We start from the raw sequence: 72,089 nt of genomic DNA, 5'->3' as shown, positions 1-72,089 counted from the left end.
GCACATCACAGGTAATAATAGACCCAGGCCTGGATTCTAGTGCCAGAGTTGGACACCAGGCAGCAGCTGCCCATCTGTTGGCTGCTCCCTGGTGGAAAAGTGGCCTGACACAAACGAGAATACTAACATCTCACACACATTTACACTTTTCCAGGCCCGCTATACAGAGTTCCTATACCTAAACAGAGGACAAGGTGGAGATGGGCTTTTAGCCTAGAAGCCACCCGGAAACGTAAATACACACACACACACACACACGTACAGATGTTTCCACATGAGACTGTATATTTTAAATTGTATATAAATCTTGTTTATAAATTAATGTATAAATCTTGAAAATGTACATAATAAATGAAATGAAAAAAAATGAGTATTCTTTCTAACAGTGTGTTGCGTGAAGGTTGCTTGCTCGATTGCTATTGATTTCTTTGTGTTGTAACATTAATTCTTGATAGATTTATTTATTGACGTTGTAGTTTTTGGCGTAGTTAACTAATCTTCAGTTAATAATATTATTGCTTTGAATCGACTATTATAGTTAATGGAAGGCAGAATTCGTAGTAAAACCCTTGGTAAAGGAGGGGGAAGGAAGAGAAGATTGGAGCTTTCCCCCCACTTCTTTCCATAGTTCCCACGTTGTACAATACCGATTCTGTAAAGAAGGCTATTGAGAAATCGCTTAAAGTTAAAAATATTAAAGCAAGTAGTGGTTTAAGTAGTGGAGGTAGTGGTGCAATGAGTACTGTTAGTGTGAATACTAAATCTGGGACGTCTGACAATGCTGATTCTCATATTCAGGTAGGCGGTGTGAAAAACGTAGTTAAAGTGGGCTGCATAGTTGAACAGGGGGTGCGGGTGCAGTTAGAAGAAGATGATGTCGTAACAGATTTGACAAATGATTTGTCAAATGTTAAGATAACTGATTTTCCCGATATTCAGCCTGATAATATGGTTTCTGATGTTGATAGTTTTTATTCGGAATCGGGGAGAAGAAGTACAGACACAAATGTGCGTGAGAGCGAAATAATTGTTGGTAACATACAGGATCAAAGGCAGAGGTACCCTGACGTGTCTACTATTTTTGAGCTTGTAACAAAGTTGAAGAAAAAAGTTATTGACTACATGACTAGTGAAAATAATAAAGTGACTAAAGCTGCAACTAATTTCTTACTTGACGTATGAATAGACATGGAGACTATACCAACAGCATTAGTCATTGACAATGAACGCCTTAAAACAAGGGTAGAGCAGATGGAGGTGCGTGCCAGTTTATTAGATGACATTGTAAGAAAGCAGCCTTTTCTATCTAATGTTGCAGAACAAAAGGGGACTTATGCGGACAAGGTTAGGGCTGGATTCAGCCAGCCTCAATCAGGTGAACAGGTAATAATAAATGATATCTGTATGGGGGATAATAACAGGAAGCTGAACAAAGTGGCAAGATTAAATAATAAGGTTATTTTCAGGGCTGAGAAGTCCTCAGAACAGTATAAGTCAAGCCAGGAAGTTAGAGGTTATTTGTTAACGCATTGAAGGAAAAGTTTCAAGAAATAAAAATTAGAAATCTAAGAGCTATACGAAATAAAGGAGTCTTAGTTGAGACATATAATGATAAGGATTTGGACTCAGTAAGACAGAGGTATTTTTTCAAAAGGGTATTAATCTGGATAAAGTAAAGTTACAGAACCCTACCATCTTAGTGTATGATGTACCTAAGGAATTAACTCAGGTGGATATTATTAGGGATTTATATAAGAAAAATCTTCAAGATTATGGATATGAGGAGCAAGAGGTCAGAGAGGGCATTGTTTTTAGATTTAGTAACAGTTCCAAGGCAAGGTTTAATGATTGGGTAATTGGGGTAGCTCCTCACATGTTGGAAAATTTGATATGTATTGGGTATGCCCAATACATATCAAATTTTCCAACATGTGAGGAGCTACCCCAATCACTAAACCTTGCCTTGGAACTGTTACTAAATCTAAAAAAAAGTTGGAAAATTTGATATGTAATGACAGGTTGTATTTTGGATATACGTCACACAAATTCAGGCGTTTTACAGCTGTGACTAAATGTTTTAAGTGTTTGGGTTATGGCCACTCTATACAACACTTCACACACAAGACCGTGTCGTGTGGTCATTGTGCTCAGGGTGGTCATCTTTTTGTTGATTGCCCAAATGAAAATAAAGATCCATGCTGTGTGAACTGCAAGCACAGAAGTAGAGCTTATGATCACTCATTAAGGATGAGTAGTTGTCCTGAGTGTAAAAAGGTTCTATAGTTTGCAAGTACTCGTACTTATGATGGATAACTGTAGTGCTTTTAATGTGAATGGTAGTTTTCAACATAAAGATGAAGGTAGTGTGTTTAAGTTGGTTCAACTCAACGCCCAAAGATATCGTGCGGTTACTGATGAAATTAGAATAGTGGCTGTGCAACAAAGTGTTGACATTTTGTGTATGCAGGAGCCATATGTTGGTTCCTTTACACATGGACACAAAATTGTTGGTTTTCCTGCTGATGTCAGAGTTATAAATGTAGTTGATATTAAACCTAAAACAGCAATTGTGGTCTTTTTAACTCTCCTCTCCGGGCTGTGTAGTGAGAACTCAACATGTGTGAACATTAATACTCCTAGGCTGTCTTTTAATTTAATATCTATCTCTTTATTGTACTCCAAGTCACGAAATTGTTAACTCTATCCATTATATGATAACAGTTTCAGTGAAATTGGTTGTAGTAATTTAATTATTGCATTGGATTCCAATGCAAAGTCTAACTTATGGTTTAGCGGCATGACTGATCAGAGAGATCGCTTAATGGAGGACTTTATTTTAATGAATAATTTGTGTGTAGTCAATATATCAGGTCAGCCTTATACTTTTAACAATGTTCATGGCAGGTCGAACATTGATTTGACTTTAGTTACTCAGGGGTATCCAGATGAATCTGTCATTGGCTTGTGAAAACAGACTATACGAATAGTGATCATAGATCTTTGGTTTTTCATATTAATTTGGCTGATTTAAATACTACTTTAGATTTTGATAATTTTGAATTAACTAGATTTACTTATAAGAAGATTAACTGGTCTAGTTTTGCACGGTCAGTGGCTATAGATTTTTCGGTTAATTTGAATTTTTTTAAATGCTTGTGAGTATGCTGCTTTCGTTCAGTCTTCATTGCTTAGAGCCCTCAGTTGTGCCCCGAGAAGACAACGAGTTAAGAGGCGAGTTGTTAATTGGTCGAAAGCGGAATTATCCAGGTTAAGGAAAGAAGTATTTTTATGTAAGAAGGCATATCAGAGGTATAGGCGGTGGGGGGCTGAATGAGGCTCAATTTTATCATGCATGTTATAGGAATAAAAAGAAATTTTATTATAGGGCTATTTATGAGAATAAATTAAAGGCTTGGAGAAGTCTAGTTACTAGTGTGGGCAATACAGATCCTTGGGGATTAATTTATAAACTAAGTATGAATAAAGTAAGACCTCGAGAGATAATGAATACAGTAATCGTCAATGGTGTGGAAACAACTGATTGGATTACAACAGCAGCAATAACAACTGAGTTGTTTCCTCATGAGGAAGAAGAAAGGGAGGAGACAATAGAGCAAGAAGGTATCAGGGACTCTAATGTAACACACCTTGGGGCTTATTTACTTTAGAGGAATTGACAGCCGTTTCTAAGCAAATTAACTTTTTCAAAGCTGCGGGGATCGATTTAGTAGAGAATATCTCTGTTCTTAAAATGATTGAACTTTATCCTAACATCTTGTAAAACTTATATAATAAATGCTTACTTCAAGGTACGTTTTCTTGGTTGTTGGTTATACTAACAGCTTAATCAAACCAACTGCAAAAAGTTAGTTTGATTAAGCTGTTAGTATAGAGGGTATAGATCAATTTCGTTATTGGCTAATCTTGGCAAAGTTTTTGAAAGATTGTTATTTTTAAGACTGAACCAAGTCATGGGATAAAAATGGTTTGACCCTGCCTTATCAGTATGGTTTCAAGAGAGGGCATTCTGCGGAGGATGCCATTAATGATCTCATGAATTTCGCCAACCAGGCAGAGGATAAGTATATGTTAGCCATCTTTATAGATTTTACTGGAGCTTTTGACATGGTGTGGCATTCTGTCTGCATTAAGGGGTATGCAATGTCCACACTTATTATATAGAACGATACAGAGTTATTTGTATGGTAGGAAAATTATACATAAAGCTAAGCGTCTACAGTTTAATGGAAATCTTTCGAGAGGGTGTCTTCAGGGGTCTGTATTGGGCCCACTTTTTTGGAATTTATTAATTAATTTATGGCTATAACAATCAGTTGAAAATCTGCATAAGATTGCTTATGCGTTACTGGTAAATCCAGGTTTTTGCTTGAAACTTATTTCAAGCAAAAGTCATGGGTTGATCTGCATAAGCTATTGATATTGACAACTAAAACTGTTATGATGCTTCTTAAGGGGAAATTAAATTATGCGCGGCCGCCAAAAGCTTTAATTAAGGGGAAGCAGATTCCCCTAGTATCTGAGGTGAAATATCTAGGTATAAGAATTGATGATAGATTATCGTTTTCTCCACATTTAAATTACTTACACGAAAAAGTTAAAAAAATTAGTGCAGTAATAATTCGATTAACTAGGTCAGATTAGGGGTTGAAATGGAGAGTTTTAAATTTATACTACAAGGCGGTCTTCTTACCCATAGTTGCGTACGAAGCATCAGCATGGTACTTCAGAGTTACTAACGTTAAATTTAAACAGAAATTGTTACCGATTCAGCGCTCAATGCTTAATGTTATTTCTAGTTTGTGCAGAACAATCTCAACGAATGCTATGCAGGTTTTGGCCGGGCATTTGCCTCTAGACTTGTACATTGTGTATCGGGCCCTTTGTTTTACTTAAAAAAAGGCGTAGTTGTTTCTTTCATGAATATTACATCTGATGTCACTATAGCTAAAGCTAAGAAAAATGTTCTAACACAGTTGATTGGTATGTGGCAACAGAGATGGGATCTTACTGTAACTGGGGAGGTGACTAGATTGTTCATTCCAACAGTTACATTTACTTATGATAGTAGCAACAAATGGTTTTTTCCTTCTATGTCAGCTCTCCTTTATGTACTTGCGGTCAACCTGAGACTTGGAGCAATTTATTATATCATTGTAGTTTGTATGTTGAACATAGAGAAAGGCTAAAAGTGAAGATTGGTAATTTAGTTAGAAGCTGTGAAAGTGATCTTATCAGGCTAAATTTCAAGCAAGCCAGGTGCCAGCGCTATTCCCTGGTGGCCAAGAGGCCTGCCATACAGGTCTGTTTCGCAGAGGTTCTGCACAAATTCAGTTTATCAGGTGGAGATAGACGGAAGTCTAGGTGCCACCTTAGGCATAATAATAATATTATTATTATTTCTAACATGAGTGGCGCTGACCAAGTACTGGTCGGACGCATGATTTCGGTGCTCAGTGTTTAGTTTACTTTTTTGAGTGAGTTTTTGGATTGAGCAAGTATTTAAAAGTGTTCATTGGATTCCTATTGGGTCGGTGAGTCGTTTGTTACCATTTTTATGGCAAACTTCTTTGGTGTTCAGTTTCTATGAACATTTCAAAATTTGGGACAGCTACTGACCGGCACATGCCGGTCAGTAGCTGTATGTGGCCACGCCGCATAGGTTATGTATGCCGTTGATATTACCAAAATTTTTAAATAATGCAATTTAATGAAAATAATGCAGTAACTAGATCTAAAATATATATAATCAGTATTGAAGATGATTATATAATGTTAAGTGGTAAAATTTTGAAGTAGAACAGCTTCAAAGTGCAGCTGGTTGGGGTGCAGTAGTTATTCTACGGAAAATAGCATTCCATTCGGACGGCCACTGCTTCTTTCTGGAAGTAGAAGAACAAAGGCGTTGCTCCCAACAACAAGTAACGTGATAACGTAGTATCGCTACAATTGGCTGTTTCTTGTTGGTGACAAACTTGGAGGGAAGGAATTTTAGCAAACTACTCAATTTTCGGAATTCTATTAGAGCTCCCTGGTGGTAACTACCAAGTTTACAGAATTTCAATATTTAACCAGTTTTTCATGTTTTCTACTATAACCAGATTGTTTTTTTTTTTTTTTTTTCAGTGCAATAAGTGCATTTATTTATATTTCTGGATGTAAAAAAAAAAAAAAAAATTGCTGTTTGTCTCTTGCATTTTCTTTGTCAACAAGAATTGTACTGTTTGTTTGCTCTATTCCCTGTGTTAGATGTATCCTACCGCAAAGACAATATAAATGAAAAATCTTCCTCTTCTCATGGTACTGAGAGAAAGTCCTCGGACTCTTCGTTTGATCACAATTCCAGGCGGGTTGCAGATATCCCGCTAAAGTCTATCCAGAAGACACGTCCCAAGGTCCTTTCAGATTCGAACCCCTGTCCCTCTACGAATATGAATGAAAACCGAGAAAAATAAAATATTTAAACTTGCTTAAGTTAATAAAACTTAAAAAAGTTTAAATTAAAACAAGTTTTTTATTAACTTGTTTAGGTTAATAAAAACAGTCAAAAGGAATTTAGTGATTTGGACATTAAATATTTGTACAAAAGACCTCAAGATTTGCTCAGACAGTACTTCTAAATCTCACGAAAGTACAACCTTAGAAACAACAAACAAATCCACTGGCAAGGAAGCTCCTAAAGTGGTTTTAATTTGCTGTGACCAAGTTGTTCCTCCAGAGGAGACCAATCCAACTACCTTGGATAGTTCAGGCTTTACGAAAAGCAATGATTAAAAACACAGATCCTACTCAGTTACCTGCCTCTGCTGAACAAAATACCTCGTTTATACAGGAATATCTTTTAGGATCTCTTGATGCTACAGCTGTGTTCAACACAGTGTTGAAAATAAAGAACGTCCTTGGGGAATATTTGGCCGCAGAGAGTAGCAAAGTTACCAAAACGGCTTCGAACTACATTCAGGGTTTGTGGTCAGATCTTGAGGGGGGGGGGGGTCACGACTGCTCTGTTTGTTGAAAATGAACGGTTGAAAGTCAAGACTGGGGAGCTCCAAATAAGAGCCAACCATTTTGACAATCTTTTTCGAGACCAGCCTAAACGAAGCACATTCGTAGATATTGTAAGAAGTACTGTTGGTGCTGATCGTGGGCATCAGCTTCCACAAACTTCCAGGGCTCAGACTTCTCCTCAAGAAGATAAAAACCAGCCTTCTGAGCAAATCCCTGTATCTGGTAACACGATTGGAGAATGCAAGGGTTAGCGACCCCAATAATATAATCATATTGAGGTCATTGCCTGAAAGCAATATCGCTTCCAGCCAAGATATTCGTAATAGTTTGTTTGGTTTTTAGGAGCATTAGCAACTAAGGCCATATTGCTCCGGGATATGCGGTGGTCATTCCCTGACCTTTCCGCATCCTCCATATTTGGTGGCGACGGGCTCGAACCCCGGTCTAATCAAGAAGCGTGTGCTATGCACTGCTGCTCCTTCCCACCTGGCTACGGAGGCGCCTATTCGTAATAGAGTTGCTGAAAACATTAGGAAGGAACACCGTAATATTAATATTAAAAACATCAGATTGCTTAGGAGTATCGGTTTATTGGTAGAAACCACCAATTCCCATTAACGCCAATATGATTCGAAAATCGGCTGACTTGGGGGCACTACTTTCCGTTTCAGTTCTGGCTCTGGTATCAAGACCGTAAACTGGTTATTGGTTTTGTCCCAAAACTGATGAATCACCTTCTGCAAAATGATCGCATCTATTTGGGCTTCACTTCCCACAGGTTCCGCCGTTTCACGATGGTTACAAAGTGTTTTCGTTTGGCCTTTGGGCATCCGCCCCAAAATTGTACCATAAAACAGTTTCTTGTAGCCATTGTGCCAATGGCGGGCATATCTATGCAAACTGCCCACACAAAGATGATCCAAAATGCGTCAATTGTAAAAGGAGAAATAAAGATTACCATCATTCAACTCGTGACAGCCAATATCCGGAATATATAAAGGCTGTTGAAATGGTCAACAAGGCAACCCAATATGAGTAATACGACCTACTCAAATCCTCTGCTAGATAATATTAATTTTGAAGGAATCAAAATCCTGCAAATCAATGGACAGAGGTCTAGAGCTGTGATGGACGAGATCAGAGCTACAGCAATAGAGCATAAAATTGATATCATCTGCTTGCAAGAACCATTTTATTTTAGGCAGGGTGGTGGAGCAGTTAATAAGATCATGGGTTTTCCTTTGTCAGTCAGTTTAATACACTCATTGGATTCTCCTCCTAGGGTAGCTATTATTATCTTGAATAATGATTAAGTTGTAACTATGATTTCAGGAGATTGTTCTGACACTAATTTGTGTGATGATTTCTACAACATCAACTGCCTTCTATCTAGCATTGGTGTATTGTCCACTTTCTGAGGAATTCCAACTGTCACTTCATCGCCTTGACAGTATAAGTTCAAAATTTTCATCTAAAAACTTAATTATAGCGGCTGATATGACTGCAAAATCCAATTTTTGTCATAGCAGAATTATTGACCCTAGAGGACTTTATCCTATCTTTTAATCTTTGTGTCCAAAACTTATCCGACAAACCTCCCACGTTCTCCACATCCAACGGAGAATCTAATATCGACGTAACCTTAACATCTGCTAAAATGGATGGATTGATTGTGGACTGGGATGTAATTCCAGGATCTACTAATAGTGACCACCAGGCTATTATTTTTGAGGTCTCATCTAGACACACTTGCATTGATGAACAACATAAAGATCTTCGACGATTTTCTGTGAAGTCGACAAAATGGAACAAATTTAAGGAGTACCTAAACGCTATCCTGATACGGGTTAGTCAAAACGCCTTAAACTCAATGACAGCACTCCAATATGTCAACTTTATCCAGACTCACCTTTTCCTTGCTATGCAATACGCCAGTAAAAGAAAACAGTCCAAGAAACCTTTTATCTCGTGTTGGACGCCTGAACTGTCACACTTACGAACACAAGTCTTTCAAGCGCGGAGGAACCTTCAGAGAAACTGTGGCTGTGCAGACTTATCAGGAAATTTATGGTAGGAAAATATACCTGAAAATAAAAATCTCAGGAAAATATACCATAGGGCGATTGCCAATTCCAAGAGAAGTTGTTGACAAAACTTAGTTAAAGAAATAGGGAACACGGAACCGTGGTGTTTAATTTACCGCATTACAAAAAATAAAATGATTGCAGGAGACATGTATAATACTGTCATAGCAAGGGAAAGAAACAAGTGACTGATTTTCTACAATACGGTCTATTGTCTCCAACCTTTTCCCTTTAGACTCCCCTGAATTTCATACACCGGAACAACAGGAGATAAGACACAGCAATAAAATGTATAGTGGCTCTACGGACATCGTCCCCTTTACCCTCTTGGATCTGGGTGCTGGATAAAGTAAACAGTAAAAAATGTCCTGGGATTCACCTTATTGAGAATGGTGATATCCAATGTTGTGTATCCAATGTAAAGACCCATAGAGACATTACAACGTATGCAATGATTGCAAGCCAAAGAACAAAAGAACAAACACTGACCCGTAATCCAACTCTTAAGGAACTGAGCCCCAGTCTTAAAGTTATTGGAACCAATTTGCACTTCAGCAAGATGCAAATTGCGAACACTAGAATGATGGACAAGCGGATGCGTAATGTCCTCATTAGTAGGCTCTCCCCTGCTACCTCAGCTGATGATGTGGAAAACCTTCTTGCTGCATTCAAAATGAATGGTAGGGTCACTAAGCTGTCCACGAAATATCCCACCTACGCCTCCTTTAAGATCGATGTAGCTGATGCAGATTTTGAAGCACTCTTCAATCCTGAAATCTGGCCTGCTGGAGCTCTTGTTATGCCATATCTCGGTCAGCGATATAGATTTTTTTTTTTTTTTTTTTTTTTTTTTTGATTTGGTAGTTGTTGGCGCATCGGCTTCTGTGGCCATATTGCACCTCCAAAGGTTTTTGCAGTACAGTGATCCAAGCCCGAGGCGGGAATCGAACCCGCGACCTTTGGGTTGCCGGGCAGGTACTTTTACCCACTCGGCTAGCCCGGTCGGCCAGCGATATAGAAGAAATGGAAAGGACTCCCACCAATGGTACCCTGATTCATAGCAATCCCAGATCTTGTTACCGCAACCAGAATCACAGACACAGAACACCAATATGCCGATCCCTGTGCTCGTCAATCCTAGACACACCATGCTGAATCGAGTAGTGCCATGTCAGAGACCACCCGTCCGTATCAAAGTACCCAGAGTACCTGCCTGCACCATCTTTTATCAGAATGTGCGTAGTCTTAGGAACAAGCTTGATACTATGGAGCAAATTCTGCTCCCTGGACATTTTGACCTGCTCGCCATCACCGAAACCTGGCTGAATGATGATGAAGAATTCCTAGCGGCAGCTGCCCCAGCTGATTATGGGGTCGTATTCACATCTCGGATTGCACGCAAGGGTGGAGGCGTCGCAATATTCTATAAGAAATCCGCTTTCAAGCTATTGGATAATAAATCCAGTAACTCTCCTAACTATGAAGCAATCCTCGTTACGTTAGGATACAACTTCGTGACGTTTGACGTCTGTGTGCTGCATATACCCCCAAAGCCGTCCCAGCAAATCATCCTTGAAGTTTCCAACTGGTTAATCAATCAGCTGCATCCCACAGCTTCTCACTTAGTTTGTGGTGATTTCAATTTACCTCCTCAGCTATCTAATCTGAAAAAGGATCTTCTGGCACACTTGAGATGTGCTGACCTACAACTTATTAATGAAGCTCCAACCAGGAGGAATAACCTCTTAGATCTAGTTCTAGCCTCTTTCCCCTGCACCCTTGATTACATTACAGAAACGTCATTTGACTCTGACCATGTCCCGATACATGTGACCGCATATCTGCCAGCCCCCAAATTAGAAGCCAGAAGGACAACAACAAAGGTTGACATCACTAGCCCCAACTTACTTGACGTAGATAAGTGCATCAGAGCCGCCTCTCTCATTCCCTGGGTGGCCTTAGAGACTTGTGACCCAGAACTAGCTGTGAACATTCTCACAAACTGGATCAACACGGTTGCCAAATATGCTGCCTCTAAAAAGATCACAATCAGTCCATATACAAGACTTTGGTGGAATTCTGAACTCAAAATGAGTTTCCAGCTGAAGCAACAGCTCCATCGCACATGGAAACGGTCGCAAAATGTCAATGACCGTATCGTTTATTCAAGGGCACGGGCTCAATTTAATCGCCTGAAATCTGAGGCAATCAAATTATACGTTTACCGTGAGCTGGCTAAAGGAAAAATTCCATACAAAAAAGTGAACCCTCATTTTCCTTTACAACTTGATCCTGAATTGTGGCTCGATTTCGTCACAAGATTTAACCGTAATCCTATGCCAAACTCAGATCTAGCTCTATTAACAGAGCCCATCCAGCAAGAAGTGTTGAACAACATTCAGATTACAAAACAACAGCTGATCGTAGCCATCAATTCTCTACCTGCCTCGTCTACCACCGGTGATGATGGAGTTCCCCAATTCATGCTCAAATGCCTAAGTCCGTACATTATTCAGCCACTTTTAATTATCTTCAACCAGTTACTCTCGAACAAAATTTTCCCACAGCAGTGGAAAAACTATCTCATCAAACCTTTAGCCAAAGTTCAGTCGCCATCGAAACCTAAACACTTCCGAACCATCTCCAACTCCTCCAGCCTGCTGAAGCTCCTGGAGAAGGCCTTACTCCCCATCCTCACTAAGCAGATCTTGCCCAGTAATCCAGCCCAAATTCACTACTCCCTTCCAAACAGATCAACGATCACCAATCTGCTAGCCACCACAAATACTATCTTGTCAGCATTGGAAAATAGGCAGGAACTAGCTGTGACTTACTTAGACATTGAAGCTGCATTTGATGCCGTCCAAGTAAACCAACTTCTCACTCTCCTGGAATGCCACTTCCAGATCACAGGGAACATATTATGCTTTCTCTCCTCTCTTCTGAATAACAGAGTTATAAAGCTTCATACAGGAGATCGCACCCTTACTAGATCCGTCACCGCAGGAGTCCCACAAGGAGGGGTCCTTTCGGGCCTTCTGTTTTCATCCATTATCTTCCCACTGGTTGCACATTCTCGATGTCTACTGAGTTATGCGGACGATATCAAGATACTCACTCCCATCACCCCCGGTCAAGACCTAGATCTGGTAAAAGTGGAAATTAACAACACTCTCACCACAGTCACATCTTACCTCTGCCAGTTTGTGCTCAAGATCAATCCTGCTAAGTCCGAATTCATGGTGTATTCATTGAAGCAAACTCCTTCTCTCCAGCCTTCGGTCGGCAACACCCTCATCCCAATTGTGTCCAGCCATCGTGATCTGGGCGTTGTATTCGACCCAAAACTTTGATTCAACGCCCACATGGATATGCTCCTCACACGTGCTTCAAGACTCCGGTGGATAGCAAAACAACATCTCCTTCATATCACAGATAAAAAGATAACCGTGAGGTACATAAGAACAATTATCTTTCCACCTTTACTCTATGCTGCTGAAATTTGGGCGTCAGCGGCACCGTCAATAAAGAAACCACTCTTTGCCACAGAATTCTGGCTCCTAAAGTGGGCCAACAGGAAGCACAACCTTCCAGCTCTGATTCGGACCACACAGCTTGCCAACTCTCTCGGAATTCCACGGCTTCCCACCTTAGTCGACGACCAACGCCTCCTAGCAACAGTCAAGATGATAACAGGCATAATGGCAATACCTTCATTCTGGGATACCTGTGGCTGGAGGATCCCCCCTGCTGCCCTTAGGGCCAATCCCGAGCTCCACTCGCATTCAGCACGACTCCATCTCTCGGACAGGTTCCTTCCTCAGCAGATGCTCAAGCAAACCCAGGCACTGGACGCCGACCTGAACAAATTCGCTGCTGACCGGACTTACCGGAAAAAAATTATGACGAGTAGGACTAATCAGCAATGACTGATGTATACCTTGCATCTGTTCCTGTCTGATTGAGCTGGTGCTCTTATCTCGATGTTAAGCCAGCTCAATCAGATTTAACTCTCGTAAGGAGTTCTCTCCTTTGTATTATAATATGTTTTCTTTGTAAAATTACCTTTTTGTAAATAATTGTTCAATTTTCCCGGAAGTTTGGGAAACTGTAAGCCCCTGGCTTTATGGCCAGGGGCTTACAGTTTCCGTGAAGGGTAATAAAGATTATCTCTCTCTCTCTCTCCCTATCGTTAAATGTTTTACCTGTTTACGCAATTTCTGTTAAATCTTATGAACAAATGTCTCCTTGAGGATATTTTTCTAAGGCAATGGAAAGTGGCTTTGCTGAAAATTCTTCACAAGCCAGGAAAACCAACATCCGATCCCAGTGCTTACAGATCAATTTCATTGCTTGCGAATCTCGGAAAACTCTTTGAAAGACTTCTAGCCCCGAGACTCCATAAAGTGTTATGTAAGAAACAACTTTGTTCTAACTTAGAATTTGGCTTCAAAAAAGAGAAATCTACGGAGAAGGCCATATTTGCTCTCACTACGTATGCTCGGAATTCTACTTCAAAGTATGTTTTTGCTGTGTTTGTGGACTTCGAGGGTGCTTTCGACTCCCTTTTGTGGGAGAACGCCCTCGTGTCCTTAAGAGCTGCTAATTGTGATGATTATACCTACAAGGTCTTAAGATCTTATTTCAGTGACCGTATGGTAAAGGTAATTGCAAAGCACCTGATATTTTTTTTTTTTTTTTTTTTTTTTGATTAGGTAGTTGTTGGCGCATCGGCTTCTGTGGCCATATTGCACCTCCCAAGGTTTTTGCAGTACTTTGATCCAAGCCCGAGGCGAGAATCGAACCCGCGACCTTTGGGTTGCCGGGTAGGTACTTTACCCACTCGGTTAGCCCGGTCGGCTGCACCTGATATATAGTTTCCCTATATCCAGAGGATGCCCTCAAGGATCGGTGTTGCGGCTTCTCCTCTGGAAAGCAGTTCTAGACAATTGAGAGATCATCAAGGTGTACTTAAAATTTTTTGCATATGCCGATGACTTAGTGGCGGCCATCGAGGCGAGATCCATAAAGGTGCTTGAGGAATGTATGCAACCAATTATTGGCGATTTGGTAACATGGACGAATACAAAGAAATTTAAAAATTTCACCAAGTAAGACGACTTTTATGACTTTGGCAATCACTTCAACTATAACATACCTCCTAGGATCCTTCTTAATAACATACAGATACCATAGATGTCTCTGATATCTCTGAGACTAAGACACAGATGTCTCTGAGACTAAATATTTGGGAGTTATATTAGATGAGAGATTAAATTTTAAGTCGCATGTTTCAAAATTGTAGAACAAAATTCGAATTACTGTATCAGTGGTTAGAATCTCTAGGAAAGAATGGGGTCTTACTAAGAAGACATTATCATTGTATTATAATGATATTTTGGCCTGTAGTTTCTTATGCCGCCACCATTTTGCATAAAATGTTACCAGAGTCAAGATAAAAGCAAAGCTAATATCCTTGCAAAGATCCGTCTTACTTACCATTCACCGCATTCCACGAAAAACTTCTAACAATGCCTTGCAGGTTTTGGGAGAAGTAATGCCACATGACCTCTATATCATTTATCGAGGAACGTTGTACAATCTCAAAAAGGGACTTCGATCACAGCGTACGGAATAACAACCGACCCCGCAAATAACATAAAGCAAGAAAAGGCTAGAATGTGGAGTGAATTAACTGGAATTTGGCAAAGCAGATAGGATGAAAGCCAGTTTGGTCTCATCACTAGAAAATATATACAAAAGGCTGACTACCTAACACCCCCAGCTGTCAACTCATGGTTTACGCCAAATATGTACACTTCCTATCTGCTCACGGGACACGGCTCCTTATGAGCTAAGCTCTTTGAACGTGGACTCGAACCTGATCCAACTGTACATGTAATGACCTCGAAACTTGGATACATGTTCTCTTATTTTTCCCGGAATATGAACAATTTAGACTTTAGTTGGTCTTGTTCCAGAATTACCAGAAGAAAACGTCACTATCTTTGTTGAGTGTGCCAGTAACTTTACAGCCCTTCATGATTTTGCTAGAAATGTTTTCAAGAAGAGTCTTCAACTAAGATCCCTGGCTCTCAGAGGATGTAATTAAGTGGTCTCCTCAACTTCTTTCTCTCTCTTTTTTTTTTTTTTTTTTTTTTTTCAGTAAGGATTTTACTAGTTTTATTTATTTATTTTTTATAACTATTTTCATCTTATTTTTATTTATTTATTTTTTTTTTTTCTGGCTCCCAGGTTTGGGTTACCTGGGAGCGGAATTGCGGGCTCTCATTGGTATTACACTACCTCCAGCGATTGCGGCATCTAGTGCTTTTCGCACATCACAGGAAGCAATAGACCCAGGCCTGGATTCTAGTGCCAGGGCTGGACACCAGGCAGCAGCTGCCTAGCTGTTGGCTGCTCCCTGATGGAAAATTGGCCTGACACAAACCAGAACACACACTAACATCTCACACCCAAACATTTACACTTTTCCAGGCCCACTATACAGAGTTCCTGTACCAAAACAGAGGACAAGGTGAAGATGGGCTTTTAGCCTAGAAGCCACCCGGAAACGTATATATACACACACACACGTACAGATGTTCCCACATGAGACTGTATATTTTAAGTTGTATATAAATCTTGTTTATAAATTAATGTATAAATCTTGAAAATGTACAAAATTTACACACACAAAAATTGTGTGTGTAAATAAATAAATAAAAATGAAGTCCATTAAACTGAAGTCAGTTAAAGTGAGGGTTTACCAATTCGTATTAAGATTCCAACAAAATTATTATGATAATCAATATTTTTATTGATTTCCAACGATGATTCTAATAGTTAATGGTATATAGCAACTCTTACAGACCATCACGATGTACGCAGTTTACGTTGCACTTGGACCGTGCTACTTGTTGTGGCGGATCACCGTGGTAAGCTTGTTATTTGCATTTATCGTTGTACTGATAACTGAAATTTATTTACTATTTCTTTTGTTTTCTTAAAAATTAAGTGAATAAAGTTACATTTACAATCAAATATCATGATATTTAATCCATGCGTAAGCATCGGTTGAGGCCGACAGGGCCAAAAATTCTTGGTATTATAGAAATCATTCAATTTACCTGTTATCTTGGAAGATGCCCGAATTCCATTGTGATGTGCTGAGCTAAAGCAATCTAAAAGTTGAATTGAGCAACTCGATTGTGGAGGCATTCAAGCAGAATGATGTGATTGTGGATAAATAATGACAATTGTGTCATATTAGAGCCTACCCGAGAACTAGCCCATCTGTTCATGTGTATTAGTACTGAAATTGGTTTTCTTTGGTCGATCTGACTGTTTTGTTGGAAAAAAAACCTGTTTCCTGTGTGGGAGGGAACCTTGTTATCCATGCATAAGACCGACTAATTCAGCCACTGCATGAAAAAGCACATAAAGTTCCTCCCTTCATTGATGGCATTTGAACCCGGACCTTTTCCACTAGTGAAGTGAAGGCAGTAATTATAACCAAGTGTACTAACAAAGCGGAAGAAATAACAATAGAGACAGTGTAGCGTATCCTTGGTGTGAACGTTTAAGTGCTTCACCTGTTCAACTCAAAATGGTTGCCTTTCCTTTAATCAAGTTGTCTGCCTAATTTAAAAGAGGTATTTACGAATTTGGTCTTGCCATGTTAATGTCCATCAGCCGGTATATACTCACGTAAGAGGGGATTTTATTCCATATGTGGGATCAAGAGAGATAATGAGACAGGTTTAGAATGGGTTTTGCGCAATATAGTCTATTTGCTCATTTCCCTGGATTCCAGCATACCCTGATATTCATCAAAAGCTGACCATTTTTCGGTTTTCCACGCGATATTCTACATGCAATATGATTTAGTATTAGTATTAACATTAGCTACATGTGAAGGGAAGCTCGAGGCTTTTCAACGCCGGCCTAAAATATAAAATAAAATAAACAACTTATGTGTTTCTCTCCAGCTGACAACTGAATTACTTGAAGCTGTCAGCCTCAACCACCCACAGAAGCAACTAATTCAAGCCACTGTCGAATAGAAAACTTCATACAATCCAGTCTATCCCAGCAATAGGAATTTGTGTCCCATAGTTCTGAAAACATTAATAACAATGAAAATTTCGCCTTCATTCAGTCTACTTTCTCCTTTCAGAACCTCGTACACCTCCGTTAAGTTGCCTCTACGGTGTCAGGTCACCGTGGTCACATATTCTCACATATTCGAATCCTTATTATACGAGTATTAACGCTCTTTTGCCGATTTCACCAGGCGCACTGCCCATCTTTGGATCCCTTCAAGAAGCTCTCTTTTTTTAGATGCGGTCGCAGTGCGTTCTTGCAATTGCCTTGTATAGCGGAGTGGACCACAATATGACCTATTTAACGGGATGCCGAAAACTGTTCAGTCGATGTCTGGAAATAATATGGAACACGTCGACAAATCAATAGAGGTTGATCCTGTAGGAAAATGAATATAAATTTTTATTATTATAAAGAGTTGTGCCAACCATGACAGATAATAATCCCCAATACAGTGCGCAGTCCAAGGGTTAACACTGAAGACAGTAAAGACTCATAACATAATAACAATAAAAAGTATAAATATTATATTGATGGAAAATATAACGTAAAATGTATGGATTATCCAGTAAAATTTACCGGAAACATTCACAGAGTGCTTTTGTATCATCGTCAATCCGGAGGATCTTTCACGCATTGGCATTGGGAGAAACCTGCGCCCAAATTCAAGACGGTCCTTGATCACTATTAGGGCTGTATTGTAGACATATAGTATCTTTATGTAGGGTGGCTCCCAAACACTGTTTCAAGCCCACCGTGGTGCACTGTGATGACACAGAAACTCTGCAGAAAGGCCAGAAATGTATGTGGCGCTATGTTTGTGCCGTGAATGTGTTGTTTAGTTGTTTCTGGACCCTTTGCTATCAGGAAGCAACAATCACCAGGATGCTGCATCCTGATACCCGTCTACGCCACGAGAGGGCCGGCCAAAACTGAGCGCGAAGCGTAGCTAACCCTCACGTGTCGTGTACTGAAGGTCCAACTCATTCAAAAAAAATAGCAATTAAAATAAAAGGAATTTTAAAAAAAATTAAAATTAAAAATAAATAAATAAAACAAATTTTAACGTATCGAAGAAAAAATAATAAAATAATCCCACACCAATGTGAAATTTATGTAAAATTAAAAGGAAACTCTTTGTAATGCGCGCGCACTCTCTCTCTCTCTCTTCAGGATAACATGTCAGAAGATGATCCCGCCTCAGAACCAGCAAGAGATAGAAGCAGAAAAAACAGTGATCAGCATTGTACAAGTAATATAGGAGCTGTCGTAGGTGGTAGTGAAGAGGGTACTTAAGCTAAAGACAGTGGTAGTAACGATGCTGGTAGTAGTATCGCGAAATGGAGACGTTGGTTGTAATTGCCTTGACTTAAGATGTAACTGGAACAGGACTAGTTCCTGGAATATTCCAAGACGTGGACAACTCTCCACTAGTGGTGAGATGTCCACGTCTGGTGAAAACTATGTGCAAAATCTTGCAGAAGATTGAATTTTTATTTGGAGACCAACAGAAGAAAAAGGCTGAAGAAGATCGAAGTAATATGGATAACAAACTATTAAATTAGGGTCACCTAGAAAGCCACTTCAACTACCAATATTTATTGTGTCCATATATTGCATATGTGCTCTGGTCGTTATGTTTTGCTGGTAGAAAAATCCCAATTTTTCCGAGGAAAAACCTTGCTATCTATGCCTGAAACAGACTAATTCAGCCACGGAGTGAAAAAAGTCAATAAAAGATCCTCGCGTCATCGACGGGATTCGAACCCCGGCTTTTTCCAACCAGTGTGGGGATGACGGTGACGATACCACTGTGCTACTGCACAGACAAGTAACATGGACAAGTGAAAAGACATGCAGCCTGTCTTCTGAGCTGCCACAGCTACAGAGAGGAGAATCAGACAAGTTAAACAGAGCAAGTTTAGCGCGAAGGGAACCAGAGCCAGTTAAAAAAAAGATTATGGAGACTCGGACTGAACCATTTTATAACAGACTTTTGTAAGGAAAAGGACACAGATGGAATAAACTTTCTTGTGACCATATCTTTGGAAAAAGAAGACCACCGATCTTGGCAGATTTGGCTTGATGGTTCAGCGAGTTTTTTTTTTTTTTTTTGTTTTGTTTGTTTGTTTAAGGATCGCAATGGATATTAAGAGTCGTGTCCAAAAAGTCGACGAAAATGGCATTTCTAAGATAATCGCAAAAACCTCGATAACAGATATGGAAGTACAGAGGTAGGCAACCATTTAAAACCTGTAGCGCAGATGTCGAGACAGTTCAACAAGAACGACTCATTATTAAGTATACCGAATTCAGGCGCCAACACCATAGGTACAAATTGGTATAAAAACCATTTTATACCAATGTATAAAATGGTTATACATTGGTATAAAAGAAATGTGGTTAATACTCGAAGATTAATGCAACAGACGGACAAGCATAGAAGTATACTTGACTATTTTGCCATTAAATTGCAAGACATGTTTCTGAAAGTTTAACTCACGATCTAGAATAATACCAAAAAAATTTATGTGAATCAACCATGGAGAGAGAGAGCAATCAAAATGTTTAACAGTCGGAAGCCTGGTAATATTAAGGTTTCCCTTAAAATAAACAAGATTAGTGTTGTCAGGAGAAATGATAAGTTTATTACTAATCGACCAAGAGTAGTAAGTAACTAATCAATCATTCATGATGTTTCTCGCAGTACTTTCCAAAGAAGAACGAGAATTATCAAGGATAAGAAGCGTTAGAACATCGAACCTATACGATTTCAGAAGCATTGGAAGTTGAACAGGGAAGCTACTCCTCTACACCGAAATCATTGACAACTGTAACGAGCACTGAACCTTGTCGGAATCCTCGAGAGATAGAGCGATTAAGTTGCTGAGTACCAGGAATGACTTGGACAGAACGATGAAGAAAGTAGTTGAGTTATGAGGAGCATTGAGCAACCTTGAGGCGTGCAAAACAGCTGTCTCACCAGCGGGAGTCAAAAGCACCAGAGAAGTCTACGAAAACAGCCGTATCATATTTAAACCTGTATTTCTTCACTCTGAAAATAAGTTCAACCAAGGTTTCCTCAGTTCCACATCCTGGACGAAAATCAAACTGGTCAGAGGATTTCTAAAAGCATTCAGTAAAAAAGGCAATGGACACGGAGAGCAATAAGCTGTCCGTGTCCAAGGGTTTTAGAAATCCTAGCTCTTCTTGTCAGGACAACAAGAGGTAGGTCTTTCAATAGGGCAACTAGTAGAACTTCTTGGAGTGACTCCATAGTAAACGGGTATTCCGTGGTTTGTGTAGAATTATTGTCCTTAGTGGTCATGATTTGCTGCTTTTCATTGGTTTGCGGCTCGCTGTCATTTGGAATTAGAGTGTCTGATGCAATTTTACGGTTTACCCCTTCATAAGATGCCGCGCTGAAAAGCTTTGCATCCTACACTTATGCCATTCCTCACCCAGAGATCGACTAGCACCACATAGCTATATCCGCCTTTATTTGCACTCTCTAGATTCCCTTCACCATTTTAGATTTGAATTGAACGCTTCGATTTCAGTATTGTCTTATGAAAAAGGATAATGAATCCTTGTAAGACCCAAAGTCTTACAAGTTAAATTAAATATAAAATAATTAAGGAAAGAATGCTAGGTAGGGTGATAATGTAAACCTTTCAAGAGAACACTTAAAGTCATAAAATTTAAGATAGTGGGTCACGTTAATGGAACTGAATTAAGTAGAGTTTGTACTTAATGTAGAGACATTAGAGGGAGAAATATGATCGGCGTCCACTCCCTAAGAGCAAGCGAAGATAGCTAGATGGACCAGTGGGTGGTCAGTGGATGGCGAGGGACGAGAGACGGAGTGCTCACGAGAGGTCACAGTAGGGGCCAGCGGGGAGCGATCCTGATTTACCGTTAACAGAGAACGCTTGGTCAATTTTGGGGCGAGGTAGGTCAAGTAAATGGACACAGATGTTCTGGATGGTTAAGGAGAGATTCTGAGATGCTGGGAATCTCCTATTGCACGTCACGTGAAATAGGCAAGTGAGAATGGGATGATGATGGAAAAAGAGAAATGATTGGCTGTGGAAAGGAAAGGCGTTACTAAATTTTGAGAAATAAAAAGGGAAGAGAGCGCGGGAAAAGGGCGAAAAAAGAGAGAGAAAAGTTTTTTTTGGGGAGGTGAGAAAAGGTTCTTTCGAAGAAGTGATGAAAGTTTTTGAGAGGTAGGCTGGGGAAACAACCCCTAGAAGTAATTCACCTGTAGGACCAATTTTGGTGAATCGGCTAAACTCTGATAGTTAAGTAAGGTATAGATAGGAACTTTCTCGAGATGGAAGGAAGAAGTCCTAAAACCCCCTCCTAGAAATATATTTAGGAAGAAGGCGAGAGATGATGCTTACGAAAGTACACTGGGCAGCCCTGCAGTCTACACAGAGAAATAGAGTAAAAGGGAGCGACTCCGATTGAATGATTGGGCACAGCGTAGGAAATTATGATACCAGGAAGAATCGACGGAATAGACAGTATCCCTAGCAGATGTTTACAGTTCCGGAGCTGAAGGAGAGAAATCCCCGACTGATGGTGGACCCCAAATGCAGAGCGGAAAGACACAGGCGAAACATTTTGTTAGCGGGAGGATTCAAATCCCAGAAGTAAGTTTCAAACAGTTTATGTACCTATATATATATATTTGCAAAGGACTGTAGGAAGATTAGGAAATTTTAAATGAGATTGCGAGAGCACTTTCAGTAAACTCAGTGCATGTTCTGTAGTTGATTAAGGAAATATTTTGAACCAGTTTTACGTAGGATTGATTCTAGTTATAGTATAATTTACAGACTAATTAATGAAGGGGAAAATTTAATAATTTTGGACGGGTAGAGCAGATAGAGTTGTATGTAAATTTATACAATGTCAATGAAGAAGAAGAAGAATTGTAATAGCCATGAGAAGAATGTAGAATTGAGCTAAATGAGTAGGAATAATAAACATAAAAATGTCAATTGTGCTGAAAGAGTAGGAATAATAAACATGAAAATGTCAATTGTGCTAAAAGAGTAGGAATAAGAAACATAAGAATGTCAATTGTATTTAAGAGTTTAGTTAAACTGATTTTAGGAGAGTATTAGTAGTAGAGAGGCAAGAAATGATGATGTATGGAAGACCTTAATGGCCAGAACCGTAGTATTAATGTAAAGTGAATAATGAGTATTGATTTGTTAAATAATCCAAGTTTGTATATATGTAATAAACCAATTTTATATATATATATATGAGTCGTGTCAGTCATTTTGAACACAGAGCCTAGTGTCCGGGTGAGGAAATTAACATTACTGAACCCCCCCCCCCCCAATCCAGAATCTTCTGGGAGTTAATAAGTCAGGTGCTACGTGGGAGTTGAGAAAAAAGGGGGGCATAGTAGACTCCATTGAAGAATTGATTAAAATAAACCTCAAATAAAGCTTCAATAAAAAAAAAAAAATAAACTAATAAGAAAAGTAATATTAGTTAAACGACAAAGCACCAACGCCCACATCCTTCTACTTACTTGTTAATGGCCCTATAAACAATAGAAAGGACACTGTGTCTTCGTAGTCTCCTGTCTGTATTGCATAGTGAATTGTATTCCAAAACTATATTAACTCCTCTTCCCCTAGTTTGTAACTAACTCCTGAATTTCTGCTTCCAACGTGCGTTTAAATTTTTTGAGTTTTTAGCTGCCATATCTGCAGCCACTCTTAGTCATTCTGAAGTTACATAATTATGTTCTGATTCTGATCATTAACTACTTTCCTATAAGGGAGACTATGAACAGAAAGCGGTACGCCCCAATTCCTGAGGGACTCTACTCTCTAATTCGTGAAGTCTAGAGAATGACCAGAATTCACTGTCATCTTCTGTCTCTTATCTGCTCTCCAATCCAATAAAGAATTTTACTGTTAATCACAATTAGTTCCAGTCCAGTTTATCAGACAAAAAGCTTAACAGCTTTGTCTGAAATGTTTCAAAAATCTGATCAAGTAATCAACTTCAAAAACCCAAGCTATGATCCATTAAGATTCCTGTCGAGATGGTGCTTTATCGTATCCTTAATCACAGCTCGGGCCTTTGAAGTTATGCTTACGACCATCTATCACCAACGATGCCTGAAGTTTAGTTCAGGAGAACATCACTTCCATTTGGTCTTTCAACTTTAATTATCTTTGCAAATTGCAATTCCACTTGTGTGCCACTACTTCTGTACTTGATTCTTCCAGTTGAATCAACTAATGGTGATCTGATGATTCACTCTTTTCTTTCTTCTTTTTTCTTATTCCATGTACGAGTATTTGTATTTGTCTGTCACACAACAAAAGTATTTGTTGTGTAACATAATACTAGTATTTCCTCTTTGTGTCCTAACTGTGTTGATTTCGGTAACGTGATGTCACTCTCTAAACAGAAAGAAGAAATACGCAAAACAAACAAGATGTCGGTGGTTGTCAAAAATAGAGAAACCGGCGAGATCTGAATGTCCCCGGATTCTCTTCTCCTTCGGTTTCTTCTGTACTACTTTTATATTAATTAATATTAATATATAATTTGTTTTATTTATAAATTGTATTAATAAATAAATTTTAATATAAAAATTCAATTTTTTTAAATTTTTTATTAGTTGTTTAATTTTTTTTTCTCTGCTTTAGATATCTGTCCTGTAAGAGACTGTGCTGCTGTTTCCTGCAGAAAATTAACAAAATGCCGATCGGATTATGACCGCACTGTTAGAGAACACTGTTGCCCTGGGTGCTGTGGCAGTTTCTGTCAACCGCGTTCTCACGGTGAATATACAGTACTAGATTTTTAGTTACACTTAGTCTTACTGTACTTTTAGTTTTTTTAGAAAAAAATGCACCTCCACACGTATATGGAAAGAGATGTTTCAGTTGTAGTTTGTTTTTCCAATCAAAATATTGTGACCACCGTGGGATTTCGGCAATCGGCCTTCCTTCCCACCTGCTAGCAGACGTGTTGCGGTGAGAACAGATAAGTGTGATATTCCAGGTTCGTGGCATAGGTCCATACTTGATCGACATGGGCAAGGGACGTGATCTAACGTCCCTTGCTCATAACAGCCTTCGAAAAAGGGATGATTGTCGGTTACCAGTTCTCATCGATGGTCGTTTTCCATCTATTGGTTCACACAAGGCTGTCCCGCCTTGTGTGAACCAATAGATGGAAAATGGTGGAACTACTGACCAACGATTTTAACCAGGAGACGGCCAGAAACTACGATCCAACAAACTCTCTTCCGTATAGGCTGGCAGAGTAAGCGCCCTGTCCAGATACCCATTCTTACGACCATCCATCCCCAACGATGCGTCAAGTTTAGTTCCAGACAACGTCACTTTGTCTACATGAAGGTTAAGAGCACGCTCCGCCAACGGATTAATTATGGAGACCTACATAAACAGTATAAAAGCAACAACATAAGATTCCTGCAAATAAACGCACACTGACAAAGGCCGTTGTCGGACAACTCCGACAGAAGAGGAAAACATCGACATTCTCTTAATACAAGAACCCTACACTCACTCAAACGAAATGAGGGAATAACCCTTGTCCTACAAAATTTTCAAGGCTCCTGGTGTGACACCTTGGGCGGCGATTGCTGTGAGGAACCCTCACTTGACTGTAATGCAGGTATCTCATATCTGCTCTCCATGGGCCGCCTTCGCCCACATTATCTCCTCTTTGGGCGACTTCTACGCCGTTTCCCTGTACTGCAGTGCAGTACCTACAACACGTCTTAAGAGAACTGGCGAGTGCAAAGATTGTCATCTGTGCCGACGTAAATTGCCGCTCCGTGCTCTGGCACAGTGAAAACCCAGGGCGTAGAGGCGCAACAAATGGACAGCGGTTGAAAGAGTTCCTGGCCAATAGCGGTCTGGAAGTCATTAATAGGCCCAAAAACAGCTTACTTTGGGAAGCCGCAATTGACGTGACTCTCTCTCTCCACCAGATCCTTTGCTAGGTTTCTGTCGGATTGGACCGTGTTGGTCCACCTCAAACCATCGAGCCATAACTTTTAATATGTACAGATCGATCACTCAGTCTACAATGCTCAGACAGAAGTAACATAGATATGCTTTGAACAAAGCTGACTGGAACCTGTTTAAAAAAAACACTCATTAACGGTATACTGCGCCTGCAAACCGAGAACATGTAAGACCAGCATCCAGACTCCCATCAGCGCAAGATAACGGACATAATTACGAAGGCTGCAAATAGAGCAATAAAACGGAAAAATCCCATCCCTGGGGCGGTTCCTTGGTGGTTAGGGGAGCTTCACGCCCTCAGACATGAAGTAATCCAAAACAATAAAGGCGTGCATTCCAACGAGACAGGCGATCCTGCAGAAATTGAATACCTCTATCAGGAGTACAGGGAGACTCGGAACGCCTACAACGCTATGAGCAGGCATCGCAAAAGAGTGTCCTGGGAGCACTTGGTATCAACGCTTGGTAACTCTGACCCCTGGGGTGTCGTGTTCACATTAACAACAAATAAATAAATAATAAATAAATTTTCTGTTTATACTCTGGGACGACCAAACGGTCAGAGGAGTTCACAAGATATACAGAATACAAGAAACAGCACCGTATTCAGCAGTCACGGGCTTGAACCCCGGTCACTCAAGGCACGTGTACTTATGCACCCGCGCGCCTGACCACTAGGCTACCAAGAGGTGAAGTTATTCGCTCCACAAGGTCACGTGACCACCACTTGGCAGCATTCAATTTCAAACATACTTCGCCACTCTTTCAAACCGCCACCAGATGACAACTCTCCTGAATAACAGCAGCTTTGCCTCGACAATAACAAATCAACACTCGTGGAAGAGCCTTTCACCGCCGAGGATCTCGCTAGGGCCATTGGGAGACTGAGAAATAAGTCACCGAGCCTGGACATGTTCGAGCCCGAAATAATTTTTAAAAAATTGCCGAATTCGCTCCGGAAACACTGCTAAACCTCTTCAACCATTGCCTGATAAAGGGATGGTTCCCAACTGATTTGAAAACTGCGTCCATTCGGCTCATACTCAAAAATCCAACTAAACCGGACGATCGACCTGACTCGTACATACCTACAGCTCTCTTCTCTGTGCTGAGTAAGGTCTTTGAGCAGCTCCTTAGTTGGAGGCTGGAAAACCACTATAATAGCGCACAGCTACCTGCACAAAATCAATTTGGATCCAGGCTGGGCATGTCTACTGTCGATGCGGTGGAGACCATTACCAACGCTGCCAGCAACTGCACTCAGAAGTACCTCCTGTTCATCTCGGTCGACTTTGCTAGGGCGTTCGACATTTTATGCTGGCCGAGCGTCCTCGGACAGCTGAGCCGTGCCGAGCTCCCAGGAAATCTATAGAACTGCATTGCCAGCTATCTCAGTGAGAGGAGCCTGCGGTCCAGGCTCCCTTCACCAGTGTGAAACGTCGTGTCCACCGGGGCTTCCCCCAGGCCTCCCCCTCTTCTGTAACTCTGTACTCAACGAGCTTCTCAGTACTGATTTAGGCGATATCCAAACCTTGGCATACGTTGATGACCTCTCCCTGATCCTCGCAGGAGGCTCCAGGTCTCAACTTGAAGTATCTGCCAACAGAGCTCTTACTAACTTGCAAGAGTGGGTCCGAAAAAACCATCTAATCATCTCATCACGAAAACCCAATCCATTCTCCTGAAGGGCTGTCTTGATCTGTGGAGGCCGCCTCAGATCAAGATACATGGCGCAACCGTCAAGTTACCCAGCTGAAACTCCTCGGCATTATCATCGACATCAAACTAACATTTCTTCCACACCTTTACTATCTACAGAGGAAAATAAGAAACTACACTACATTGGTCGAAAGAGTGACCCTGTGATTGTGGGCTTAGAAGGCGCACCCTAGCATTGCTCTATAAAGCCGTATTCCTACCGACCATCACCTATGCTTCTGGCATATGGTTCACCAAAGCCTCCACTGTGGTAGGAGGAAGAAAGCTGAACATCATTCAGCGGCCAATTCTCCTTACGATAACCAGAGCATGCTGCAACACCAGCACGCACGCTCTACAGGTCCTCTCCAGCGAACTGCCCTGGCCCTTAAGGTGTCCCATGTTGGGAGGCTGTATCAGCTCAGCAGAGGAAAGTCTACCACCTTCATTGATTTTACCACGGATCGTGCTAAAATCTATTCCAGGGAAAAAAGCCGACTCCTAATCTACTTACAACAGACCTGGCAAGCTAGATGGTCTGAATCCACCAAAGGGGCCATCACCCGCAAATTTATACCGGCCTTATGCAAAGTATATCCGAAGTTTTCCCCAGGCCTTCTAACCACGTACCTCCTAACAGGGCATGGTGCGTTTCGCAGCAAACTAAACCTTCTTGGACTCTCTGACAGCTCCCTTTGAACCTGTGGCGCCCAGCAGACCTGGAACCACTTGATGCATGACTGCCTACTATATGATGACTGTAGATCTTTTCTCATCACAAAAATCCATTTCGTCCCGAGAGACCAGAAGCAACGTCTCCTGGGAGACCATCAGACCTATACAATATTTTCTAACTTTGCTCAGGGCGGAAAACCCTGCCACAACCTCAGAATCAGACTCAACTAGACAACGATATGGCCTAACCAGCTAAGTGTCAAGACCACTACTTGCTTCAGCGTACTGCAATCCCCGTGACGACTTTCAATCTACGCTATAAACGTGTCTTTACAATGCAGCCTCAACATCACCTCCATCTACCATGACTGCTGCTCCGGCTTCGCTTCGCCTTCCACCAAGCTGACTCACCACTGACATGATTCAACTACCTGGACGGGACTTGTCTGTCCCAAGAATGACACTACTGGGATTTGACCCTCTCGGATTGACTCTACCAAATATGCAACTCACTACTGAAATGACTCCACCACCTGGATGGGATCAGTCTGTCTCAGGATTGACACTACTCGAACTTGACCTTCTCGGACTGGACTCTAGCAACTATTACTTCACGCAGCATTGCTGCCAACGCTATGTAGCGATCTTGAACCCGTGCAACCTTGCACAGCCTTGTTTCTCCCCTTTTCCGCTGGCGGGGGAAGAGGTGATGGTACCCTTGTCTCCTACTCCCCCACCGCCTCACTGATTTTGCGGTCATCTATACTATTAACCTCGCTCTCTCCCCTTCCCCCTCTAGCTTTCCAAACCCCCGCCTTCAGTCTCTCTCCCCTCCCCATCTAGCTTTCCAACTAGCGTTTATCCCAAGTCAAAATTATTCTAGCACTACACCCAAAAATTTTAATTCACACCGTATAACCTAAAACTCCATTGGCTTGACCCAACCTTTAGCACTCCCCCCCCCCTTTTTTTTTTTAGGTCCTAGCCACTGAAATCTCAGGAAATTAGGTGGCAGGACCTGCCAAAGTACAAATATTTAAAAATACTGGTGTACCTTGCATGCCTCCACTGCTTAGTTTCGGCAACGTTGGGCCTCAGTAGGGGTTCAGCGGCTAAATGGTCAGATGAACAACAGTACACGACACTACACCCAACGATATCCATACACTTAAACCTATGGCATTTCCAGAAAACTGGCACACCCACAATATAGACTACGCGGAGATGGGGGGGAACCACTGGTGCCCTTAGACCCTAGACATACTTTACACTTTTTACAACTAGAAGAAAAGTTACACTTTCCGATAAATCACATTTCCTGCTATGCCATGTGCACGGTAGATGGAGAGTATGGAAACAAATTGTGGAAAGGAATCACTCACATGTCCAACAGAAACAGCACATGACTGCAGTCTTCTGGATTCCTAGAAATCTTTTGGAATCATCATACCCGTAGACCACACTTTGAATTCTAAAAACTACGTATCCATTGTGGCTGATCAGGTACATTCCTTCAAGGTAACTGTCTTGCAGAATGGCATAGGCGTGTTCCAGCAGAATATTGCTCCCTGCCACGTTGCCAGTATTCTTTGAGAATGGTTTGCTGAAGAGGAAAGTGATTTCCAGATGCTACCTTGGCCACCGAGTTCGCCAGATATGAATCCCAAAGAACATCTCTGGGATTACGTAGATCGACAGATTGTCTGACTCCTCCATAATGAAATTGTCGCAGATTTACGGGACACAATCCTGGCGACATGATATCTCCTGCAATGTTCAGAGGCCTCAAAGAGCCCGTGTTGCCGCGGTACTGGCTGAAAGAGGAGGACAGCAAAACTTTCCTAGTACCCTTTGTACATATTTAAAAATACTGGTGTACCTTGCATGCCTCCACTGCTTAGTTTGGGCAACGTTGGGCCTCAGTAGGGGTCCAGCGGCTAAATGGTCAGATGAACAACAGTACACGACACTACACCCAACGATATCCATACACTTAAACCTATGGCATTTCCAGAAAACTGGCACACCCACAATATAGACTACGCGACATATCCACTATTAGATAGGTGGTCATAATGTTTTGACTGGACAATGTGTTATTATGCGTAATATTTGATCAACCTTTCCACGTAGGTCATTGCATCGCGGAGGCCTGCACTGGTGCCCGAAGTGGCTGTGAGTCACAAGACGATTGCTGCCAAGGAGAAGTCTGCTGTCAGGGCTGTTGTGGAAATTATTGCTATTCCCGTCCTCCTCCTACTCCAGGTATTTTTTTTTTTTCTGCACTTCCTTCTATTTTCCCCCTAAATTTGCAAAAGGAAGCGCAAAATAATTTTTCCTTCTTTCCTCTCTCCATCATTTATAAGAAAAATCAAATAATATCATAAGTATAATAAAATAATATAATAAGTTTGGGGAATTTAGGAGCAAACAACAAGGAATTTTTACAAAATTCCTTGTGGTTTGCTTTTTACTAACATAATAACGACAAATGATGTCTTTATACCTGTTTAGCGTATTAATTATCAAAATATTACACACATCCCCCTGAATATATCTATTTCTTTATATTTTTACCTTCTTAGGATTTTGTCCCGGATGTCCATAACATATTGTATCGTGTCCTGGGCATTCTTTGTGTTGTCAAAGGTTTGCAATCGTTCAGCCATTATTAAACTGATGTCGCTCACTAAATGAATTCTTAGTGCCTTCCATCAAAGAGATGACCATGCAGTCGTCTATCTAGATATTTATATAACCACCTACGTTGTTGTTAATATAGCGAGATTAATTTATTTTTGCGAAGCTTACTTCATGATTCAAAGAAAATGAACTGAGTCGTGTTTTTGAGCAGAGCAAACAGGCTGCTAGTACTCATAGGGTTCTGTCAGTGAGATTCAGAAATTTTGCCATCAGAGACAAGAAAATTATTCCATTTTATACGGCTAAATTATTAGCCCAATTATTGTATTAAGGCAATAGTCAGGCCACATATTGGTAGCCGAGTGGTCATGAGCAGGAGTGCAGTAGCACACACTCTTTGAGTAGACCGGGATACAAGCCCCTGGTTGCTAAATACCGTAGATCTGCCAACCCACACTGGACCAGCGTGGATATCATTTTGATTATACGGAGATAAATTCTTTTCGCATTTATTTATTTATTCAAGACAACAAACAAACCTCAGCAACGAATTAACATCTATTAATATTTGAACTAATATTTTGTCTTCAAAAAAAAAAAAAAAAAAACAAGAAAAGGTATGTTTGACTGTGCGATTCAAGAACGTTTCGCCTTCATCAAGCTAGACGGCGTCTGGCATCATTCGGATTGTTTAGCGGCTTGTGGATCGTGTTAATCCAAATTATGCAGCGTTCTGTGCACTGTAGTCTCACTGAGAGCGCCTGTGTTCTGCGACAACGTCGTCTTGCTTTCCGAGTGGACGATTCTTTGTAGAGCTGTCACATTCCGTCATCTTCAAAGATTTTCTGGTTAGTTCGTAACAGTTTCAGCACGAGTTCACTTTCAGTTGCAGATCACATTACGAATCGTTGCACTGTGGATCATCAGCACCTGTGAAATAGCATGTTACTACCGCTTACTTATGTGGTACCCTATTATTATTCCGCGCTGGAAGTCAGTTAACTCCCTCAGTCTCAGCATCCACAATCATCCTCTGTCTTAACTACAGCATATTTACAGTTGCGCCTGACAAGTGGTACTTGGGTTGGACGTGACCAGTTATCAACGGAGGGCCGTCCAGGTATTAATGATGAGGCAGTGTATGACCGCTTTTCCTAGATATTTTGATACGTGCTGGAAAAGATCAAATAGCGATTGCATTCAGAAACATCACAATAAGAAAATTATTAAAATTTTAATGTTATACACAGCGAAGTAAAAAGGAATAGTGAATACCTTTTTTTTCATTAGAAGATACACTGAAAGGACAGAATTCATGGGATACCTGGTTTCTGGGCTACGTGACGTGTCACCCCTCTCCCTACTAGACGAACTCACCGCTTGGCAGGTATACAAGTACAGTGCATTCGCGTAGACGGTAATTCGATGTCAGTATGGATAAACTTTGTGAGTTAACCGACTTTGAAAGAGGAATGATAGTGGGTCACTATCGCGGAGGTGGTACAGAAATTGCACTATCCTCGTTCCATAGTATCAAGAATACGCCATTTCCGGAATAACATCTCGTCGTGCACAACGCTGTGGGCGGAGAAAGGTGGTGGATGAACGTGACCGTCGACGTCCGTCTCGCATTGTTTCATCCAACCGGAGAGCGAAAGTGGCACAAATCACCGCCGACTTCAACGACAGAGGTACTAGAATCGTCTCTACCAAGACCATCAGGTGATCATTGGCAGCAATAGGTTATGGGAGCCACCGACCCACCAGAGTCCCATTGCCAACAGGACGGTACAGTACTGAACGCCTCAACTGGGAGAAAGAACATCGGTACTGGACCTTGGATGATTGGAGACGGGTGTTCTAGTCCGATGAGTTCCGTTTCCAGTTATTTCGAGCAGAAGGCGCCTCCGTAGCCAGGTGGGAAGAAGCAGCAGTGCGTAGCACACGCTTCTTGATTAGACCGGGGTTCGAGCCCGTCACCACCAAATATGGAGGATGCGCGAAGGTCAGGGAATGACCACCGCATATGGCCTTAGTTGCTAATGCTCCTAAAAACCAAAAATAACAATAACAACAATTTCGAGAAGACGGGACGGTGCGTATCTGGCGGAAACCGCACGAAGCTATGCACCCGTCGCCATGCCAATAAGAAACTGTTCAGGCTGTTCTTGTTATTTGGTTTTTAGGAGCATTAGCAACGAAGGCCATATTGCTCCGGGGATATGCGGTGGTCATTCCCTGATCTTTCTGCATCCTCCTTATTTGGTGGCCACCGGCTCGAATCCCAGTCTAAACAAGAAGCGTGTGCTACACACTGCTGCTCCTGCCCACCTGAATATAAAGGCACCAACTGTTCAGGCATGGGGACGGTCGTTAATGGTCTGGAGCGTGTTGAACTGGCACGCGTTGGGACATCTGGTACGTCTAGATGCATCTCTGAAAGGTTCAGGTTACGTGTCCATCCTTGCAGCTCAGCTGCATCCCTTAATGATCATCGTGCACCCACAGGGCAATGGACTCTTCCAGCAGGACAATGCGCCTCACCACATAGCCGCGATGACTAGAATTTGATTCAATGAGCATCGCGCAGATTTTAGCACAATGAAATGGCCTCCCCGTTCACCGGGTTTGAGCCTTGTGGAGCATCTTTGTGATGCTGTGTTCGAGCTTTGGATACTGCATCCAGGAATCCGATGGAATTATGAACAGCGATGCAGTAAGTATGAATGGCAATACGTGTGGTACGTTTTCGTGAACTAGTGGGTTCAATGCCTCGGAATGTGACTGCCATTGTCCAGGCGGAAGCTGGGCCTTCTGGTTATTAAGTAGATATCCCATGATTTCTGTCCACACAGTTCTTAAACTCATCGACAAACTGCTACGTTTTTCGAAACGGAATGCTTAAATGATATTGGAATAATTTTCTTGTCTGATTTTATCAACAGTGGTGGTTGAATTCAGGATCAGTATGACAATCCGAGGTGCATCCACACTGGCAGCACAACTTTCCCACTCCGCAGTCGCTATTACTCTGGCATTTTTCAATAATGGGAGCATAACAGAACACGTGCTCGCACCACGAACACAGCTCTGAAATAAAACAAATTTTAATCATTTAATATATTACTGAACTCATAAATCTTATTTCGAAAAATACCCAAATTAACAACATCTAACTACAGTCAACTGAAAATAATGAATGAACTGAAATTGTACATATTCGTTTTCTGTATAAGCAGAATAATTTCGCTGTAGCTGAGCAGTGATGTTATAATATTACAATAACTTTTGACGTGAATGACTTCTTTGCTGGGGGTGCCCTACGGCGCTTACGCTGTCACGAAAAGTGAAACATCTAACCGCTGCTACAAATCTCCGAAACTAATAGACAATAAACAATTTATACTTATTTTGTCGGGTCTATAATGCCATCCACGAATATGCAAGAAAAAATTAGAAATTTCGATATTTAATATCATTTTAAAGAGAGAGAGAGAGAGATAATCTTTAATGCCCTTCACGGCCAAAAAGCCAGGGGTTTACATTTGTACAACTTCCCGAAACTTCCGGGAAAATAGAACAATTAATTTACAAAAACAGGTAATTTTACAAAAGAAAACATATTTTATACAAAGGAGAGAACTCCTTACGAGAGTTAGGTCTGATTGAGCTGACTTAACATCGAGATAAGAGCACCAGCTCAATCAGACAGGAACAGATGCAAGGTACACATGTCAATGCAGATTAGTCCTACTAGACATAATTTTTTTCCTGTAAGTCCGGTCAATAGCGAATTTGTTCAGGTCGGCGTCAAGTGCCTGGGTTTGCTTGAACATCTGCTGAGGAAGGAACCTGTCCGAGAGATGGAGTCGCGCTGAATGCGAGAAGAGCTCGGGATTGGCCCTAAGGGCAGCAGGGGGGATCCTCCAGCCACAGGTATCCCAGAATGAAGGTGTTGCGATTATGCCTGTTATCATCTTGACTGTTGCTAGGAGGCGTTGGTCTTCGACTAAGGTGGGAAGCCGTGGAATCCCGAGAGAGTTGGCAAGCTGCGTGGTGTGAATCACAGCTGGAAGGTTGTGCTTCCTGTTGGCCCACTTTAGGAGCCAGAATTCTGTGGCAAAGAGTGGTTTCTTTATTGATGGTGCCGCTGACGCCCAAATTTCAGCAGCATAGAGTAAAGGTGGAAAGATGATTGCTCTTATGTACCTCACGGTTGTCTTTTTATCTCTGATATGAAGGAGATGCTGTTTTGCTATCCACCGGAGTCTTGAAGCCCGTGTGAGGAGCATGTCTATGTGGGCGTTGAATCGAAGTTTGGAGTCGAATACAACGCCCAGATCACGATGGCTGGATGCAATTGGGATGAGGATGTTGCCGACCGAAGGCTGGAGAGAAATTTTGTTCGAAAAAACGTAAAAGTTCGTCGACGGAATTATATACACGACAAAATATGGTATGGTAATATGGTATCGTCGGTACCATATGGTAATATGGTAATATTAAAATATTAAATATGGTAATATTAAAATATGGTAATATGGTATCGTCGGACAAGCCATAAATGTTCCCGTCGACGTGAGCAATGTGATTACAGAGTTGCCTCGTGCTTTAGACGACGATTATGCATTCAACGTTCACATCAAGAAGAATTTCATTCATAAATCGACTTACTTGCAGGGATATATGAGAAAAGAAAACGGTCAAATCGTGGCTAAGGTATTTAATCAATACTCCTCTGCACAAACCTTATAACATCAAAGTCAATCGTCAGTTGCTTGCTGCGGTTCCATCGAGAGTTACCAACAGCGAACAAATAGATAATGTAGAGAAGATCTCGTCGTCTGAAAGTGACATCGAATTACTTATGGCACAGCAATACACTTTACTTTGGAAATAACAGAAGGTTTATATTTTTCCAACAAAACGTATAGTTTCTTCCAAAAAACTTTCAACATAACAAAACGTATGATAGAAGACGAAAGATTTGTTGAAGAATGCGTCGAACGTAACTTGCCGTTTCTCAAATCCATTACAAAATCTGTACACTACTGGTCTCAATGCAAGAAAGAGGTCTTTGCTATGATCAGACAACTTGGTAAACCGACCACGTTTCTGATTTTGAGTACGACGGAGTTTCGCTGGCCACATCTCTTGAAAACACTTCACAGACTAAACAGTAGCAAAGATACAGAAGTTGACGATCCAATGAAAGAAATGACAGCACTGCAGCGTGCGAAGCTAGTCAACAGGGATCCAGTCACATGTGTAATATACTTCAATAAGCTAGTTGACGTTATAACGGATATACTGCAATCGAAAAGGTACAATCCTCTTGGGAAATTCAAGTGTATAGAGTTCCAGCATCGTGGCAGTCCGCATGCTCACATTTTGCTGTGGCTACAAAACGATTCTAAAGAATTGGTTTCGGAATATATGCCACAGACTGTAGAAATAATAGATGAATTGAATTGTGCAGCGTCGATGCTTCGGATCTTCCGATGTCCTACTCAAATCAAGTGCACAAGCATACATTTACTAGTTTCAAGAAGAATGATCATCGATGCAGATTCAATATTCCATATTGGAATATGGATACACTCGAGTTTTAATACCGATGAACGCACAAAGACAATCGAAGTTCAAGTTTTGAACGGTGTTTTCAACAATATAAGAAAGATCTTGAAGAGAAACATTACGATACACTCGAGCAATTCCTAGAAGAGCACAAGTTGGATGAAAACTTACTTGGATGTTATTCGATCAGGATTAACGAGACCTACCGTTCTAATGAGAATAAATATGACAACTTTGGACGAATATCTTCAATCCTTGTGTAGCTGGTGTACTAAATTCGAACATTGATTTATAGTTGATACTCGAGGAATATTCATGCGTACCATACGTTGTAGAATATGTTAACAAAACCAACAGAGGCAAAAGCCATTTGCATCGAGAGTTGATCAAATTGCAATTAGAGTATTCAGAACAAGGCTACACCGACTTGTTAAAACGCGTTAGCATTAAAATGTTGAAATGAGGTCGCAAGAGGTAGCTTGGTATTTGCTTCGTCAGCCAATGTCTGAGGCTAGTAGAGAAGATGTGCACACTTCAACTACTTGGCTTCACAATCGTCAGAAAAGCAAGAAGAGCAAAAACCGAATGGCTGAATAAAATCTCGATGATGATTCTACCGACATATGGAATGAACATATTATACAAAAATATGAGAAAAGACCAAAAGATGGAGAGCTCTGTCAGCTTTGATTGGCTGAATTTGCAGCGAAATACAAGGTAGTGAAGGGAATGTAAACCTATAAAACAGTTGTTTTGTTGTTGTTGTTTGGTTTTTAGGAGCATTAGCAACTAAGGCCATATTGTTCCGGGATATGCGGTGGTCATTCCCTGACCTTTCCGAATCCTCCGTTTGTTGTTTGGTTTTTAGGAGCATTAGCAACTAAGGCCATATTGCTCCGGGATATACGGTGGTCATTCCCTGACCTTTCCGCATCCTCCGTATTTGGTGGTGACGGGCTCGAACCCCGGTCTAATCAAGAAGCGTGTGCTACGCACTGCTGCTCCTTCCCACCTGGCTACGGAGGCGCCAGAATCCTCCGTATTTGGTGGTGACGGGCTCATCATATATGTATGTACACAGCGGATTTGCCAGTTTCTGGCAAGGGGCTGCTTGTTGTTTTCGTTAATAAAGAAAGAAAATATGTCCTAACGCGTTTCAAAACGTTCAAGCAGTATTCACGATGAAGTTGTTGAAGATAAACACAAGAAAGGCACCTGGGGTGGATGGGATCTATCCAGTTATATTAAAGGAGGCAGCAAAGGAAGTAAGCAAACCCTTAGCCATAATTATTAGAGCTTCCTTGGACTCAGGGGAGATACCCATGGACTGGAGATGTGCAAATGTGACCCCAATTCACAAGGGAGGATCAAAGGCTGACACAAGTAATTATAGACCTGTGAGCTTAACTTCTGTTCCAGGAAAATTAATGGAGGCACTGGTTAAAGAAGCACTGCAGAATCATTTAGACAAGACTTCAGTTATAGCTCGGACACAGCATGGTTTTGTTAAGGGGAAGTCTTGCCTGACCAATTTGATTGGATACTATGATGCAGTCACAAAAGAACTGGATCCAGGGAATAACTTTGATATTATATACTAAGATCATAGAAAGGCTTTTGATACTGTTGCACACGGAAGACTGCTACACAAATTGGAGCAGTGTGACATTGGAGGCAAATTGCTGCTATGGATAAAGGGGTGGTTGAGCGGGAGAAGACAGAGAGTGGTAATCAATGGACACTGCTCATCGTGGACTAATGTTATTAGTAGAGTCCCTCAGGGCTAAGTGCTGGGTCCATTATTGTTTTCTGTATTTATAAATGATATTGATGATGGTATATCAAGCTTAATGTCCAAGTTTGCAGATGATACAAAGGTTGGCAGGGTTGTCAAGGACACTACTGACACTATGCTGCTGCAACAGGATCTGGAAAAGTTGAGCAGATGGGCTGAGAGGTGGCAAATGAAGTTTAACATTGACAAATGTAAAGTACTACATATGGGAAACAGCAACCCCAGAGCAACGTATCAACTCTGTGGTACTGCACTGACAGTGGTAGAGAATGAAAGGGACCTGGGGGTGGTTGTGCAGGCAGATACGAAGTTCTCTGAGCAGTGCAGACGGGTTGCAAGAGTAGCTCATGGTGTATTGTCAATGACATATAGGAATTTTTCTAGCAGGGATAAGGAGGTGATTATTCCCTTGTATAAGGCAATGGTCAGGCCACACCTAGAGTACTGTATACAGGCCTGGAGGCCTCATTTCAAGAAGGATGTAGAGCTGCTAGAACGAGTACAGAGAAGGGCAACAAGATTAGTAATGGAACAAAGGGTGCTCTTACGAAGAAAGGCTTAAGTTTTGCAAATTACAGTGTCTGGAGACTAGGCACCAGCGAGGTGATCTGATAGAGGTGTACAAAGCCTTGAATGGTTTGAGCATGCTCAATGCTGATGGGATTCTTCCTCTTGCTCAGAATAATCACCTGAGAGGGCATAAATTCAAATTGAGGAAAGACAGATGTAGGATAGATGTGCGGAAATTTGCCTTTAGCCAGCGGGTGGTTGGTAGGTGGAACAGACTTCCATTCCTTGTCGTGGAAGTTGATAGCCTAAATAAGTTTAAGGCTCAGCTGGACAGGTATTTCGAACGAACAGATGTGTGAAGTGGAAGTGGTTATTTTTTATTTATTTATTTTACTTTATTTTATTTTATTTTTTTTTTTGGCTGATGCTTCATAAGCTTGCTTTCTTGCATCAAATGCCTCTACTAATGCTAATGCTAAAGTTAGCATGATCGGAGCTGACATTTTGCATACGATCAAAGCCAGACTGCAAGAGATCACTGGAGAATTGGAAAGAGAGTTTAGTGGTTGATCATATACCGCAGAGATTTGCGTCATTGCCACAAGTGAATTCAAGCCTCACAAGAATTCCTTCGGTTGTGCAATTTTCTGGCAGTCTCTCAGTTTCTTTCCACTGGTTCAAGTGATGAGACAGAATAATGTTGTATTCTCCAGGATATTAACTAAAATTGGAAAAGGCGAAACGTTAGACGTTGAAGAAAAGAAGTTAATCGAAAGTCGATTTAGAACACGGGACTTTATCATGGAACAAGTACCAAATGCAGTTGGCAAGAAGCCTTAGTTGTTTTTCTTGGATTTGATCCTGCAATAAAACCTTCTTCCAGCTTGGTTTTGCTGGTTAATATGAGTTAATATGGTATTGTTGAATACACAGAGTTTGAGCTCTCTGGCTGCTTCGATGGCGCTTCGTTGAACTCTGTCTTTTGGAGAATACCGGCGATGATCAATCTCAAGGATGTGATCATGTGCTCACTGTGAAAGGGTATCTTCTTCGGTGTCTGCTGTAACCTACTTGTCCAGCTCGTTGTGATGATTAGTCTCTAGAATGTGATGCTTGTGCCCATCTGTGGACAATGTGTCTTCATCGGTTTTTGCTGTAGCCTACTTGCCAGGTTGTTGTGCTGTAGCTGAGGGGATGACCATTGCACAGTACTGTTAATTTGTGATGTGAAATTTGTATTGCTAATAATTGTATACTGTTCTATACTATTTAAATATGTATGGCGGATTAGCCAGATTTTTTTTTTTTGACTAGGGGCCACTTTACTCAATTAAAAAAAAAAATTAATGAATTTTTTTGTTTCATCGTAACAACGATGTTGTTCAATATAATGCTCAAGCGTTCTAAGAAAACACCGCCATCGATTGTACAGCCGACGATCACTTCACCGGTTACAAGAGTCTAACAGTTGACTAGTATGCGAAGAAAACTGTCAAATGAGCGTAGGAGGTTTGCCATACGTATTGCATCTGTCGACTGGTAAACCTTACATCAATGTTGAAAATGGTTTGATCAATGAAGTGATTGGAACTTACAGCACGTTGAGAGGGAAGAAACAGAAATCAAAAGATTGCGGTTTCATTTCAAAAGCAAAAATGTTGGAACTAAGAGTCGTCTCAAGTCTCGCCCACACATATTTTCGCATCGTGGCGGTTTAAAATCTGGATGGACTCCGATTACGAGACGTTCCGCCACAGTATCTTTCAAAAGCAAAATGCTTAAATGCAAAAGAATACAATTTCTTTTGATTGAAGCTTGTGCCATGACGGTTCATAAATCTCAGGGTGGAACTTTCGAAGAAATCGTATTCGATTAGCATAAGAGTCGATGGCCTGTACGTCAGAAATCAGAAAGACGACTTTAAATTCTACCATGCTCGCGGTTGTAACGCACCTAAGATGCAAGATCTTCGAACATAATTGAAACCTTTGAATTAACTATCGTTTGGAAACACTCTCTACAATCGCATTAGAATTTTGGGCTCAAGTTGCTTCGTTGAGTTTCAGAATGGTATTGTTGAATACACAGAGTTTAAACCTGCATAGCGCCGATCCAATTCTCATGGAATCGAATATCTTGGCATTAAATGAAACATGACTTGAAAATGCTGAAAACGTTGATGTTCGAGGATACAAACGTATCATACAATGAAAAAGACCTTCAATACGATTTGGCAGTGTACAATAAAGTCGAATCGACAATATGTACGCCACATATTCTCATTATTACCGTGGATGCAGATTCGCTACGGCAAATGACTGGTAAGTAGGAGTACTGGCAATTTGAACGGATTTGGTCTCCCATGGTCCTTTGGCGCGGATGAGTCAGACACTTTGGACAGAATTTCACAGCAGGGTCTATCCCGCCACTTTAGAGGACGCAGCCGTCGAAGCACTTTGAACCGATTTTGTCTCCAATGATGCTTTGCGCGTTCTCCAATATTTTTCCTATCCCATGATGCTTTGCGCGTATCTCGACTCCTATATAAATAAAATAAATTTTCTGTTTATACTCCGGGACGACCAAATGGTCAGAGGAGTTCACAAGATAGACAGAATACAAGAAACAACACCGTATTCAGCAGTCACGGGCTTGAACCCCGGTCACTCAAGGCACGTGTACTTATGCACCCGCGCGCCTGACCACTAGGCTACGGCGGCCTACTATGTTACTCCCATGACCCTTTGAGCTCACCGAACAGGGTTATTTATTTTATTATTTTAAATTTTGCTGCTGGATCGCACCACATTTTTTTTTTTTTTTTTTTCATTAAAAAAAAATTCCACCGGGGATTTGAACCCAGATACAATTACTGCTTTAACCGCATGGCTATTGATGCAGTTATAGATGAGAATGCAAAAGTATTATTAGGATGATTTTTTTTTTTCTTTAAATATTTTTATTTTGCAAATTAATGTTATTTTATTTTTAAATTAATGAATATTTAACCAATAAATTTATTAGTGTTATTTTGAACAGTGTCTGACATTTAATTATCTAAACGCATTTTTTTTCAATCAATGATATTATTTGAACATAATTCTTTTTAAAATATTTATGAACAAAGCAATATAAGCAATAAATTAATCAACGGTATTATTTGAACATAATTATTTTAATTAATGTGTTATTCTAAAAGCAATGATAGTATTTGAGCATTCAAAAGAAATATTTTTAATCATTATTTGAGTGTAATCAACAAGTCTATTCATGAAACAAACACAGATTTTTAATGAATGACGTATTTTATTGAATACTGTTAACAAAATTATTCATAAATGAACCATGATTTTGATAAAATTTGAGCACAGCTCAATGACAGTCCTCAAGGAAACTAATAATAAAAATGAGCACGTATTTTGTCTAACAACATCCATCTCAGTTCATAGAATTTACAGCATTGAATATTTGATAAGAATCAAATTGTGAGAAGTACACACAAAGTTCACATATTTTATTTCCAATGAGTAAAATTTTACACACTGAACACAGCTGAACGAGAATGGATTGTATTTGAAATTGTATGCTTCGAAGAGCCACAATCGCTGATTCGTTGTCTTCCTTTTACTCCAAATATTTTATCAATTCTGGAAATTTCTTCTCCACTTTAATAACAACAACACAAGAATCTGAATGGAGGGTTGAAAAATTCATAAAAATCAACACGAGCAACATTTGAAGATACAGAAATTGTAATAACACCAACCCCACGGCTAAAGACAACTGAAATACAACTATGATCACGTGCGTGTTTAACCAATCATAAACCAGCTGTGCACAATCACAAGCAAAAAAATGAAGTGATGTGCACAACATTTTTTCAAAAGTTTTCCCAGCATTTGGGCGAAACTCTGTAATTTGCACGCTAATATGTTCATAATCCTGTCTGCTTTCTGGTAAACTCAATATACGTATTTCCCGGAAAATACCCAAAATCAACAGCGCCACAAGTGCATTGAACATAACGGCATCATCTCCACTGTAGTTTGGAACTTGAAAATGTAATGATTCAGAATTACAAATGTTATTCTGAATCATTACATTTTCAAGTGTTTTTTGATTTAAAGAGTAAATATGTACGGCCCTGTAAACGTGCTGAGCAAAGAAAGCCACTAAGTAACTGGAATTCCACGAAAAACCCAAAACGTCATAATCAACCTGTAATCCTGCTTAATCCTCTATATTTTTGAATAAACGGCCTAACCAAACAATAGAGCTATATTTATTTTTACATACTTTCGATGCTATCCTTTCCTGTTAACATTTTAATTCCTAAATAAATGCTAAAACAACTTATTAGTTAACGTGTTCCTTTTTTACATAAGTTTGTTGGTTCTGTCAGCAGCATAGATTAAGAATCTATTTTTCTGATTTAATTTAAAAACTTCATACGTTCTGTTATGGCAATAGAAATAAGAAAATTCACCTGAAATTAACAAATTTTTCTTATTTTCACACCCCTATTTGTTCGTGTGGAATGTATTTTTAAACCGTTAGGGAATAACACAACCTGAAACTTCACAACGCTTACGAAAGATAGCACGTGTTTTGGGAAAGTTTGCGAAAACCACATTGTACGGTTCCCACCTTTCGATATTTTGCGTGTCCAACTAGAAAATTTGTTCCGTTATATTCTTTTCAATGGTTAAAATTTGTAAGAAACTGAACTTTTTGTAACAAAGTTTCTCTTTCGAGGTGGGTACACCTCTGTCCCTAACGCGATTTTGCCCACCTTTCAAACCAACTCACTGGTTTTTATTCTTCCCATTCCAAAAAACCAGCAAAACGACTGTAAAACAGTTCACACCGACTCGTTGGTATTATTGAAACTAGGAAAAATAAATATCATAACGCAACATTGAATAGTAGTTTAAAATCATCTCTTGTTGACGTTTGCATAATGTGTGTGTGTGTGTGTGTGTTAGTGTAAGAGCCTTCGGAGGGTACTATTTCTGCAGATATCGGCTATTATCAGTTGAAATACTGAAATTAAAAGTGGTGACGCATCAAATGTATACATTTCCAATTAAAAATGATCTTTATTTTTCAGGTGTTTGCTTCGAATTTTTCCTTTTTTTCAAGTATAAAGGCAAGGTTACATTGGTAAATGAAGAATTATATAATAAACTCGGCATCTTCTGATACATCACTTTGTAATAGCATTAATTATTACTACAGATGTACACTACCACGGTTTCAGAACTCCTTTGCTCTGCGATTCGAGATCTTTTCTCCTTTTTATGGGTTTTTTTCCTCCCCGTGACGGCTACTGGTATCAAATTCGTTGGTTGGTTGGTTGTGTCCGGTTACTATTATTATTGTTACTATTTATCGAGAAACTCTCTTACTATCCTAGAGATGTTCAGGATCATGGCTTTCCATGTGATTATTCTCTGGGAGGTCTGTTGTTGTTGTTAGGTTCTTATGGAGGCTCTTTGGCACCATGAAGGCAGTTAATACGATGATCCAGATGGTCATTACTTGTTCCATATGCCACATATCTTTGACTTCCTATCTTTGGTCTGATTACTTCCTGATCTTTTCCGGAGGTTGCTGGTGTTGGGCACCGAAATGTCGATCAGGTAGGTAGGTAGCCATTTCCTTCTTGTAGATGAGAGTTATGTCTGGTTTGTTGTCCGTCATTATGGCATCGTCGTACGTGCAATATGGTAAACCTTTTGATCAGCTGGTAATTTTGAGCTAGCTTCTAATGCATTATTCTGGCTATCTGATCACGACTGTGGATGTACTCTGCTGGTTTGTTTCTGGGATTAGGTATCATCGTCGACATGTGTCATCAGTTACTCCGGGGTCCTGGTGTTGATTACCTGGTCTTGGATGGCGAGCTTGAATCCTTCGGTCTCGGGGAAGAGCTTTCCGTTCGTGAGTCAAACATTGGAAACCGTCTTATCTATGTAGTCTTGATGGAGGTCACTGTAGTGTCTGCCATGGAATGTCTTCTTCGCCCATATTTCTGTATTTCTTCTGTCTGCGTCAGTGTGGTCTCCTTGTTAAGGTTGAGTAGCTGTGCCGTTTGTCTCTCTTTCTTATGGCTTGGTAGATTGGCGTTGTGTTTTCCTGGAAGTAATCGCGCAGGTTGTTAATCGCCTTCGTCTCTTGTTCAATAAGTTCCGTCAATCCCCCCCTCCTTCTTTACGGGCTATGGTCAGTCTTTCGATGGCCGACTTCGGGTGGTGTTGGCGATCTTGGTCATCGTTGTAGATATCATAACGTTCTCAATGCTGGAGGACATTATGAGATCGGACAATTATTATTATTATTATTATTGAGAGAGAGATTGACTACCATAAGCAGAACTAGAATCACATATTATAGTTTTATTAATTTGATGGAGTGAAATCTTATTGTTATTATAAAGGTTACGTCATATGACACTGGATTTGAAATACTAAAAACGCTCCTAAAAATTCAACGCCACGGCGGAGAATTTTCAGGCGCGTCCGCGTAGATAAGTGGTTAAGCGCCTATCGTCTTTGTCACGTCCAACTATCGGTTTCAATTTCTTCGACACAACGTGGCACTTTTAAACTATATATTGTAGCACTTCCAACCTGCACTGGTGTGGCTGAGCCTGGATATTATGGGTTGCACGCGGTTTCACGTTATACAGGAGCAACGCTTTTTCAGGAGTGTTTCGCAGCCCAGCTGCTTTGACTTCATGTTCTGTTGTAATTCCTTACACCATTGCAAGACTAAAACAGGTTTCTAATAGCCTGTCCTGAACACAATAGAGCGATAATTGTCAGCTGCTGTGAAAGGCGGTATCCACGTTGTTCAAACCCTCAAACTACCCCGGTTAGCCTGCAAATGCAGGACCCAATTTGGACCATTGTAGTGGGCCTCCGGATATGATAATTAGGCAGCAGAAATATATGCTATTACTTAATATTAAAAATATCTATATTTATTAGTTATATTTTGACATAAACCAAAATGGAACGCAATGTTAAAGATTGAAAGTAAAAGACGTTCATATTTGATCAAACTAGACACACCAGAAAGTAATTTTATAATTAACTCGACTTGGCATTTCAAAACCTTAGACCCAATATCGATGAAACACAGAAAAAAAAATCTCTTATGAAATAGATTTTAACGAGCAAACCTGTAATTAAGAAATTTTTTTCTTGCATTTTGTTCAGAAAAATTTTAAAATTTTATCAAAATTTAAATTCTTTACTTCATTACATTCTATCAATAATACTGCAAATGTTAATAAGCCTATCTTGGAGCATATTTGACCTCAGATATGATTTGATTCGTTTTAATTTGGGAAGGCTCGTTTCCCCGACGCTACGTCGGGGAAAGGAAATCCAGTAGCTCTCATTTATGGCAAAGAACTCCAGAACTTTCGAAGGTTTTCCAACGTATGAAGAAGGAAGACTTCAGGGCTTCCATTTCCTCAACCATCTAAACCTGCTAACTTGATAATCTGTTAGCGCAATTTCAAAACCTGCAGCCTATTTTAGCTCCTCCTTTGGAATTTGTTGAAATTTGCCAAAAAGAGAAAACAGATCAGTATGTTTTTACGATTGTTTAAACCGTGCTCCAAAGACCTTGCAAGTTTCCTTGGGATCATCAGCAAACTTGTAATTATAATGTGTTTTTCTCTTTTGCAATCGTTTTGTTTGTAATTCTTGAGCTACGTCCAATTTATTCGAAAGCTCATTTGCACCGAATAAGACTTGCTCAAAGCCAGTTTCTCTTTACTTTATCAGTCAATGCAACCGACTTTCAAATTAAGAAAGACCTCTGGCAAGATCTAATGTATCACGCTACAGTTTTCTTAACAGAATTGACTTGAAACAACAAACCGTGCCAGAAAACCAAAGAAATACTAAAGCACCAATCTTGTCTCAGTGCCCTGCACTCAGCCAAATTGAACTTCTTCATTCAGAATACAGGAGATTCGGATTTTATTTTTAATGGCGTACAGGCAACTTATGACACGATGCGACTTATAAACCGCTAAAAAATACATTAAATATCAGTAAATTCACACTTTTATATATTTTTACTTGTCAAAATATACACGCAGCAGTAAAAGATCTAAAAAAAAGTGGGTGTATAATGATTGCTATAAAAGCCAATTTATGTATATTTAAAGCGGTTTATAAATTTTAAAAACAGAAAAATTTCAGGCAGGTCGTTTTTGTCAGATAAAATCTGGCTGAGTAAATCAATCACTAAAATATAAACAATAGTCTCTGAGGAGTTATTGGACAGTTCTTCAGAGTGCACCCCCTCGGACTGCGAACCATAAGGATTATTGGCAGCCTGAATGGCGCTATAAAGATTTTCCAAAAGTGGCTCAAGAATGGATGCCCACATTCGGTAATCTGGCAGGAATTAATTGAAAAGCGTACAGTAGTGACAACTGCTTTCGCATTCAAACTCCTCATCCTCTTAGTCAAAATGGCACCATGTTTCTGATATCCCTACAGTGTCCGCACTTGATTACTTTACAATGTCATCATACTTAACATTGTAATATACCTATACTAAGCCAACTTCAGGCAAGTGCTTTGTCAAACATCTATTGTCCTTTTACGAATGTATTTTTCATACAGAAAAGGACAATAGATGGTCGAAAGTAGGCGTAAAGTTTCAGTGAACGCTTGATTGTATCAAGCAGTTATAATAATCACCTCTGTAATCTTTGTTTACAATTAAAAATATGATTATTAAAACGAAAAAATAAAACTGATGTTGAGAGACAAACTTACCAAAAAGTGGAAGCTCGGGCGAAGTAGCGCGTGCAACACACACGAGCATTGATAGTATCACGAGCCTCATGGGCGAAACAATTTTTATTCCTTTTTGCATCGAAAATCCAAAATCCTTTCCAAACTACTTCAAGCAATTTTCATCAGTGACCTGAAATATGTTGTTACGATTAAATGCAATTGGTGAATAAGTTAGCACTATGTTAAACTGATAAGTTTTGATTAAAAACACATTTTCTCGCGAATGATGTTTGTACGGAGTATTCATTCAAGATGATCTGCTTAATTCATGGAACTATTTGCAGTTTATTTGAATACGAGGTACTGAATGTAGATATTCATGGTACCCCGTGAAGACTATATTTAGTGAATAATTATAAATTTTAGCTGAATTATAAAACTATTACACAATTATAAATGAATTGTTTAAATTATAAACTTGAATTCCAGTAAAAAACTTCATTTTTTCTTTAAAATTAAAAGTATCAGCGAAATGTTTGGGAAATCTTAAAACCAAATTTCTTCGCTCTCACACAGAGAAAATCCTCGACTTTCAAGTTAGTTGTTTTTAAAGAGGAGAAATATGACAGTAGCAAAACAGTAATAATTCTATTTACAGTCAGCATACAAGTCAGATCTCAATATACAAGGTCAATATACAACAAATACAATGAATATCTTCTGTTACAAGCGATTTGCGTTTGAGCAAAGCTGGGGTGACCGAGAATTTTGTATTTCTAAGCACTTTTGTTGTTATCTTTGCTTGTTTGTTCACAATGATTGATTTGTATTATTATTATTATTATAGTTATCCATTTTTTTTATTATTTCTTATTATTATATTTGTTATTTATTATCTTTGTTTATTGAAAAATTTATAGACAATATATACATATTTATTATTATTAAGTTAATCATTTATTCTCATTTTCTAGTTACTTGATTGTAAAACCTTTGCAACTCATTTTTGATATTGATGTGTTAAGCTAGAATACCAATGTTGGATTCATTTAGCAATTTTGCAGTTCTCTTGAAATAGTGGAATTTAAGTTGATCAGTTCTGAATGGCTCTAGTGCCAGCATATTGTGTCTTCTCAATGCTCTTGGAGGACAGCAGAAATTGATGAGGTAGAGCAGCTCGGGGGCATCCGACTTTCCAGCCACGAGATGCGTTACGAATTTGCAGTCTGCCTCAGCCCTTCTTTGGTAGAGTGGTATCATCCCGAAGTGAATGCACCATTCAGAGTAGGATTTTGTGTTCATTTCCAACCTGGATTTGTACACTAGGAATCTGACTATGGATTTCTGAATACGTTCCAGTTGTTTTATAAGAATGTTTGTGTGAGGATTCGAGATCTGTGAGGCAAATTCTAGAATTGGATTGATTATCATTATGCAAGCTGTTTTTATGAGCTGTATGTTGGTAAAGTCGAAGCAAATTCTTTTAAGCAGTCCAAGGGATTTGGAGGCCTTTGCTGTAGTCTTATTTACATGTGTGTTCAAGTTTCCCTTGTCAGAAAACCATACTCCCAAATCTGAAATCTCTTGTATTCTCAATAGCTGATGGTTATTAGTTTTATAGGGATAATTAATCTTGTGTTTTTTTTTTTTTGTGATAGTCTGCAGCAGACATCGTGCAGCATTTGTTTAAGTTTAGTGTTAGGCCATTGTAATCCATCGGGTGTGATTGTGTCTAGTCAATTTTCCAGCGATTCACAGTCTTGTGTTGTTTTGATGGTTTTGTATATTTTCAAGTCATCGGCGTATGAGAGCACGTTGATGTCTACATGTTGCATACAATCTTGTATATCGGTAATATATATATATATATATATATATAGCAAAAAATAGTGGCCCGAGAGGAGAACCCTGTGGGACTCCTCTTTGTATAGGGAAAGTGGAGGAGTAACTTCCTTGAAAAAGAACTCTGCTTTTCCTGTTGTCAAAGAAGTTACAAATAATTGATAAGGCATTACAGTACTTGATAAACCTATGTGCTTTAATTTGAGGCAAAGCAACTTGTGTGGTATCGAGTCAATGGCTTTTTGTAGGTCAAGATATATGTCTATCTGATTGTTATTATCAAGGCTATGTTTGATGTCATGTTCTATGGAGAGTAGGTTGGTCACTGTTGGTCTGCCCATAAAATAGCCATGATGAATGTGGCTGAATTGGTTTTTCATAAAGCAGCAGAGCTGAGAGTATAAGAGGTTCTCAATGATCTTGCTTAGGGGGTTAGCTTTGTGTATGAGTCGAAATGAGGCAGGTGTGACTTTTGCACCACTTTTTAAAAAGTGGGGTAGTGGTGGTTTCCTTTAATCTTGCGGGGAGTAATCCCTTTTTGAAAATGGCTTTTATCAGATGGAGAAGTTGTTGCAGAACAACAAAGCAGTGTTTCCAGAGGGCCATGGGGAGACTGGCAGTGTTTGTGTCATAGCTTAATTTGAATTTGTTAAGGGTATTCAGTAAAATCTCTGGATTGACTTCAAATTGTGTCAAAGTATCACTGAAATATGAGGAGGGAGAGGTGTTATCCAGCTTACTGCTGTGATCAGCTTTTTCAGTATATAGTTCACTGCTGTAGAAATTTGCAAATTCTTCTAATTGAATTGTCTCCATTTTGTTCATATATTTGTGGTTTTTTTATAACCCATTTCCAATGCCTCCAGAATGGACTCATATCATGCCTGTTTAGCATTGCATTTTGTAGGTTAGATAAGTAATTTTGGTAGGCCAAATTGATGTTTTTTATCTGCCTTCTTAGATTGGAGAACTGGATGTAGCTGTCATGTCTCTGTGTGTGTTTTTGAATTTGATGAACGTTTATTTTTCTTAAGTAATTGAATGATTTCTTTTGTGAACCACACAGGAAATTTGTTAGTGTTTGCCTTTGCATGGCTTTTGGGTGTATAATTTTTGATAATTGGGTCTAAGTTGTTATACAGCATATTCAAAATTGTACCTGGATCTTGATGTCATGTTTTGCTACTTGCCACGTGGTCCTCAGTTTGTATCGTTATCCCTTTTTTAGTCCCAATGGAGCGAGTGAGTGCGAGAATATTGCATGGTTTGGAAAGGGACAGATGTAAGGCTGTGGTTGAATGGTGTATGAGTGTGTTTAGCGAAAAAAGGTTATGTTTTTACGCGACTTTGGGAGGGATTCAAGAAAAAACCAGTCGTTGGAAGAAAAAATATATATAATGGGAGTCATGTTTTTAACATGTGAAATAAGCAACGACTTTCAATTGTGTTTAGAAAAATGGTTATGTTTTTAGGTTACCTTTTTACGCGACTTCGAGAGTTATTTGGTGAAAATTGGTCATTTTGCTGCATCTCATTAGTTTGTTTGGTTTTGAAAAAAAAATTACTGTGTTATTTTGTATAATTACCGTATTAGTAAATTAATAAGAGGAGTTTACCTCAATATAGTACGTGGAACACTTCCGTATGATACCCTCCAGAAATTAAAACGGAAAAAACGAAAAAATCGACAACTTACCGGTACATTAAAGTAAAATATAAATAATTAAAGTAAAATATAAATAATTAAATAATCAATTTAACACAATTCAAAACAATTAAAATTCAAATTAACGCAATTAAAAGAATCTAACGAAAATATTCAAAACGATTTTCCTTCCTGAAGCTGACAATGCTTTTCGACCGACTGTCGTGATCACAGGAATGAAAATTATCGAATCAGGCTAAACCTGCAACTTAAATAGTGATTATGTGTCTTCGCGCATGCGCGTAAAGGTCCACGCATCGGAGATCAAATATGCGACGGGAAGACAAGCCTCAGAAATAAAAAACAGACACGTTAATAAGTTGCAAACATTATCGAATAGTTCAAGACACGTTCATGCGAATTCTAACACATTGTCGCGAGCTTGCGACCAAGTTCACACGAGTTGGGTGACATCCCCCCCACAGACACATAACGCACTACCACAGAATATGTCGGCTAGTTCACGAACACCCCCCTCACCCAGTATCCAACGAACCGACATATCAACAGGTTACAAATCTTTCCTCGTGTACACTATCGCAGGACCAGATTTCACTTTTATCCAAAGGATTAAATTATAATTTACCACCTCGAAAGCTGCCAAAAAAACAATGCGTAATTGATATTGAATTTGGACTTCGTAGTGTTCCACAAAAAGATGTATTTATTCAACAAGTTAACCAAGTAGTGAATAACATAAAAGAAACGCGACTTCCTAAATTGAATACACATGACAGTTCAGCTTTACGAGAACTTCGAGAAAATAAGGACATTATTATACAGAGGGCAGATAAAGGAGATACAGTGGTAATACTAGATAAACATGATTATATTAATAAGTTAGATTCAGTTGTGTCTGATACCTCCACTTATCGTGAAGTGGAACCGGCACTGTTTACCAATTTGGTAAATCAATACAATAAAACGTTAACCACATATCGTAAAAACGACTACATTACTATGGTTCAGTTGAAGGAATTGAAGTCCAGAACATACAATATTCCTGCACTTTTTGGTCAGGTAAAATTACACAAGCCTGGATTTCCGATTCGACCTATTGTTTCCTACAGGAACTCGGCATTTTCAGCCTTAGCCACACATGTATATAACATTATAAAACCTTTTAGACAGGTTATACAATTTGGGATTAAGAATTACGATACATTATTTAATAATCTTAAAGACTGTAGACTCGGCGACAATGACAATTTATTCTCATTAGATGTTACCTCATTATATACGAATGTAAACGTTGAATACACATTAGATATTATTTGGGATATGTTAAATAAAAACTCGACACCGATTAATTATACGAAGCTGCCTATTAAGGAAATTTTTCACTTAATTAAACTATTAGTTGAGGTAACTACATCACCTTTCGAGACAAGGTGTACAAACAAATTTTTGGATTACCAATGGGTTTGAGCCTGAGTGGCTTAATGTCAGAGCTCTATCTCTCAACGATTGAGCAGATACATTTGACACCTTTTCGTCCCCGTATCACATACTATGGGAGGTATTTAGACGATGTTCTAGTTATTACCGATAGTAGTACAATCCAAGACATTTTACATTCGTTTAATAATATTCATTCTAGACTCAAATTTACATTGGAATGGGAAGATACAGATACTAAGTCATTAAACTTTCTAAATTTCACGCTTACCCGGGACTCGAACAAAATACAATTTAGCATCTATCGAAAACCCACAAACACCGGTATGCTTCTACATTATAATAGCTACCACCCGTTCACCTACAAAAGATCGATTATCTTTAATCAATTTCTAAATGCCTATAAATATTCAACGACGGATTCTGCTTTGGACTCAGAAATACAAATATTAACTAGCAGATTCTTAAACAGGGGTTATTCCATTGCCACAATGAACCGAATTAGGGTACAAGCTAAGGATAGGATACAAAATACTGCACCAATCAACAATAGTAATATCAAAAAATACTTTATTTCTGTCCCATATGTTGAACAGTGGCACAAACAGCTTAACAGATTCTTTAAAGATACCGAATTTAAAATTATAGCTAGGCCTATACGGAAGTTACACACTATACTGAACAATCGCTCGGTTCTTTCCGCGTTCGCAACACAAATTAATGATCTAGTATACAACATTTCTTGCGGTGATTGCGACTCGTCTTACCAAGGTTCGACGCGGTTTTCTCTTAATATTCGTCAATATTTAAATATTGACGAATTATATTCGTGTAATATTCGTGTAAATCAACACGAAGCCTCAGTTCGTGCTTCTCGTTCAGCAGCGTCAGAATCAGCCTTTCATGCCATTAACGAAAAACATACTTTTTTATTTAACGAGGCCAAAATACTTAACGTTCAACGTAATTATACGCGACTATTAATTGCTGAAACCGTTGAAATTAAATTACACGAGAATTCTGTTAATGTTCGGCGGCCATATTTGATCTCCGATGCGTGGACCTTTACGCGCATGCGCGAAGACACATAATCACTATTTAAGTTGCAGGTTTAGCCTGATTCGATAATTTTCATTCCTGTGATCACGACAGTCGGTCGAAAAGCATTGTCAGCTTCAGGAAGGAAAATCGTTTTGAATATTTTCGTTAGATTCTTTTAATTGCGTTAATTTGAATTTTAATTGTTTTGAATTGTGTTAAATTGATTATTTAATTATTTATATTTTACTTTAATTATTTATATTTTACTTTAATGTACCGGTAAGTTGTCGATTTTTTCGTTTTAATTTCTGGAGGGTATCATACGGAAGTGTTCCACGTACTATATTGAGGTATACTCCTCTTATTAATTTACTAATATTATTATCAACGTAGAACATATTGAGTATTACAGCTCTGATTCATACTATCTAATAATTACCGTATATAATTACTGTATAATTATTTTGGTTGCTGCTCCGAAAAAAATTGCTGTATTGCCGTTAATTTCGTTGTTTTTCAGCTCCGCCATACTGTTATGTCGCGTGACATTCGCCACGTGCAGTCGTCGAGAAGAACAAGAGGGGGAACGCAGTGAGTGGGCGGAGTTATGAACCGTACGTCAATGCTTTCCCCCTCTTCTTCTGGACGTGATTTTCAAAGGGGCACCGTGTTCTGTATTTTTACCTTATTTTTTAATCCAAGTATTTTGGGGCGACAAATTTGATTTCGCTTACTGGCGGCACTAGGGTTGCGGCGGCCCTGAGGAGGGATATCAAAAAAATTAATGAGATTCATTTTATAAAACGCAACGTGTCAGCCCTGCGAACGTGTACCGCATACCAGCGTGTAGGTGGAATGTCCCTTTATAAGAGTATTCACCTCACGTTGCGTTCACTGTGGCGAGTCATCGTGAAATAAGCAACCACGTATTCGTCGAGGGCATCACGAAAAATGAAGTGGAAGAATATCAAGCAAAGTTACGCCATCAAATTTGGTTAAAACTCAACGAAATGCGACAGAAACGTACGAAAAGTAAAAAAAAAAAAAAAAAAAAAACCTTAGGGAGGTAGTTTCATCCCGGATCCAAGTTTTCCAATGACATACGACCCCTTTGGAAGGCCGTTGAAGATGAACCACGCACAGAGAGGCCTGTCTCGGCACAAAAAGTAGAAAATATGAAGGGGGCGCTGATTGTGTCTGATCGTTGGTTGTCCGTGACATTTATGGCAGGTGAGCTGAACATGAGTCACCGAGCAAAAATGCTCAAAATTTGGGCGAAAAAGGTGTCAAAAACACAAAGGGCATTTGCCTCAACAAAAAGAGTGAAGAAAGCACACGATAAACTCGCCACGCCGAAAGAAAGGGCAAATACAGAATCAAATCAACGTATGTGGGTTTTTTTTTTCATCAGCGTGGAGTGGCGCGCAGAGATTTCTTACCTCAAGATAAAACTGTCAACCAAATTTTCTACCGAGAAGGTTTTGAACAGCTTTCAAAAACGGTTCTGAATTGTCTGAAAAACGGTCTGAAACGTCCAAAAACTAGATTTTGCATGACGACAATGCACCCTGCCACTGCGTGATGTCTATTACCAGTGCTTCCTTCTGCTACAATATAAGATATATGAATTACCTGTATGTGTGGCTAGTATGAAAAAAAAAAAAAAAAAAAAAAAAGAAAAAAATAATAATTTCCGGATTTTCTATTGGTCTGAGTTAAACTTGTAAAGTAAAATTTGTGAAAGCTCAACAAATCGTTCTAAGAGAGAGAAATTCAAAATTTCACGAAAATCTATCCACCTAGAGTCAAATTGTTACGTACGGATGGACATAGTGAAAACGATAGGTGCATTATGTATAGCTAATATTCCTTAAGGCTTCGGCTGTTTTGGAGTAATAAATAAAAAAAAAAAAAAAGCACCGGACCCAACAGAAACCAGCATTCAAATGAAAGGATACGCAACGAATTTCGCATTTATTGCTGCAGTGACGTCGTGTCACGTGACGTCCGCGTGAAACGAAGAGGGGTCGCAGTCAGTGGGAGGAGTCAACCTGTCAATCACTGATTTCCTCCGTTCTGACAGCCAATTACAAGGTTGCAACGTATTATTGGAGTATGGCCAAAATTGGTATTTCTTACTGGGGAAAACCAAGTAAGAATGGCCATTGGGTGTTCATGGCCAAAACCACACTGGCCTCTGGCCCACTGGGATTTCCCCGGCAAGGCCATTCCGCCTCTGTCGATAGAGGAAAAAAACGAAATTATGAAACGCTTTGAGCGAAATAAAAGAATGTTATATTACGCGTATCGCTAAATAGAAAATTTCGCTATATAAAGAAGTTTGTTAAATAAACAGAGTTTAATTAACATACGCAAGTTTTACTTCTATATGTCAAAAGTTTCGGCGCCTTCTTCAACTGCTGCGCGTAAGCAAGGCTTACCTCGCTTACCCACTTGCTGCGGCCCTGTTCCTCGTACACTGTTGTGTGTTATCTGTACAAATGAATGCACGTAAAAATCCATATTGCGCAAAAAAATTTAAACTCAAGGGGAACTCTTCTCTCTTAAGCACCCACACTGTCATGGCTTTTACAAGTTTAAAATGCAGACTCCAAATTTTTAATAATAAAAAAAAAAAAAACATTTTTGTTCGGCTGGAGTTTTCTCTCCTCCCATGGAAACACACAACCGCAGGTACCCCCGTTACCAATCAATCTGTTTCTTTCTTCGCACCCAGAGGCATTCTGTTCACTCACATCGACTTAGCCGAAAAACCTAAGAATGAGTGCCAAGATTGTTTGGCACTCATTCTTAGGTTTTTTAGATATCGTTCGCCTTTGATGCTTCCATTTCTCCAAGGTGCACTGAATAATGTCGCTCCATCACAAAACTGTTTAAAGAACAGAAAGGTACCAAAATAACATCTGCATTTTCTTCTAGTATTCGAGTCTCACTGCAATTAATCAACCGATTTCGAGGCTCGGAACTCTTCGGAAAACCTGCCTTATCTAGCTCAGAGCAAGTCCCTGTTTTCAACGAACTGAGGCGAATTTAATCACCAATATTATAAAAGATTGTCACAGATTTCTTAACAGCCAACTGTTCTCGATGCGTAACGAATCTTTCTCAGTTTGGCGAGAACTGCAGCAGGGACTCATTAGTTGTAAAGGTTCAAGAGAGAGAACCGCGATTGAATGAAAATGATTGTCAGCTAATTTAATTTATTAATAATAAACAACAAATATTTAAGTTAAGTTGCAACAAATGCAAGGGTTACTGCAATTACAAACGCAAGAGCTCATTTAATTCTTACCTCGCTTTTCTACGATCCTACGCGCACACAAAGCCTTGAAAAGATGGGGTTCTATAACGGAATCATTTCGTCACTTGACTTTCCGCCATTGAATGAGGTCATCACATTCGCTGTTTCTCGAAAGTGAAGTGTAGATTCTTCGAAACCAGGAAGTGTAAGAACCGGTTTCCTTGTACGAATTCGCAATTAGCAAATCACTATCTGGCGCGTGGGTTTAATGTTTACTGTCGTTCAAGTTAATATTTAAACTGTTCTGTTTTGTTATATTAATTCTTACATTAAATTTGCGAACTTTCTAGTTCCCCTTGTTTTATACTACAAACAGTAGTTTGATTATTAGATTAGTTTTGTTTTCACTTTTCTCTGTGGGCCTCTTGGCAGATAAATTATTCAATAAATTTTGCAGACGAACTTGTGTATGATTGGGCAATTTAAAGAGCTAACTCCTCCCTATTAATTACCTGATGCTTGAAATTACTGGCCAGAAACTTCCCAGCGGGAGGGACTGAGGGAGCTGATTTGGTTGAGGGCAGATCGGATAACAGATGTTTGCTGATTACTTATTCTTCTGGTATCCTTGGGCAGGATGATGAGGCTTTCGATGGTGGGAGCGTCTAGTTTACCGGAAATTAGCTTAGAGATGTTGCAAGTGGTGATGATTTGCTTCCAAGGGGTCATTCCATGCAGCGAATGCTGTATACCCCTAGGATAATAAGGAAATGTCCTGAAGTCCTATTGAGGGATCGAAGAAGCCAATACTCAATCCCAAAGAACTGCTGCAATTAGGTCGGAAGGGCACAGGATCAGATTTCCGAGGCGTATAGAGCCACCGGTACTACACAAGATCGGATGTCAGCTTGCTATTGCGGTAACCCCCCAGTTCCTATAGAGCTGAGAATAATTTGTTTCTAGCTTCCTTGAAGTGCTCCTGAAAAGAAAAGTTCGAATCCCAGACCAAGCCTAGGTCCTTATGAGAGTTGACAAGTTTAATTTGATGTCCATTTATAGAAATTTGCATTGGGATTATTCTTCTCCTTTTTGTAAACGTCATCCTCGCAGATTTTTTGGCATTTAGTTCAAGACAAATATATATTGAAGAAAGGCGCTTATCTCAGAGATAAGCGTTTTTTTTTTTTTTTTCTTTGCAGCTCTTTGGCTAGAGAGCGCTTGCTCCGGCTGATCCGAAAGAATGAAAAGCTTCAGATCGTCGGCATACGGTTGCTAGCAGAGGTTCCAAAGCTGCTGCGAACAGCGCTACTGACAAAACACTACCCTGTATTAACCCCTAAGAAGATAGTAAAGGATCGTGAGAGATCATTGTGCTCAACAAGAAGTCGTCTTTCCTGCAAAAATTTTTTTTTGAGTACACAGAGGAGGTTATCGGAGGTCTTGAAGTAGTTCTTCAAGGATGTTAAGTAAGCATGTGATGTAAATCCTATCATATGCAGATTTAACGTCGAGATAAATTATGTCGAGCTGCGTTAGAGAATTCAAAGCTTCCTGTATGTGAAACAATGTTTGAAGGAGATTGGTGGTGGTAGTAGATATCCCAGGGATAACGCTGTGAAGGTGATAAATTTGATCTGTGATGAAAACAGTGCTCAATAAGTTGCGATAGGATTGTCTTTTCAAAAACCTTAAGAAGCGAAGGCCCCCACTGAGATTGGGCGAAAATTCTTCGCTGTTTTAGGGTTCCCATTGTTTGGAATGGGTTTGACGCAGTAGTATGTCCAAATTTCAGGCACAACATATGTTCGCGAAATATCCTTGAAGATATGTAAAAGAACATCCCATTGAAGAAAGGATATTTTAATGATAATCAGGGAAGTCCATCAGGCTCGACGATAGCTTTGTTTGGTAGTTGGTTGATAACTTTCATCAGATTTTCCTTCGTGATATTAAGCGTAGATAGGGGAGTCAAATCACATAAAGGGATGGAGAGGGGACGATTAGATTCCTCCTTCACGGAACTCACAAAAAAGTATTGTCCGCACATTCCATGAAGAAGAATATCCCTGTGAATATCCCTGTGAATATCCACAGGGATATTCATCCATCTGAATATCCCTGTGGTGCTTTGCAAATGCCCACTTCGAGAACACTAATTTGTTAGCTATGTATCTAACAATAGATAGATACATAGATCTATCTATGGCATGTCGTTTTGGTTTGAGGAAAAATGCACGTTTCTTTTTAAAGTTAATAAAATCACGAACTCTTCCATTTCCTGAACGCACGCTGCTTATTTAGGAAGGCCAGCCTCAGATCTCTTGAGAACCATGGTTTTTAGATTTGGAGTTTGATGGTTTTTGAAGCTCCTTGAATAGCCATTTCCATCAAGTGGGAATCAAGGCTATTTGTAGCTACTTCAATTGGCAGGGTGGAAAGTTCATCCCAGTTGGTTGAGGTGAGAAAACTCAAAATGACATCTTGCTTGATGAAATTAACTGAAAAAATGGTTTTGGTTATGACTTCATCATCATCAGGAGGGGATGCATCGACGGGAACGTAAAAGTCAGTGGTTTGTGGTCTGAATTAAAGGCTAAGGTCGGAATTGTGGATTTCAAAAATGCAGTACGGTGAAATACTAGGTCTAACGTCTGGATGCCCCTTGTAGGCTGATTCAAGGAAATCTAGCCCTAAATTTTCAATGAAGGTGATGAGTGTCTAAGGGTAGGCATAATGAAGTCCCCAGTAAGAAAGGTAGGTTTATCAGATTGAGGTGGGTCGCAAGCCATGAAAGCAATTCATCCATGGAGTCTTGTGTACGATCAGATGGAAGATAAATTAGGCAAATTTGGATCTGGTATTATATGTATTTTAAAATTGTATACAGTAGCAACGAAGATTCTGTATCATAATAGAACATGTATCTGCACCTCCTCCCCCGGTCAATTTCTCAAACCGGGGATCTCCTAGTAGAAATTAAAATGATAATAATAAATCCAGGAGCTATTTGAAACCTGGAGAGGCTGATTTAAAGTCTTTCAAGACAAAAGTTTGGGGGAGGGGAGTTTCGATCCAGTCTAACATGAAAATTTCCATTCAATGTGAACAAGCGGTTGTCTATGATATTGAGGCTGACAGTTTGAATATATGTATTTTCAGTTGTAGGGGGAAACAAGAAGTGGGAGTCACAAAAAAATGAAATTCTGTAAATTAACAGGAGACTTTATCATCGGGCAGCGCGTTGCAGTTCACGGAAAGTTTTGTAAATCAAATGATGCCAAGGACTAGGAGGTTTTTTTAGCACAATTCAGTCTGATAAATACAGATCCGTATGTCCTCTTGACGTTGACCTATTTATACAAAGCACTCGTTACAGTTGTGTTTTTAAGAGAATGTTCAGATTCCACAAAAAATTCCATTCTACAGTGTTATTGGAAACTATTTCTTTATTGCTAATAGTTCCCGATGATCGAGTTTTAATTTTTGCCAAACATTTGAAATGTCCTATTCCAGTATGTAAATAAATAAATATATTTTTTTTTTTCTTTTTAGGAGTGGTAAGGAGGTATTTTTTTTTTCTTAGGAAATATTAAGTATACATTATTTTAATGTTTTTCTATGATTTCATCGTTGGTGGTAGCATTCCCCAATAGGAGCAGAAAACCATTCGGATCTCATTAAATACAAACATGTTTGATGTTTGTCGGAAATCAGGGGCAGGGAAGTTGAAAATTTCGCTATATTACTAAGCCATTTATCTCTCTGAAATATATTTATAATGGAAATTGCACTACCCTTTCATCGTTATAAGAATCAATTTTGAATGCTTTTGTGATATTTTTTATAAAGCACCTTTCTGGAGGTCACGACCATGAAACAATTTGCACTTTCCGGTTTATTGGGCTTTTCTGTTCGTGCATCTATTTTATAAACGGGTAGTAAACTCGATCTTATTGCTTTTGCGATAATGCCGATAACTGTAATTGTGTGGGATTTTACGCTGTTATGGTGAAATGTGTTCCCCTTCACTGAAATCTTCAATCATATAAAAACAAATTTTCAGAAACTTCTCTTCATTCCTATTTACGTATTACAATGATGAAGTGAAAGCGACCAACGGAAAGTGCAAGTGCTGGCAGTGACATGAAACGAAACAAATTGATTTAGAAATGAAGATGACAATTATTAAGAATGTACGAAGCAGGACAAAGTTTGTCATCTATTGACAAACTAGGTCTCGCTACTTCAACAGTGAATACTATTTGAAGGGTCAGTGCGCGTATAAAAGAACATGTCAAAAGATCAACGCACTTAATATCAACAGTGATCACAAAACAGCGTTCAGGTGTTATATCGAATATGGATGGAAAATTAAGATTCAGAAGCGAGCTACCAAATACGGAGGATGTGGAAAGGTCAGGGAATGAAAGTGGTCATTCCTTGACCTTTAATGCTAATGCTCCTAAAAACCAAATAACAAACAGAAGCGAGCGCCCCTGAGTCTAATGACCATTCAAGCAAAAGCAAGAAGTATTTTTAAAGATCTTAAGGATAAGTACGGCGAACCCAAACCCAAGTTCGTTGCAAGCAACGGGTGGTTTAATAGGTTCAAGCATCGTGCTAGTTTCCGTAACGTTAACGTATGCGGTGAAGTTGCCAGTGCCGCTTCTGCATCTGCAGAGAAATTTTGTGATGTGTTGGAAAAAATTATTGATGAAGGCGGTTATTCAATGCAGCAAATTTTTCACGTTGACCAAACTCTGTATTGGAAAAAATGCAGGATCGAACATACATTGCCAAAGAGGAAAATACAATGCCAGGTTTCAAAAGATAGGGCCACGCTCTTGTTTGGGGCTAATGCAGCTGGAGATTACAGATTAAAACCTCTGTTTGTGTACCATTCTGGAAATCCTCGTGCATTTAAGGGCATCAATAAAGCCACCCTATCCGTGCATTTCCGATCGAAACAGAGAGCATGGATAACAATATCTCCCTTTGAGGATTGGTTTAAATACTGCTTTATTCCCGAGGTTGAAAAATATTGTAAAGACAACGACGTTCCTTTCAGGATTTTGCTTCTATTAGATAATGCTCCTGGAACATCCTACGCATCTAAATGATTTCAATTCGAACGTAAGAGTCATATTTCTACCGCTAAACACGACTTCACTCATCCAACCTATGGATCAGTGTGTTATTTCGAATTTAAAAGCACACTATTTACGCACAACATTTGGTCAGGAATTGTCGGCAGTAGACGATGAGAAAAATTTTACGTTGAGAGACTTTTGGAAATCTTACAATATTTACCAAGCCATCTTAAACATTAATAAGGCGATGGCAGAAATTACTAACAGTTGTTTAAATGTTGCATGGAAGAAAATATGCGCACGGCACATAAAAGGCTTCGAAGGATTTGAAAAAGACGAATCATATGAAGTGGTTACAGATGAGATTGTAAAGGTTGCAGAGCTACTTCAGTTGGAGTTTGATGCCAAAGACGTGAGGAGTTAATAGAAGAAGAAGAGAAGGAATTAACTAACGAAGAACTTATTGACTTGCAGGCAGCGATAGTGAAAGAAGAAAATGCTGACGAGCTCAAGATGAACCAAATGAGGAGCCGAGACGCTTCATCGCCAGAGATATGGCAATGGCGAGGTTTGAGGAGATGGATCCTGACAGCGAACGATTCTTAAAAGTTAACAGAGGGGTGAATGATATGCTTGCTTGCTACAAAGAAATCTACGATGAAAAGAAAAAAGCCATCGTCCATTAATATGTTCTTTCGTAAGGTTGAGCGGCCGACCCCTTCTAAATCCCCACAGCCCTCAACCTCCGCAGTGGAGTACTTATCAGTTAGTTAGTTAGTTATTTGGTTTTTAGGAGCATTAGCAACTAAGGCCATATTGCTCTGGGATATGCGGTGGTCATTCCCTGACCTTTCCACATCCTCCGTATTTGGTGGTGACGGGCTCGAACCCCGGTCTAATCAAGAAGCGTGTGCTACACACTGCTGCTCCTTCCCACCTGGCTATGGAGGCGCTGTGTGTACTTATCAGCTGAAGACGTCGAATCTGGCAACGATGCTCCAGAGGTAAAACTTACTGATGTAAGTTTTACCTCTTTGTAGCCTGTCTCCTCTTTTGTAATTTTGAAATTTTTTAAAATTGCACGTTTTTGTAATTTTTCCTGCCCATGAGATAAAAAAAAATGAATAAATATACTAAATAATTCTATTTACATGCTCGTCGAAAATTTCTGTTTTTAATTCAATCAATTCAGGGAAATTCCCAGACTTACATATAATCCGAATTACGTAGCGTTCCGCTGAACGCAACACACGTAAGTTGGGGAGCTCCTGTATACCATATTCATAAACATGTAATGCATTTCTAAAGATATCTGTATAAGAGATACAACAGCGAGGAACAGAATTTAAAAGTTATCCAATTTTTAAATAAACGATGAAAATATTATTAAACATACTGAATTTACAATAAATTTTGTTTTAAAACCAATGATAACGATAGAACACATTTATCCCACTTGTCTAAAAGTTTTTGATGGAGACGTCATCGATCGTCGAAAAAGACAAACTGCATGGATTTTACTTCCGATGAGAATTTACGAATTGTAACGACCATAATAAGGTCGCTGGGTACTTTGACGAAATTTAGAAATATCTACGTGTCCAGAGTAAACAGCATTGAAATGAGAGCTTCGCGAAGTTGCGGACAATCCACCCTAGCACTAATAAGTTTGTAAAGAAAATAAATCCATATATTTTCTTTTGATGTACCAAGAGTTAGGGAACTACAGTCACTGGCCAAAAAATTATAGACCTTTAATCAATACCTACTAAGGCAGCTTATGCTCGATTTAGAGCACGAGCACGTCGTGGCATGGATTCCGTTAGGTGGCTGAGGAAATCTAGCTCAATTGTTCATGTTGTTGTAGAGTTTTAGGAGCATCAGCAACTAAGTCCACTGTATTACGTATATACTATCTGTAAATTGGGAGTGTTCTGTGGTCGATTTTCTTTTCTGGACGAAAAACCCAAGTTTCCTGGAGAAAAACTCAATCTACTCTCACCTAAGACCGACTGACTCAGCCACTTTGAAAATAAGCCCCATAAAAATTCTTCACGTCATCGACTGGACTGGAACTCAGTTCTTTTCCACCAGGTGTGGAGAGGATGGCGATTCTACCAACTGTGATAACCACGAGGGCGTCTAGCTGTAGATTTGATCATTCTTCCATCAGGATATTTGCCAGCTGCTCTATTCTGGTTGGCAGAAAATTGAGAAGCCGAATCCATTTCTAACATGTCCCGGACATTCTCAGTGGGTTTCAGATCTGGAGAAGCAGGCGGCCAGAGTAGATGGAAATCTTGGGTATGTTCCTCGAGCCATTCAGATACTTTTGTGGAAGGTGGATTTTTGCTTTGTCGTCTTGATAGAATCCATCGCATTCTGGTTAAAAATGGAGCACTGCAGGGTGCAGTTCGTCCGATATAACAGAAAGATATTAATTTTTGATAACACGACCTTCTAACGGTATGTTGTTCTCACAGTTTTGTTTCTCTCCACAGGCAGAATTAGTTGATTGCGTAGTTGGTTTATCACACTGTATGGAAAAGGGCTCGGTTCGAATCTCATCGCTTGGTGAAGTTGAGTTACTTCCGGTTTGAAATGAAGGGCTTGAAATAAAACATCCAGTTTTAAATGAAACATATGGGCTCTTTTATACCGTCGCCGAGTTAGTCGGGGACAACGGAATACACTCAATTCATACAGACAAAATACTAAAGGCTCAAGGACGAACACATACCACGTCTCAGTTAGTCGGCCAAGTTTACATTTTTTCCCTCCAGAAAAGTAACAATTTTTTAAAAATTTTCTGCATCAATCAAACAGCAACAATTTACAGACGTGATATAGTGATGAATATGGTCGGGATTTCAGGTGCGTGGAAAAAATCCTACCTATTAAGCAAATACAAGATATTGTTGTTATAGGGGTTTTTTTTTTTTTTTTTGAGTCGCACCAGCAACTAGGGTCATATTGCGCCGTATACAATGACCATAAAGTATGTTCTATGGTCGATTTGCTATTTTCTGAAACCCCCCCCCCCCGAGTTTCCGAAAGAAAAACCATGGCACCCTCTCCTGAGACAGACTAACTCAGCCACGTTGTGATAAACATGCATAAAGATACCTTGCTTCATTGATGAGATTCTAACTCAATTCTTTCCACCCAGTGTGGGAAGAACGATGATTACATCAACTGTGCTACCCACAAGAGTATATACAAGATAAAAATCACGAGTGTGCATTAGAGGACCTTACAGCGACTTGAAAGATCCTCTGCAAACTATTATTACACGCAAATTTCTCGGCTGCAGAAGGCACACAGAGAATGTTTGGAGATTAATAGTATACAATCGCTTGCATTCCATTAATCTGTGAGAAAATTCAATATTAAAGAATAATCCCATGCGATATAAAGGAAACTGTGGTATCTCTCTCTCTATACCCGTGTACTGTGCCTAGATTGAAGCAAGTCATTTCACAATGAAACCATGTGATGGGTATGTTATTAGGACAGACAGATTGAGCTTAGAAAGTAAATGTTCTTTACAATTAAAACGTATTATCTTTGAATAATAAAAAGTGCATTATTGGCAAATTATTTCCGTTCTGAATAACGAATGTTGCTTATAATACAAGGCATTGTGAAGTAATTTACGTAATTGTATTGTAACATTTAAGGCGTTCACTGCTAGTACTGTCTTAATACCGGTAGTATTAAATCTTAATCTATGTCCAAAGTCTTAATACTGGTAATAAGGCTTTGGTCGGAATTGGAACGAAAGGTAAGTAAGGTTCAAGAAAGAGCAAGGGTTGCTGGCTGAAATTACAAATTCGGAAATCGCTCCATGCTCCACACCTGACGCATTCAAAACCGGAATGCTTTATGTGTCGAGGTGCATCCCTCCTGAAATCTTAAAAAGTTCAGGAGTTTAACCACCATGGCAGCATTTGAGGAGTGGAGTGATTGATGTAATCGTTGTTCCTCCCCCCACCACCTTTTATTGTCACCTGAAGGGCAACGAATCGGATTCGATGTTCCTCCCTCCCCACCATCTAATCAAACCTTGATTAGATGGTGGGGAGAGGAGCTGGAGTGCATGTATCGTGGTTTTGTGGCATGGTTTTGGTGGAATGACTGCGTACATTCGGACTTTGCATCGTCGGCAACCTTAAAATGACGAATATTAACTTCGTGCGGAGTAAGGGGGGGCTGCTTCAAACTTAGAGTAAGCTGAGTGGCGTGGTGGTAATTTAAGCAAATGTATTCCAGAATAAATCTAGTGACTACATTTCTTACATTTCTTGGGTATATGTGTGATCGGACGTCGACCATTTTTGCACGTGTTTCGGAGAACAAAGCTGTGCTCGGATAAAGTTGTCAATGCTGCTCTCAACATATGGAGAAGCCAGATTGAATTATGCATGGTTTGAATATGTGGTTTAAATATGGCACGAGGAGTGTTTCTTATTTCTTGTGGGTGTTCGGGCGGGATTAGAGTTTGCAGAACTCAGTATTAAGTGATAATTTCAGTGAAGTTCGATTGCCTGTTCTGAGTTACGTGTGTAATTTTTAATCGAAGAAGTGCTTCTTCTGTAAATTGGCTTTCTAACACAATTCCACTGGCAGTCAGGTTTTTTCCGTGAGTAAAAAATCTCATCCCATCTCAGGAAATGGGATGTCTGAATTTCATCGAATTCAGGCAAAATGATGGCTTTCAAAATCCTGATCCCAGTTCTTGGGAGACTCTTGTCTGGCACTAAGGGGCCTGGAAGTGTACGTTGAGGTCCACTCACACTGTTAAGAGGCCGTATTAACAAAAACTGATATCTTTCTGTTGTATTGAACGAACACCCTGCAATGCTCCATTTTTACTAGCAGTGAGATTGATTCTTTCAAGACAACGATGCAACTATCCACCATACAAAATTGGAACGAAAGCTCCAGCATGAGCTTTCGTTCCAATAACTCTTCAATAACTCTTCCCAAGGTGAATGTAAAATGTTTAAGTTTATATTTGTTAATCATCTAACAATCCGCGAAATTCAGAATTTACACGGAGTTTATCTTTAAATTTCTTGCTGAACTGTTTCGACATAAAGCTCAGGCACCGGTAGTCCCAGAGATGTAAGACGCTTTTTTTCAGTTTATACAAGGATCCAGACTGTCGACCTTGGTTAACAACTTCAAATAACCATATTTGAGCAGGACGAATTTTTTTTAGAATTTATCAACTGATGAAAAGCCAGATTTGCTAATATAGACGGGACTCGTTTCTCCCTTCATGGTACTGTCACCTACAGCTAAGTCATTTTGGAAAAAGAAGAATCCTCAGAATTATGTCGAATTGTTTACTTATAAATCGTTGTGAGGGAGTTCTTGGGAGATTGTCTTGTATTTTTTTTTTCTCGGACAGAAACGGAATCTTTCAAGGCGATAATACGCCGTGTCATCAGGCCCGTGAAGATATCACCCATCTTACCTGGCCTCCCAGTTCGCCTAACTTCAATGCAGTTGAACACCTGTGGGATGTTTTGGAACGGGAAGTGAGAAATGCGAGAATAGCGGAGTCAACGCCAGAAGGTGGTCAACGCGGTATTAGGTGAGTGGTCATAATTCAGTAACCACTGAGTGTATATTTCTTTGAATTTTAATAAGACTGATCTGACTAAAATCAAAAGATTGCACTTTGATATTTATGCCGCCTGCTACTCTCTTTATGGAAAGTTACTGTTATTTCAGAGAAGGCCGTTATTTTTTCCTACGCAGGAATAAATAGTTGTTTATTTCAGTGCATGCATTTCGTACTCTTATCCAAGAGATATGATTGTGTTTGTTATCTGTAGAATAATAAAGATTCTTAGCGTTGCATCATTGTTACTAACTGCTTTTTATCTGTTATGGGCGTTGCAGTTTCAGTTTGTGCCCGATACCTCAATGAAGCAGTTGAATTTGAAGCAGTTGCAGAACCAAAACAGTTTTAAATTTGTAACATTTCAGATTATTTCAATGGAAACGTTTCATTCATTTAAATGGAAGATTGGCGTACTTTAAATATTCTTATGGACTTATTCTGATTGTGGGAATTTTCCCACATGATGATTTTAACTATTAAAATCAGATTACTTTAAATGAATAATGCTGAACTCTACACTTTGAACGAGGCATAAAAAATGAAATCGAAGTTTCCATTTACTGGGTATTTGAATGATGATAATCCCGATGGTGAAATAAAGAACAGGTAACGAATATATCGAGAGATGCACTTTAAATATTTAACCTGCTAGTGCAATTCGGTCCCGGAACACCACTGCATTAAAACACCGATCGTTTTATAAAGCTGGTCAGAGCAAAAGCTCTGTTAATGATCATTTAAATAGCTTATATCTGATTCCTTTCTCTCATTTTGTAGATATTGTATTTTACCAAATAAATTTATCGATTATCAGTAGAAACTTATTATGCAGTACGTGCACTGCCCAGTCAAAACATTATGACCACTCCCGTATTTCAGCAATCGGCCGTTTCTCCCTGCCTAGTGGCACAAATGACGCCAGTGGTAACATCCAGAAAATGTGATCTGCAGGTTCGTAGCATGCGGTCTATAAGAAGTACTTGATCGATATGGGCAAGGGACGTGATCTGACGAATTTCGAACAAGACATGATTGTCGGATACCTGTTGAAGGATGAAGTACGGAAACTGAGAATCTCGTGAGTTGTTCGCAGAGTTCTTTATCCATCATGGACTTTGTATAAACAGAAAATGCTGGAACGGCTGACTATGCCATGGCCCACACACACATGGATTGACGTGTATGTGTGGCTCAAAGTTAGACTACCTTTTATTTGGATATTAATGTATGTTTTAGTGCTTTTCTCATTGATTGAATATTATTGGAATAATATTTTAATTTGATTGTCCTTAGACTTTCCCTGTTCCTTGTACTTAACAGATTATTTATGATATTCCATAAACAGTTCAATTAATAATGTATTTAATTAATAATAACGTTTCTGGCTATTTTGTGACTGACACTGGGCAGGCTTTCCAGATTGCCCAGTTACCATCGCTGGCACCATAAATACAGATTGGCAGGAACACAGCCTAGTAGAGTAACTGTAAAGTGAGATGGTTTAATCCCAAATACTGTTGGGAGAGACAGAGAAGGAGGATTTAAAGGCCTTGATTTAAAAAAAAAAACAACTTGGTCACATTTGATTAAAGTTATTTTAGAGAGGACAGTATAGCAAAAGATAGTATAGCAAAGGAGCCTTTTAAAAGCTTCATTTTAGTCTTTGTAGGTGAATATGGGCAGTTCGTTTAGCTATTTTATCACTCAGTGTACTATGAATCGCTGTGCGATTACTTTCTTCTGAGGCCTCTATGCATTAGAAGAGTTATTACTGACCTCCTAGCCAAAGTACCCACTGGAGCTTATAAAGCATCTGATATCATCAGCAAAATCAGCTTCACTGCTCCTTGTAGACAAGTCAGGAACCTTTCGCTGTTTCGCCTCGACTCTGCCACCACGGACTTTATTATGAAGTTCAGTCCACTGAACAGAATCAGCAAATGACTCTCTCTCTCATTGACTTTTTTAACAACTCCCAATGAACTCCATCCTCTTGAACTGCAAAGTGACTAGCTCTCGTCTAATTATTGTATATTATTATTATTATTTGTTGTACCATTTTCTGTTCTCTAATTAATTAATTTATCATTTGTTTTACCGGTACCAAACTTAATTTTGTACATATGATTTTAATGTTTGAATCTATATCAACGTTTATCTTATTGTTGGATTCCTTATTATTGTTATCTGCTCATCCGTTCATTCTTCTGCTCTCAGATACTTAATGTTAATGGTGACCTGTTGTGTATCTTGTTATTAACAAAAAAAAAAAAAAAACTAATAAATTAACCCCAGCCAACAATAAAACTAACAAATTAAACTATTTAATGTCCTCATAATGTCATTAATGTCCTCAAACTACAGGCTAGATTAGACCCATGCCCCCATACATCTAATGCCTTATGTAAGGCATTTGAAAACACAAGAAAAAAAATTATAAAATTAGAATGAAAGCAGAGCGAAAGAATGTATGAGGGTAATAACTTGTGTGCGTCTCTTCTACCCCCTCACCGAACAGACTGATGGACATGTGTACCATTATGGCCCCATGCTCATCCAAGCAGATACCATGCCATAGCTCTCCTTAGCCGGCGTAGTCTGGGAAGTGACACTGGCCATTAGGGTTGCACCTTGGCCGGTGTGGGATAGAGTCCCCACAGGAGCTCGAACATAGGAATCCCTTTCCCTATGATCTTTCAAACCATTTGAGGTGGTCGTTCTCTCCCTTCCCCCCTTCGCCTGGTGGTTCATTTTGCTGCTAACTTTTAATTCCCATCCCTGAACCAGGATGGGCATCGTGTCCTGGGGTTTCCCCTCCTGTCTCACCTTCAACCAGGTGAGCGCCTTCGCTACTACCCATTATCTTTCTACCACACTATCCCCCACTTCCCATCTACCCCCGCACCTCTTTTCCAACCTTTTCTCACACCAGGAGGTACAGACCAATTTCTGTAGTCCTTTTTCATAACGTGACTGAGTCAGTTGGTCACAGACAAGGGTCATCATTACCAGCCATTTTCAATCCACTGCAGGATGAAGGCCTCTCCAGCAACTTTCCAGTTCGTTCTGTTTTGTGCAATGGCTATCCATTTACTACCCACAAACTCATGAATTTCATCAGTCCAATTCCGTTGTCTTCCAGGTTTTCTTCTAGCTCCCCTTGGGTACCATTCTGTTATTTTCTTAGTCCATCTGTCATCATGTCTTCGAGAAATGTCCTGCCCAAGACCATTTTAGTTCTTTAGTTTTGATAAGAACGTCCTTTACTTGACTTTGATGCCTAATCCATGTGTTTCTCTTCTTATCTAACAGTCTGATTCCCAATATAATTCGTTCCATTCTTCGCTGTGTAGTTCTCAGCTTCTCTTCCATTCTTTTGGTGAGTGCCCAAGTTAAGTCATGGTGGGGAGTATATATTGGTTCATTATTTTACGTTTCAGACAAACTGGGATATTGCTCTTCAGTATGTGACTATATTTCCTGAATGCTATCCATCCAAAATTTATTCTTCTCTTGACTTCCAGCCATTTATCATTATTACAGCTAACAACTTGTCCCAGATAAGTATGACTCCACCTTTTCAATTACTGCTCCTTCAATCATTATTTTCCTTTCTGTGGCATACTTGTTCATCATTAATTTTGTTTCAGCCATATTCATCTTTAGTCCAAAATCCTTACTAACTGATTAAGATTTTCTTCTAGTTCTTTGGGATCGTGGCTTATGACTACAATGTCGTCTGCAAATCGTAAATGGTTTAGGTACTCTCCATTCACATGGACTCTGCGACCAGTCCAGTCTTCTGAAAGCTTCCTCAAGGGCAGCAGTAACCAACTTAGGAGATATTGTGTTTCCTTGTCGAACTCCTTTCTCAATTTTAAATTTCCTACTGTCTTTGTCTAGTCTAATAAAGGAGGTAGCATTCTCATATATTTTCTTCAAAATCATAATATGTGGGGTATCTATGCCTTGTCTTTCCAGTGCCCAAAACATTGCCTTATGCTGTATGGAGTCAAATGCCTTTTCATAATCCACAAATGCCAGGTATAAATGGTGTTTTTTTTTATTAATTTGCTTTCTCCATTAGCTGTGATATTACGTGAAGGTGATCCATAGTTGAGAATCCTGTCCTAAAGCCAGTTTGCTGTTTCGGTTGATTCTCATCAAGTATTCTTTCTAATCTGTTAGTAATAACCCTTGTGAACAACTTGTAGATGTGGGATAACAAGCTAATTCGCCTTAATTTCCAATTTCTGGTTTATCGCCTTTCTTATGCAGCAAAACTATGATTGCATTATTCCACTCCTTAGGCGTCACACCTTTTCTAATGCATTTTGTGAAGAGTCTTGGCAGCTCCACAACAACAAGCCTAGCTGACACCATTGTGCGCATCCAAACTGCGTTTCATTATAAAGCACAATGCGATGTCTTTTTCTTAGACATCACAGGTGCTTTCAACAACATTGATCACAAGAAAGCCATTGAAATACTGAAAAATCACTTCCTCACTGACACAATGGTTCTATCCTATCTGCAGTACAGCCTAAATCATAGAAATCTCATCTTCCCCACTAATACTGAAAATATTCTCGTCACAACCACAACAGGCATTCCTCAAGGAGGTGTTCTCTCCAGTGTTATATTTTCAGCATCTCTACAACCACTTCTACAAGAAAATCCAAATCTGCTGGCTAATGCCGATAAATACAAACAAATCTGCTCAAATAACTTATTCCTTACAGAAACAACCAAACCACATAGAAATTAAAATTGCAAATGTTTCAATTCCCAACGTATATGCTCACAAAGACCGACCTAGGAGTTGTTTTTGACAAAAATCTTTCATTTAATTCTCACTATGTATATGTTGCTAAAAACATTCAAAAATCAAAATGGCTGATCAAGCAAGAAACAGCGGCGATTCAAGATAGAAAAACAGTCATTAACCATGTTCAGAGATGCATTTTTCCCATTCTGTCTTATGCCTCCGAAATCTGGTCTGTCGCTCTTCAAGTTACCGTAAAAAATTCCTTGCCCTAGAGTATTGGGTTCTTAGATGGCTAAACAATAAACTTCGTTTTCGCCGTACAATATCCAGGCAACAGCTTTATAAAAACTTAAAAACAAAGCCTCTGATACAGATGATCAACGAGTCTGGAGTCATGCTTCTTGCAAAGTTAATTACTTCTGCA

At 39.5% G+C, this 72,089-nt stretch overlaps 1 long non-coding RNA gene across 1 annotated transcript; it reads right to left on the bottom strand.

The window, feature by feature from the left end:
- Positions 1-32,448: 32,448 nt before the first annotated feature.
- On the bottom strand, positions 32,449-56,243 carry LOC150076583 (uncharacterized). The gene is made up of 3 exons (XR_016547785.1): positions 56,224-56,243; positions 46,964-47,114; positions 32,449-33,364 (listed from the first exon to the last, which is right to left on the bottom strand). It is a non-coding gene; the product is annotated as an uncharacterized LOC150076583 (long non-coding RNA).
- Positions 56,244-72,089: the final 15,846 nt, after the last annotated feature.

Source organism: Mastigoproctus giganteus, chromosome 13 (assembly GCF_048544385.1).
Source record: "Mastigoproctus giganteus isolate SK-2022 chromosome 13, ASM4854438v1, whole genome shotgun sequence".
NCBI classification, from domain to species: Eukaryota; Metazoa; Arthropoda; class Arachnida; order Uropygi; family Thelyphonidae; genus Mastigoproctus; species Mastigoproctus giganteus.
The sequence above is the reverse complement of the archived record's forward strand: the minus strand, read 5'-3'. Positions and strand labels throughout refer to the sequence as shown.